The 65,059-nt window shown below is 38.7% G+C and overlaps 2 protein-coding genes across 3 annotated transcripts; both read right to left on the bottom strand.

The window, feature by feature from the left end:
- Positions 1 to 1,454: 1,454 nt before the first annotated feature.
- Positions 1,455 to 43,956, bottom strand: LOC149833907 (alkylbase DNA glycosidase-like protein mag2). Its single transcript, XM_090011096.1, has 3 exons — positions 43,436 to 43,956; positions 42,243 to 42,697; positions 1,455 to 1,854 (listed from the first exon to the last, which is right to left on the bottom strand). Exons 1-2 carry the CDS (start codon positions 43,865 to 43,867, stop codon positions 42,248 to 42,250), a joined length of 882 nt encoding a protein of 293 aa, XP_089867222.1. The 5' UTR covers positions 43,868 to 43,956; the 3' UTR covers positions 1,455 to 1,854; positions 42,243 to 42,247.
- A 6,294-nt stretch (positions 43,957 to 50,250) lies between these two features.
- Positions 50,251 to 53,780, bottom strand: LOC149833908 (uncharacterized). Of its 2 annotated transcripts, XM_090009895.1 has the most exons (4): positions 53,157 to 53,780; positions 52,983 to 53,072; positions 51,791 to 51,858; positions 50,251 to 50,480 (listed from the first exon to the last, which is right to left on the bottom strand). In XM_090009895.1, exons 1-4 carry the CDS (start codon positions 53,778 to 53,780, stop codon positions 50,363 to 50,365), a joined length of 900 nt encoding a protein of 299 aa, XP_089866021.1. In that variant the 3' UTR covers positions 50,251 to 50,362. The 2 variants fall into 2 exon arrangements, with proteins under 2 accessions (XP_089866021.1, XP_089866022.1); XM_090009896.1 differs by lacking the exon at positions 50,251 to 50,480 and having other exon boundaries at positions 51,787 to 51,858.
- Positions 53,781 to 65,059: the final 11,279 nt, after the last annotated feature.

Here is a 65,059-nt window from a genome sequence, read left to right on the forward strand (position 1 = left end):
CAACAATTGCATGTTTGATAACAAAGGCATCCAATATGACAGGCTTCACAGTTGATCCAATCTTCCCTGTATGCAAACACAACTACTATTTCATTGCTAGCAGGTTTAAAGTCATGTATGATCTTGTTGTGAACAGACCAAAGTTTTCTAAATCATCACTGCTGGATCCATCTCTCACTATGCCTATCACTAAATCACCACTTAAATTCATTAATGACTAGTGCAAGATGATCTTACCATGAATGTCCAAACATTGGCATCCTTGAGCATGATATGAATAAACAGCCGAATTCTTCCTCATGCATTTTGCCAAGATGACACCTGTAAGGTAGTCGAATTTCTTTCATCTGCAATTGGTCTTGGGTGTGAGTCTCATCCCTTCTGAGTTTACCACCAGGTACTGAAACCACAACCAATTTGTACTTTATGATTCATATCTTATAAATATACATCTACTTTGACAAGGCTATTTGACTTACGCAAGCTGCACAACGCTTATTCAAACTTGGCTCAAGTTATACGTTTTTAAAAGATGTCATTGCCAAGCCAAAGCAACTTCTGGGGAGCGTCGTCCATGGGACTATCAATAGATCAAATTTTATCTGATATTCAGCCAATTCTGACTCTGGCTGGATTTGGTAAGCCAAAGTCATATTCAAATATAATTAGATGTAGATATGATTTTGATTTTTTGCTATCGAATTTGATAGATATCTGAATTCGATCATATGTAAAAAGCCGGATGTTTGTATGAACTTTGCACCATCTGAATCCAAATCAGAATCCAAATACGTTTAGCCAACAACAGATTAAACAAATTTGATATTGGCCACTTCCAACCTGAATCCAAAAAGTTTACATCCTTGTTCATCTATATATCAATCCTACCCCAACACTCTCTTCACTCTCAGTTTTCTATATTCTAAACCGTGAAATTTTGAGCCTTTGTTAGATGGACATGGGCTGATACAGATCTTGGTGTCATGCGTTGTCAAGGGTCATTAAAACAGTAGGATCAATTGAGTTATAGTAAAGTCCTTCAGATTTTGGGCAGTTGTTGCAGAGTTTTGGCTATAGGCCCTCGTGCGTGCGTGCGTGCGTGTGTGTGTGTGTGTGTGTGTGTGTGTGAGAGAGAGAGAGAGAGAGAGAGAGAGAGAGAGAGAGAGAGAGAGAGAGAGAGCTTATGATACCATCAGATGGGGCTGTCAACAGGTCGGATCAAGACTGAGTCTGGATCAACCCTAACCTGCCCAAATAAACAGTAACCAGGTTTAGGTTCAGATGGTCATCGGATGATGTCAGCTCATTGGCAGTCTCGGTCAGTCTAAATCGTGGAAAGAGTAATAACTTTTCTTTCTTTTTTGTTTTCCCATCCATAACCAACAAATACCACAGAGCTCAGTGGGTTGTGGCTCCTCAAGTTAGAGAGCGGAGCTCAAGGCAAACGGATCAGATATCCTACACCAGGTCCATTCTCTTAAGAAGTCAAGTATCCAATCTATTAATTAATTCCCCACAACCTGATCGGTTCAACTATACTCCCATACCCTTTTTTACATCTGCATTTTTGTATTTTGAACCAAATCCTACAAATTGAATCCGCATCACGAGGGTATCCGACCCATTGACATCCCTACCATCAGAGGGGCCTAAAATACTTTTAGTACCTCAAATTCCTGATGAACAAACAGATACTCATTGGGCTAAATACACACATTAAGGAACAATAACAGTTGTGCAAAACAGACATCCAACCATTAGCTCCTTGTTAAGCAGATTGATTTAAATCCAATTTCTTGGTTGACAAAGTTGAAGCAGATCACAGCAGAAATCCAGTGCGCCCACCAAATTTTTCTGCACAAAATTTCAAAATGTTAATAAAAGATGGACAAAAAAACATTTGTACTCTTTCAAAAAAATAAAATAAAATAAAACATTTGCACTGAGCAGGATAAGACACGAGAGCGAGATACACGTGTTAGGCCATCACTAAGACAGTGGTGTTGCCAAAACACTAAGACTCTTGTGCGGGAGCCTGGAATCGGAGGTGTGTTGCAGTTTCCCCCAGTGCTCTTATGCTCTCTACTGTTTGCGAGAAGTGGTGTTAACAAAATACTGCATTGAGAATGGAGTTGGCAGCCCCAACACTACATTTCAACACCATTCACAAGAGGATGTTTTTGGCAACTCCAACCTCAACACCACATTTTCACAAAACCATATTTTAGCAACACATGGAAATGGTGTTTCCATCTCAGTGCAGAGCTCCCAAACAAAGCCTAAAGCAGAACAGGATCACACTAGTCCAGAAATATGAACATTTTGAACAGAATTTCCAAAGTTCTGACTTTGGATGAACGACATATGCATGATGAACACGTCTAAGAAAACAGCATATAATTTGCAACAAGCCACGATTACTAGTTTTCTTTCAACAAAAACAGCACAAAAGGACATGGATGAATCTCAACTATGCAACTTCACATGAAGGAGAAGCTTGACCTGACCTGTTTCCTCTTTCACTTGACAGGCATGCATGAGTGCCCGCAACTGCACAAAAAAAACAAATCCACACACATATACTTGCAGACTCAACTGTAGGAATGTAGGGGTGGATTAGGGTGTTAATCCGACATTTATCCTTTATGATTGATGGAAAAAATGTTCACTGATTTAATGGTTCTTCAACACCAGCCGCCTTCAACTAAAGCTCATTTCATTAAAATATCAAAAACTAACTAAAATTTATACGGTTCTCCAATACTAGCAAGCCTGTTAATGGCACCTCTACTGGTGTCCTATTGTTTGTAATGTGCTTTACAGAAATATTAATGAATTAAGGGGAAAAAATCATACTTTTATTAAAAAAAAAAAAAGCAAATCTGTAAATGGCAAAAATTTGACCACTTCCTGATTTCAATCTGGACTGAAACATGGAGGGGGAGAAACCAGTGTTAAAAACCACTAAATATTCAGATGACTGTTGCTAACACTAATCTAAAGAGGATAATGTTAAATCAATCATATGCATACATGTGTACCACTCTCTCTCTGTATATATATATATATATATATATATATATATATATATAAGACACTTCTATAAGACTGCTATCAGACTAGTACCATTATATGGAGCTGAATCTTGGGCGACTAAGAAATGAAGAAAAGATAGAGTGCATGTCGTGAAAATGCTTATGTTAAGATGGAAGTCTAGGGTTACAAAAAAGGATAAGATTAGAATTGAATATATGAAAATGCACTTACGAGTCCTACCAATAAAAGATCAGAGACATTATGTCACATGTAACAAAGGTTGACATGATACAAGTGAAGGAATTAGGAAAAGAAAAAGACAATTGAAAATTCAGGAGGCAGACAGAGGAGATATGAAGGATTGCAAAGAGCCGAAGTAGTAGCTTCAAATAGAATCAACTTTAATATATGAAAATCATAAAATAGATCATGTTAAACATGATCAAAGGTTCAATTTTTGCTTTTGGAGTCTAGATCTATTTAAAACAAGTGTACCACCATAAGATATGGTGGTTGAATAGCAAAATAGGAACACCCATATATATATATATATATATATAGAGAGAGAGAGAGGCTTAGACTCATTACAAAGGTATGATGCTTTTGTAAAAGTTTAAACTGTTGATAAGTTTGTGACAGTATCAAAACATCATGGTTTATTACTTAAATGAATATACTGCTAATTATGAAATTATCTTGACAAATCCTAGGGAAAAAGCTTCTGTTAGATTTTTCTCCCATTGTCTTAACTTTTATGGCTTTCTAGTTTTTGAGATTTTCAAGTTTGTATATTTGTCCAGATTTTTGCAAAAAAAGCTTCTGAAAATGGAAATTTTGAAAAATCATGGTAGATAAATTGTCAGTGTTACTGAATACATGAGAAGCAATAAGAGATCGTGTGGTACAGATGCTAATTAGAATGACATATAATGAAAGATAGTAATTTAGAGAATGTGAAATAGTTCAGATACATGGAAATTCTTAACTAATGGAAATTTATCTTCACTGGCATACCATTCCACAACTCATGAAAGTTGAAACCCACTATATTTTCCAACATAGGGAAAATGATGCCAACTAGGATTAACATCAGCATGCCTACGGTTTGGTAATGGGCCTAAGCTCACCTAGAGTTAGAACTAACATTATTCACCTCAACCTTTATTAGGCAGTACACATTATGTTTCAAGAAGGAAAGATGCATTTATACACTTGCCCTTTAATTGTTTTTGGCCTCTCTACACTGATAGCATTGCATAGGACTTACATTAAATTGCTTGGGTTCTCTATTTTATATGGAGATAACATGATTTGAGTTTTATCCAGAGTTAGCAGAAGCTTCTTAGATAGGTGGGAAGCCCGCTTCCCAAAAACTCGCATCAGAAGCACAATACTCCTCACTTTCGAAACTTGATGAGAATCTTGATTCTCCCACCCTTCTCCAATGTTTTTCACATGCTTCATCTATTCTTCTTATATGTTCTCTCACTCTACTTTTCATGTTTTTATGTGTTTCCTCTCACGCTTCTCACTTACTTCCATGTGCTTTCTCTAAATTGGCATCATTTTTAGATTTTGTTAAAAATTTAATTCTTACACTAAAAAAACATCAAATTTAAAAAATAGTCACTTTTATTTTAGTTTTTATTTGTGTTCCATTTCGATTCCCATTCAGTTCTTATGTTTTTTTATTCCTCGCTTCCCACTTCCTATACATTTTAAAATGCATCGCTTCTTGCTTCCACTTTTCATATTGGTTTTCTGCTTCCACTTCCACTTCCGCTTCCCTGTCTGGCAACCTTGGTTTTATCTTATCTTCACTTTTTTCTCTTTTTCAGCTACATTTATGACTGTACTCAAGTAGAGGAGACCCAGATTAGATCTTAACATGTTCTGGTCAAGTATAATCCCTGATCTATTAAGGAGTCCCAACATCTTATTGGGCCAAGTTGGAGAAACTGGCCGAGTGGCCGGTTGTTTCTGAGCACCAACTAATGTTTTTGTTGTAATGACATCTAAGATGATTAGGGCAGAGATGCTAATTGCTTAAAGGGAGCAGAGTGTTAAAATATGTTGTACATATATATATTTATATATATAGATCACGACACATACACATATATATATATTAATTATATATATGTCTATGTGTCTATCTACATATATAAATATATATATATTTATATCTTTTGTAAATAGACCCATATAGGGGTAAAACAGTCTTTTTACTTCTTATCGCATATTGTATTTTTTCTCCTTTTCTTTTATTTCCTTTTTTTCTTTCTTTTTTATTTTCTTTATTCTTTTCCTTTTCCTCCTTGGAATGGGCCCCACCTAGGGGGACGTTGGAGCATCCAACGGTCATATTTATGACCGTTGGAAGGGCTCCAACGTCCCTCTAGGAGCCCTTCCAAGGCCTCCTCTTTTGTCTATAAATAAAGGGGTTTCTCCCCATTGTAAAGCATGCTTCTTTGAAGCCTTTTGAGTGGAATATATATTTTTCCTCTTCTTTTGGGTGCCTTACCACTTTAAGTGGTTGTGTTGTTCTTTTGCCCATTAGTGGCTATTTGTGTATGTGCGTGCTCTCTTGTTTTGCTCTTGGAGACTTCATCCGGCACTTCATTACATGGTATCAGAGCCTTGGTTGATAAAGCTTCATCGGATCTTCTTTTGACAAGTAATATCTGAAAGAATCTGAATAGGGCTTCAAGATGAAAGAATCTGAATAGGGCTTCAAGATAGTGCGCCTTCAAGCTTTGGAGAATAGCCTTCAATCTGAAAATACAAAATAAAGAGAAGAGAGGAGAGGGGGAGAAGAGGAGGATGCCAAATGGAAAGTAGGGCACGTTAAAAGTATCGTGACCCTCTCTTAATAAGATATATATAGGATCTAACACTACTGAACAAAATACATGAAAAATATACAGGATTACAAGTATGCCACCGCCCAAGCATGGGGAAAGCATACGCTCGGATATGGATCCAATATCGGATCCATATCCGATACAAATACAATTCTAACATCCCCCCTCAAGTTGTGCATGAGTTTTCATCATGCCCAACTTGTTCTTCAAATGCCAAAACTGTGATCCAGTGAGTCCTTTGGTGAAAAGATCAGCAACTTGTTCAGAAGTATGTATATATGCAGGGGAGATTTCCTCATCTTCTATTTTCTGACGAATGAAATGTTGATCAATCTCAATGTGCTTGGTACGACTGTGAAGTATGGGATTGAATGAAATTTTAATGGCACTTTGATTGTCAACCAGCATGGAAGATTGAGCAATAGGAAGAGATAATTCCCCAAGGAGGTGACGAAGCCAAGTAGCATCGGCAGTGCCAGCAGCCATGGCCCTATATTCAGCTTTTGTGTTGGATTTTGCAATGGCGCGTTGTCTGCGACTACTCCAACAGACAAGATTAGAATTGAGAAAGACACAATAGCCAGAAACAGATCGGCGTTCATCAAGATCGCTTCCCCAATCAGCATCAGTGTAAGTAGAGATAATATGACCATCCACAGTAGGAGACATGCGTTTATAAGTAAGTCCATCGCCAATAGTCCCCTTGAGATAACGTAAGATACGCTTGACAGCTTCCATATGAGTGTCTGTGGGAGCATGCATAAACTGGGAAACTTGATTGACAGCATATACAATGTCGGGCCGAGTGAATGTCAAATATTGAAGTTTCCCAACAATACTGCGGTAAAGGGTTGGAACAGGATATGCAGGACTGCCATCTGAAACGTTCAACTTTGCATGCAAAACGCTGGGCGTGTTAATGGGCTTACAATCAGACATACCAGAGGATGTGAGAATATCAAGGGCATACTTGTGTTGAGAAAGAGTGAGGGAATCCTCAGTCCTGTCTAATTCAACACCCAAAAAATATCTGAGGTCCCCGAGATCTTTCATTTTGAAGTGTTGTTCTAACACTTCTTTGATTTGGACGATATAAGAGGAAGTATTTCCCGTGAGAACAATGTCATCCACATATATCAATAACCAAGTAGTGATCCCTCCTTTGTGATAGATAAAAAGAGAATGATCAAGAGCACTCTTCTGAAAACCAGCTTCTTGAATGTGAAGGGAGAACCTTTCAAACCATGAACGAGAAGCCTGTTTTAACCCATATAATGACTTGTGCAACTTGCATACCCATAGATTAGAATCATTAGTAGCATATCCTGGTGGTTGTTCCATGTAGACGTCCTCTTTGAGGAAACCATGAAGAAAAGCATTTTTGACATCAAGTTGATGTAATGACCATCCAAAAGTAACAGCAAGAGAGAGAATAACTCGAATGGTACTCATCTTAACAACAGGGCTGAAAGTCTCATCATAATCTTCCCCATGTTGTTGAGTGAAACCTCTAGCCACAAGACGAGCTTTATACCTATCAATACTGCCATCTGGTTTATATTTGATTTTATAAACCCATTTAGACCCAACAACATTCTTATCCCTTGGCCGTGGAACGACTTCCCATGTTTGACATTCATTCAAGGCTTCCATTTCTTCATTCATGGCTTCAATCCAACGGGAATTTTGAGAGGCCTGAGAATAACACTTTGGTTCAGTCTGTTTATGCAAACTGGTCATAAAAAGCTGAAAATCCAAAGTGAAAGTGTTATAGCTTATCCATCTATCCACGGGATGTCTCGCTCGAGTGGACCTTCGTGGATGAGAAGGAACAATGACAGAATCAGTAGTAGAGGCAGGAGTGCGACGAGAATAAACCAAGCCAGAAAATCTGTCTAAAGGAGGATCAGCCATCTGAGTATCAGACATGTCTGCTTCAATGTGAGTACTATCCATCTGGGCATCAGACATTTCTGCTTCAATGTGAGTACTGTCAGAAGGGGCTGGAAAAGTGGTCGGTTGAATCCCATCGCCTAAGATATTAGCACATAACCATGGATCATATAGTCTGGACGCTGAATCATGAATAGCCTTGGAAGAAGTGTGAAACTCCAATCTGAGTTCATCAAAAACAACATGTCTTGAAATATGTATACGGCCTGTTAGGGGATTATAGCACCTATAGCCTCGATAATGGTCTGCATAGCCCACAAACTGACACATTATAGCCCGAGCCTGAAGTTTGTTCCGGAGGCTGGAATCAACATGAACATAGCAAATGCATCCAAAAACCCGAAGCTCATCATACTTAGGATGCTCATGATTCAAAAGAAAGAAAGGAGATTTCCCTGCGAGAAGAGCTAAAGGCAATCGATTTATAACATAAACGGCCGTGTGAAATGCCTCAGTCCATAGAGTCATAGGGAGATCAGTGTCATGGAGCATGCTTAAGGCAGTCTCTACAATGTGTCGGTGCTTGCGTTCTGCAATGCCATTTTGCTGTGGTGTGTGTGGACAAGATATTTGTCTAGTGATGCCATGATTTAGCAAGTATTCAGTAAATTCAGATGATAAATATTCACCACCACCATCACATTGAAAATGCACTATGTTGGATGAAAATTTATTTTGGATGAGGGCATGAAATTGGCTAAACAAACGGAACACTTCAGATTTGTGTTTTATGAAGTGTATCCATGTATAGCGAGAAAAAGAATCAACAAAAATGACATAGTATCTACTGCCGGAAGGAGATGAGACAGGAGCTGGTCCCCAAACATCAGAGTAAATCGTTTCAAACAATTTAGAAGCTCTTTTATTGATGGAATTAAAAGGAAGGGCATGACTCTTACAAAGTTGACAGCTTGAGCACATGCCTGACTCACTAACAGGTCTCAGACTGGATTTGTGCAACAATCCATTATTAACAAGGCTAGAAATAAAAGAATGACTACAATGGCCTAATCGATTATGCCAAATGGACGGCATATCAATTCGAGTCAAATTGACTTCATTCGGACTGATAGGAAAAGAAACAGATGAACTGGACTTGGACACTGGAGGAGCTTCTTTGAGGACGTACATGTTGCCTTCACGAATTCCTTCAGCGAATATCGTCTTGGTGAGAGGATCCTTGACAAAAACAGAGGAAGGAGTGAATTCAACTGATGTGGAAGAGTCATCAATGAGTTTAGATACTGAAATAATGTTTTTCTTGACATTAGGGACGACTAAAACATTGTGTAAAGGAAGAGAAGTATGCGGCAAAGAAACATATGCATTACCAATGTGAGTAATTTTGTGGTGAGTGCCATCACCTGTAACTACAGAACCTTTTGCTAAATATGGAGATGCACTAGAGAGTTTACCTGCATCATCAGTCACATGGGCGGCAGCACCAGAATCCACATACCAGACACCATCATCATTTTGCTTGAGATTCAGATTAGAAATAGCTGTCATTAAGAGTTGTTGTGCATCGGGCGTGAATGAGGAGGAAGACGCTCTAGAAATGATAGAGGGGGTTGGCCTGTGATCACGTCGACCTCCTTTAGCTTTGTTCTGAGGATTGTGCCAACATTCAGATTTAACATGTCCTCTCTTGTTGCAATAGAAACATGTAGGGATACGCTTTGGCATGTTAACAAGAGTGCTGCCCTGAGGAGTAGGAAGAATACCCTTTTCTTGTCCGGATGTATGAGCCCAAGTATGTGCACGCTGTCCTGACACACCATGTGTAGAAGTAACTAAAATACTGGGCGAAGTAGAAATGGAAGCATCATGCCTGTGAACTCTACTAGCCTCATGCTGGATCAATTTTGCCTTTAAGTCTTCAAAAGAGGGTAAGACAGGGAGAACCTCCAGAGCAGTGCAAAATATATCAAACTCTGACCCTAGACCACTAAGAGCCTGCTGAACTTTATCCTTGTCTGAAATAGGATGGCCAATAACAGCAAGTTGATCGCTTACATTTTTAATCTCATAGAGATACTCAAGTACAGATCTGGAGCCTCTACTTATGCTTTGAAATTGACGCTTCAATTGAAGATATCTAGCTTCTGAAACTTGAGAGTATGTATTTGCAAGCGTATTCCATAGTTGAAAAGCTGAGATATCATCATCTATACCTGCAAGCACTTCTTCAGAGAAGGTAGAAGTAATATAAGCAACTAAAGCCTGATCATGTGCCATCCATACGGCATATGCTGGATTAGGGATATTATCTGTAGCAGTCACCGAACTAGTAGCATCCTTTGTTTCACCCAAAATCAATTCAGGCGGGGCTGGAGTAGAGCCATCAATATGACCATATAGACAATGGCTCTTAATGAAAGGGACTATCTGACGTTTCCACGTCAAATAGTTGGAATGGGTTAACTTTTGGGAGATGAGTTGGGAGAGAAAACTCAAAGAGAGGGTGGACATGATTATGCTGATATAATATTTGCGTTTCCAAAGGTACTCGGCTGAAGGATCAGGCACTCGGCTGAAGGATGAGGATCAGGCACTCGGCTGAAGAATCAGGCACTCGGCTGAAGGATGAGGATCAGGCACTCGGCTGAAGAATGAAGATCAAACTCAGCAGATCGTGGCCTGGTTGACAGGCGTGATGAAGAAGGCAGACGTAACTCAGCAGTTCGTCGATCGTGGCTGGAGAAGACTCGCTCGTGGCTGGAGAAACAGGCGTCGATCGTGGGTTGCTCTGATACCATGAAAGAATCTGAATAGGGCTTCAAGATGAAAGAATCTGAATAGGGCTTCAAGATAGTGCGCCTTCAAGCTTTGGAGAATAGCCTTCAATCTGAAAATACAAAATAAAGAGAAGAGAGGAGAGGGGGAGAAGAGGAGGATGCCAAATGGAAAGTAGGGCACGTTAAAAGTATCGTGACCCTCTCTTAATAAGATATATATAGAATCTAACACTACTGAACAAAATACATGAAAAATATACAGGATTACAAGTATGCCACCGCCCAAGCATGGGGAAAGCATACGCTCGGATATGGATCCAATATCGGATCCATATCCGATACAAATACAATTCTAACAATATCCTTCTCTTTCGTGCATTTATATTCATCTTCTATAAATGGCCAACAAGGATGCAAAAATCGACCTCTCATTCAAATTGGATGGGACCAATTATCGCATGTGGGCGGCCGCCATGGAAAACAATCTCAAAGGTAAAAAACTTTGGGGTTATGTATGTGGAACCATTCCGGAACCACAATTGAAGTTGACTAAGTTTGAAGGTAATGAGGAAAAAGCTTTGAACGAAGAGGAAAAAGAGAAGGCTATTCTTGATTACTCTTCTAAATTAGAAGATTGGGAAAGTGAGCATGCTAAAATTTTAGCATGGTTCATGAACAATGTTGAATTAAAGATTTGTGCAAATCTCGCCAAATTCAAGAAGGCTAATGAAGCTTGGTTCTTTATGAAAGGCATGTACACTCAAGGAGACCTTGCTAGGCATTTCTTCCTACAAGAAAAGGTAAGAGCTACTAAACAAGGTGATATGAGTATTAGGGACTACTATAGTGCCCTATCCTCTTTATGGGATGAACTTGTCCTTTTCGAACCCCAATGGGAGGGTAGTGCTATTGCTATGAGGCAAGAGCAAATGGAAAAAGAAAGATTTTTCCAATTTATTCATGGGCTTCGCCCCGAATTTGAGCAACTTAGAGGATCCCTTCTCCATAGGGCCTCTACTCCTCTAAGTGATATTTTGGCCGACTTATGTCAAGAAGAGACTCGTTTGGCATTAAAACGAGATGTTGATGAAGTTCATGCCGTATCTAGACCCGGCAACAATGTAAGGCCATACAAACCACCTCATTTCTTCAAAAATAATGGTGGTGGAGGAAGGAAAATCATTTGCCATAATTGTAATGAACCGGGCCATATTCGTCCGGATTGCCCAAGATTTAAAAAGAAGGTGGCCTCCGTTGGTGAAGTTCCTCCAAATGAAGACTCAAAGAAAGATGGTGACATAAAAGAGTCTCTTGCTCATCTTACCGAAACTCTTCAACAATTCATGAAGATGAGCTCCTCTCAGTTTTCTTCTACACCATCCACTTCCGGCGCCGCTATCTCCTCCTTCCCAGGTATGACCTCTTGGATTCTTGATTCGGGTGCCTCCTTTCATATGACTCCGAATGCATCACTCTTATCAAAAACAAGTCTCAACAAATTTAAATCTTTTGTCTCCACTGCCGATGGAACATCCTTGGATGTTGAAGGCATTGGGAATCTTGAGAAAATTTATAATGAAAACAAAGAATTTTTTGTTCCCAAAATTCGAATTATTCCAAAACTTAATTTAAATCTATTTTTCGTTTCCCAAATTACCGATTTTGAATGTAATGTCACTTTTTCACCTACCCATTGCTATGTGCAGGATCTCCGGTCCGGGAAGCGGATTGGGCAAGGCCATAGAAGAGGGGATCTTTATTATATGGATTTTTTGTCATTGCCAACCAAATCATTTTGTAATCATGTTCAATCCAAAGATATTGAGACTTGGCATAAAAGACTTGGACATCCTAGTGTTTCTAAATTGTATCTCTTTCCTTTTTTGGAAAAATTTTGTAATACAAATACATTCACATGCAATGATTGTATCCTTGGAAAAATTCATTCGCTTCCGTATTCTCATAGTAATTTTGTGTCAAAAAGACCTTTTGAACTTGTGCATTCCGATGTATGGGGACCGGCACCCGTTCTGTCCAAAGGAGGCTACTCTTACTATGTTAGTTTTGTTGATGACTTTACTAGATATACATGGGTATACATTATTAAAAATAAATCCGATGTCTTTAATAATTTTAAAGAATTTCATATTCTTATTCAAAACCAATTTCAAAACAATATAGCTATATTTAGATCCGACTCTGGAGGAGAATACATGTCTAAAGATTTTCAAAATTATTTCAAAATAAATGGAAATTTATATGAAGAAGTGCTTATGGATCCTCCGCCAGGTCTTGAAATTGGTAAAGGAAATATTCTAAAGTTAAATAAAGTTCTCTATGGTCTTAAACAAGCACCTAAAGCTTGGTATGATCTTTTTAGCAAAGTAGTTCTTGATAATGGTTTCTCCTCATGTTATACTGATACTGCTTTGTTTGTTAAAAATTCTAATGATCACATTACAATTCTGTTATTATATGTTGATGACATGATTATCACAGGTAATGATAAGAGAGGTATTAACCTTATTAAGAATATTCTCAAAGAAAATTTTGATATGTCTGATCTTGGTTATCTAAGATATTTTTTAGGTATTGAAGTTGCATACTCTCCCAAAGGGTATGTCCTCTCTCAGATGAAGCTTGCCTCCGACATTATTGACAGATCTGGACTGACTGATGACAAGAAGGTGGAGACGCCAGAAATAATCAATGCCAAGATGAGAGCTAGTGATGACACTCCTTTAGCTGATCCCACACCTTATCGTCAATTGATTGGGTCGCTCACATACTTATCCATCACTAGGCCCGATATTTCTCATGCAGTTCATAGTGCAAGTCAATTTCAGACTGCTCCCTCCACCATTCACATGGCTGCTGTCATGAGAATTATCAGATATCTGAAAGGCACCATAACAAAAGGATTATTCTTACCCTCTTCTTCACCTCTTACTTTACTTGCTTATACTGACTCTGATTGGGGTGGTAACCCCGATGATCGTATTTCTACCACAGGGTATTGTGTGTTTCTTGGAGAGTCACTTATCTCTTGGAGGTGTAAGAAGCAACAGAAAGTTTCACTCTCTTCTACTGAAGCAGAGTATCGTGCGATGGCCACTACCACCACGGAGATCGTATGGTTAAGAAGTTTGCTTAAAGATATGGGAGTCTCATTCTCAACTCCCTCAAAGCTGTGCTACGACAACAAGAGCTCTATCTACATTGCCAGCAATCACACCTTTCATGAAAGAACAAAGCACATTGAGATGGATTGCCATTATGTTCGTGATGAGTTCCTACGAGGCACCATTCAATTGCCTTATGTTCCAACCGAGTACCAGTTGGCGGACTTCTTCACCAAAGCTTTGCCATCGCCTCGTTTCTTCTTTCTCCTTAGCAAACTCTCGGTGATCTCACCGTGTGTTTGAGGGGGGGTGTTAAAATATGTTGTACATATATATATTTATATATATAGATCACGACACATACACATATATATATATATTAATTATATATATGTCTATGTGTCTATCTACATATATAAATATATATATATTTATATCTTTTGTAAATAGACCCATATAGGGGTAAAACAGTCTTTTTACTTCTTATCGCATATTGTATTTTTTCTCCTTTTCTTTTATTTCCTTTTTTTCTTTCTTTTTTATTTTCTTTATTCTTTTCCTTTTCCTCCTTGGAATGGGCCCCACCTAGGGGGACGTTGGAGCATCCAACTGTCATATTTATGACCGTTGGAAGGGCTCCAACGTCCCTCTAGGAGCCCTTCCAAGGCCTCCTCTTTTGTCTATAAATAAAGGGGTTTCTCCCCATTGTAAAGCATGCTTCTTTGAAGCCTTTTGAGTGGAATATATATTTTTCCTCTTCTTTTGGGTGCCTTACCACTTTAAGTGGTTGTGTTGTTCTTTTGCCCATTAGTGGCTCTTTGTGTATGTGCGTGCTCTCTTGTTTTGCTCTTGGAGACTTCATCCGGCACTTCATTACACAGAGGACGTGGGAGAACCACCAGGGAATGTTACAACTGCTGAACAACCTCACGGACATGGATCTTCAAAGACTCAATCCTGGATGGAGGTTGTGGCTGGAGGTAAGTCAGAAAAAAGGTAACGTCTATCAACAAGATAATAATGAACCATAAGCAATAGTTGTTTATTCCTGCTAAATGCTACAAATAGATGATTATGCTGCCGGAATGGACAATGATGGCTGGATTTGCAGTGGGAGATACATTCAGACATATGGAGTTTACCTTTATTTTTTATCTACTGAGTTGTGGTCTCAGGTCAAAAACCTTTTGTTCTCTGTTGGAAGGAGTGGGGGTGACTTCTTATTCAAGTCAAACAACATGAAGCCATGAAGTTCATCACGAGACCAGGTGGTCTGAAAGTGGCATGGCATCCTCTCATAGTCAAAAAATAGTATGTTCGTTTGCCTTGGAAGCCAGAAGTAACCAAAACACTCTCATTAAGGATTAGACTCTGGATTTATCAATAGAACTATAGATTGATGACCTCATGGGGATCGCTACACTCTTGGATGTGAATCTGCATGAGATTGATGGTTATACTAGATACCAAAAGAGTTTTTTTGCTCGTATATGTATTAAGGAGGATGCCAAGTTTCATCTTGTTCAGAACCTAGACATAATCTTTCAGGACAGTACGCCTATCACTCACGCTATTAGATATGAAACATTTATCATGTTTTGTTGCAGCCATGGAGGCCATGCATATCTAGACCACAGAAATACTCAGATGCACGAAAGTAATAAACCTGCAGAGGAGTGGAAGATGGTGAAGAATCAGACTCGATGTCTGCCCCTAGTTGGTATACCCTTCATCTGGATGAAGACTCAAACCTCCCTTTATCACCACACACGACTCACTCAAAGTGATCCACAGCATTTCTATGGAGATGGAACATTAGTTGCCTGAACAAGCTTTAGATCCCATGATCGAAGTAACTTTGGAGGTCATGCATCTAAGGATCTAGAAGAGAAAGATTCTGTCAACCAACAGGCCGAGAGAGATGATGATGGGGATTTCACCAAAAGTTGGTGGCCATAATGGGAATACGCAAGAACCAGCAGGGATAGATTTGGAAATTTGATTACCTACTTTTAAGGAGCAGCTGACTAATCCACATTTGGTAGTTTCGATCTATGGATCATCATCAAAAGATCCTTCCCTTAGGAGTCAAAAGGGCAAGGCAGTGTTAGGCATGGCCGCCCTAGATGCTAGGTTATGCCTAGTCGGGTGCTTAGGCATCACCTAGAAGCTCACAAAATAAATCTGTCACATAGGTGCGGGTGCGGGTGCAAATGTGGCGATGCGGCACTTTAAAAAAACTTGGGTGCGGGAGTGCAGGAAGGGTATATATATATTAACAGTTTTAAGTTAACACTGCATGTATGTGTGTGCATTTATGTATTTATTTATATAATATAGATAAAACCGGACTTGGCTACGGTTAACTGAATCTACTTTTAGACAGAAATGGACCTCTGTGTGGTTGACTTCACCTAACAAAGGAAGTTGTGTTCAAGTGTCGCACCCACATGGGTGTGGGTGCGGGTGCAGGTGCAGGTGCAGGTGCAGGTGCAGGTGCAGGTGCAGGTGCGGTGGCCTGTTAGAAGAGTCCGTGTTACATAGGAATAAATATAATTGTTTTGAATAAAAATATTAAAAAACATAAAAATAAGAACAAATTTGAAAAACTTAAATATTTTAAAATACACAACCAAAACATGATTTTTATGTTTTAAACATTATAAAAGAACAAACACTTGCCTAGGCACCTGGGCGTTGCTAAGCAGTAGGCTTGCACCTAGGTTGCCAAGGCAGCCTAGGCAAGCACCTATGTGGGATTTTAACTACTAAGATCCTTCCTCAGCAATAACATGAATGGATATATCAAATATAGACATGTAAATCTGACAATAGCAAGGAAGCCAACTTTCCTAAAGAGAAATATGCTCCTAGTCCCAAATTGGATTCCTCGGGGCAAAGCTCTGGATCAGAAAGTCACTGAAGAAGCCTGGATTGAAGACCAGAGTGGATTAATTAGTTGACCCTTATGAAAATCATATCATGGTTGACCTGGTCATGGATGACCACCTAAGACAGGTAGGGCCTACAAAGAAGAGAAAAAAGGTCTGAAAGACAACTTAGATTTTAACAATATAGAAGATAACCACGCCATAACTATCAGCAAGCTAACGGGGCATTTAATGTTGCACCAAGTTTAAAGCCAACCGATGGAGAATGAGAGTTGTTAAGAAGCTACTGAACAATCTATGTTACAATGGAAGTCTGCCTGGAATGTGTGAGGACTTGGTCAGAAATGGACATGGAAAGAGATAGCTACGGCTGTTCAAAAAGCATGAAAGGTGATAATTAATGCATTGAACAAGATCTAACTTTTTTTCCCAGGCTTTCAAGCATGAGGCAACTTTAACGCTTCCCCCCATCAATTGGATTATTTTCTTATGGGAACCCTGCAAACTAAGATTAGACCTGCTACACATGACTGACAGACCAAATAACAGCAGTTTCAATTAAGGAAGCCATAAGCCAATTCATTGTCTTGGGCGTCTATGTCCATATCTATTATATTAGGTGCTGTGAATTATGGAACACTCTCATAGAGATTCAACCAGATATACTATGGCTGGTTTTAGGAGACTGGACTCTGTTAAGTTGGCAGACAAGAGATGGGGGACACATCGACAATATATCAATGCACAATTTCAATGAGGACACCCAGAACAGTGGTCTCTTGGAGAATACCAGCATGGAGGCAAAATATACTTTGTACAACCAAGTGGAATCGGGGTTATACTAGACCTGCAAACAATGTTAGAATCAAATTTAGATTGAGATATCAAATACCCTCTAGGAGAATAAGCAACTTTTATTCCTAAGAAATATCGTAGTAGTCCTAGGTCAGACATCTCAAAATGAGTTTTAAGAAGAGTTTTGATATTAGCAAGTCTCTGTTTGTCACCTCCAATGATGATCATATCATCCACATAAAGAAGAAGAATGATGATACCTGCATCAGTTGCTTAATAAACAAGGCAGTGTCAGTCAAACAAGAACAAAAACCAATATCAGTCATAACATGACTAAACCTGTCATACCAGGCTTTTGGTGCATGTTTAAAACCATAAAGCACTTTCTCGAGACGAAGAATTTTACCTTTAGGAAGACTAATACCAGGTGGAGCTTCCATGTATACTTCTTCAACAAGACTCTCATTTAAGAAGGCATTTTTGACGTCCATTTGAAATATAGGTCATTTCTTTATAGAAGCTAAAGCAATTAAAGTTCGAACTATGGTCATTCGAGCCACAGGGGCAAAGGTTTCTTCGTAGTTAATGTCATACTCTTGAGCACAGCCTTTGGCTACAAGACGTACCTTATACCTTTTTAGGGTTCCATCACTTTTGGTTTTCACTTTATAGACCCATCGACAACCTATAGGTTTCTTTCCAAGAGGTAGGTCTTGGATGGACCAAGTGTTGGCCTTTTCTAATGCATCCAGCTCTAATTTCATAGCTTCAATCCATTCTTCATGATTTTTTGCTTCAAAATATGAGAAAGGTTCGACATAGGATTGTATTAAGGCAAGAGTTGCCCTATACGAGAGTGAAAAAGATTCATAGGAAACAAATTTCCCGGGGGGTCTAAAGATTCTAGAAGTCCTACGAGGAGGAGCTTCAGAATATCTTTCTAACGCACATGGGGGGGCATTGCTCTCCAGTTCTTCGTCTTGAATACTGTAAACTAACATCCCTACTAATTTGATCTTCATTACCATGTTCATAGCTAGTACGACTTTGATCATTATCAAAGTTACATTCAAAATCCTCTTCATTGGATTGGAAAGTTAAATCAATTAAAAAGGAATATTCAGTAATATCCTTGGATTTTTCGCTTTCAAAAAAAATTCTTTTTCAAGGAAGGTCACATTCCTTGACACATATAACTTATTATTTTGAATATCGTAACATCTGTACCCTTTTTGGTTTTCAGCATATCCTAAAAAAGCACATGGGATTGTACGAGGAGAAAATTTATCGTTCTTGTCGGTAAATACAAAACATTTACAACCAAGCACTCTTAGTCTGGAGTAGTCTAGAGCTAAAGTATAAAGTTTTTCAATCGGAGATATGTTTTCTAAAGAAGAAGATGACATTCTATTTATGAGATAAGTAACAGTTAAGGTTGCTTCAGCCCAAAACCCTTTTGACACTTGGTTTGCTATTAGCAAAGTTCGAGTAGTCTTCATAATGTGACGATGTTTACGTTCTGCAAGACCATTCTGTTGTGGAGTATTTGGGCAAGATCGTTGATGAATAATGCCATATGAATTAAGATAGTTTTTAAACTCTCCACACATAAATTTTTGCCCTGAATCAGTGCGAAAAATAGAGACATTACTTTGAAATTTTTTTGTGACCATTTTATGAAACACTTGAAAGTGAGTAAAAACTTCGGATTTATGTTTAAGAAAATAAATCCAAGTATGTCTAGTAAAATCATCTACAAAAATGACATAATATGCAAAACCACCTTTAGAAACAACTGGTGCGGGTCCCCAAACATCCGAATGTATTAACTCAAGAGGTTTTGTAGAGACAATAGAGAATGGTAATCTTTTCATTTTTCCAAGAATGCAGTCTTTATAAGCAAAATTTTCAGATTTACAAAACTTTCCCAAACTTGAAAAATATTGGATTTTAGACATATGAGGATGGCCAAGTCTTTTGTGCCATAAGTCTGTTTCCAATTTCTGAACATTTAAACAAAATACATTCTTGGGTAGTTCCAAAAAGTCCATGTAATATAGTCTTCCTTCTCTATGGCCTTCCCAAATCAGCTTCCCTAACTGGCGATCTTGTATCCAGCAACCATCAGAAGAAAATGATATATTACATCTATAATAAGAAATTTAGGAAACATATAAGATATTTAAATTAAGTTTTGGCATATAGACCTTCTGGAACACAAAAAGTTTTGGTTTTTTCAAAACACCAAATTTCCTTTATTTCAAGAGATGTTCCATCTGCTGTAAAGACTTTTAAAATATTTGAGTTATTTTTAAGACATTCGAATAAACATTTATAATGTGGGGTCATATGAAATGATGCATCAGAATCTAAAAGCCAAGGAAAGTTACCTGGACCGGATACAGATGCAACTGCTGCTCTAGTTGAGGCTTTAGCGGAAGAAGAGGCTGAAGAATCTCCTTAAGTTGAGCCATAGAAATAGGTGTATCTTGATCTTTCGATTCTTCAACTGATGCAACCTTCTTTTCATCTTTTTTCTTTAATTTTGGACATTGAGGCCTATAGTGTTCAGGTTCATGACAGTGATGACAAATCACTTTTCTTTTGTCAAACTCACCATTTTGCGTCACCATTTTGCATCCCAAAATGAGGTGGCCTATAGGTACGAGTATGATTCCCAGCACTAGATACAGCTAGGACGGAATCATCATCAGCTTTAGAAGAACTTTTTCGGAGACGATTTTCCTCCATTGTTAATTCTTCAATAGTTTCAACAATAGAGGGAATTTTTCCCCGGTGAAGGAGGGCCGATTTGGTGGTTTCAAATTCCGGCCTTAATCCAATTATAAACTGGTAGAAATGTTCAGCATCGAGATGCTTTTGGCGAAGCACGATGTCTTCGGCACAATGCCACTTTGGTTCCAAAAGGGAAAGTTCTTCCCAAAGTTCGGACAACCCATTGTAATATTCACGAATCGTTTTGTCTCCTTCAGTCATTATTCAAACTCTTTCTTAAAGATTGCACACATATGCAATCTCTTTAAGGGAATACATATTTTTAAGGAATTCCCATGCCTTATCGACATGATCAAACTTGGCAAGACTTGAGCATTTTTTAATGTCAACGCTATTGATAAGCCATGACATTATCTTCGCATGAGTCATTCTCCACTCTTTCCATTTCTTCTCGTAAGAGGCTAAGGTTTTTATTTTCTCTTCTTCCAATAGAAGAACCCCTTTATCTTCATCCTTTGTAGTAAGAGATAGTTTAGGTTTCGAATCGAAACCATCCACAATCCCCCATACACCTTTTCCCCATATATGGTGCTTCATGATTGAAGCCCATGTTACATAGTTTGTATCACTTAATTTCATAGGGATGATGGTGACTTTATCATTGTCATTCATCGATTACAAAGGAAGAAAAAATAATAGGTAAAGAAGAGAAGAACAATAAAGAGAATGTGAAAAAGAAAGAGATACAATATAACAAGATGTAGAGGCTCTTCTAATGAAGTGATAAAACACTTTTGCAAAGGGCACGGAAACGGAGGCAGCTTTTCTCCAAGATCTAATATTCCCGTCGCTCTAATACCATGTAATGAAATGAGAATCTTCCAACTAAGAGCTTAGATCCGCAAGAAATGGTGTCTAGAAAGACACAATAGCAAAAACCCTTGAAAAGGGTATAATGGGAAACAAAAAGAAATAAAATATTCTTTTATTGAAGCAATATGAAATGCTTAAAAAGCATTACAAATGATAATATTACAAGAGAGGGGTTTACCCCTATTTATACAAGAGCTAAGGGGAGAGCTCATAAGGAGCTCTCCCTTCTAGTCGTTGAACTAGCGACTAGATTTTGGTTAAGTTCCAAGTGGAACTTAACCAAACCAGTATTATCTAGTTCCTATTGAACTAGATAATATTTGATATACAAAATAAAGAAAAAATAAAATAGAAAAAATATATATATAATAATAATATTATTATTATTATATATATATATATATTAGATTTTAACAAAAAGGCCAATTACCTTCATTGACCGGTGGCCAAGAATTCCATCTAGCAATCGTCGGCCATCTTTTCTTCTCCATCAATCTCCCATTTCGTAGATTCGGATCCGGGATGTGTGCAGCAAGAGGATATCAACGTGCAATAAAGGAAAGAACGTAGGTACGCGTTTTCAAGAAAGGTGGACCGCTCTCTTCTTTCTAAAATCCGTCGAACAACCCTTGAGCTAAGTCTTCTCACACACGGCTTGTAGTTAGGCATAGAATAGATTTAAGTAGATTTAGTGTATAGTTCTTTGTTAATTTATTAAATTGATTTATTCATTAAGTTGTTTTTCAGTTTTTTAAGAATTTTAATGAGATTAAACTGATTAGAATTAAGGTAGAATGTATTAATTGAATAGCGTCAATCGGCATTAGTGTGTCCTGCGGTTTTGACGTATCATAGTTAATTTTGGTTGTTTATTAATTTTAATTCCATATTAGTTAGATTAAAATTTATTTTCGTCTTGCTTTTTCACGTTAGATTCTGTCGTCATCATCGATTTTAGGATTAATTTAGTCGATATTAGTCGAGTTCTTGTTCACGTTAGCGGTAGGTGATTATATCATGAGGTTTAGTTTCTTTTTGTATTTTTAATTAATTTCCAGCATTTTGTCATCAAGTTAGTGATTATTTCTTAGTTTAGAATTGATTTTAGTTTAGTCTGCATTCTGATTAGTATTTCATTAGATTGAATTGCATTGTTTTAATTAATTTTTAATTGCTTTATCGTTAAGAATAGAAATCAGTAAAGTGAATTTCATGTTTTAGCTCGTCATTTCATGTGAGTTTTTATAGAGTTTCGTCCAGGAACAAGGCAGACACGTCACTAGAGGATATTGGGTAGGTCTATGCCAAATTTGAAGAGATTCTGATATGTTTTGACCCTGCCCATCCTCTATCCAAAGTTGACAGGTCTTGCCGAAGTCGGTTTTCTTTATTTGCAAATCAGGTAGAATAGTTTAGTTTTTTTTATTGTTTTCGTCAAGAAAAATAGATGTTTTTATGTTGACCGTTAGTATAATCTTACTGTTTTTGTTTTTTAGTAGTGTTAAACTAGATAGATTTATTGTTGATTATTTGATTAGTTGTTGATTTCCTTTAAGTTATTCTTGAATTTAGTTAGAATTAATTTGTTTGAGTTTTTAATTGTTAGTCTTTAATATCGGTATTTTCACACTTAGTCATTTTGAGATTTTTAAAATTTTGGTTAAGTACAAAAACAAACAACAACTACGCCTTCATCCCAAAACAATTGGGGTCAGCGATATGAACCAAAAAAGAAATTCATTTTGGGTCTTCCACATGAATCCTTTTCCTCCAATCATTTCTATCCAATGTCATGTCCTCGGTGAGGTTCAAAGCATTCATATCCTTTCCTATCATCTCCATCCAAGTCTTCCTAGGCCTACCCCGACCTCTTTTAACTAATATATTTTCCCATTTCTCCAACCTTCTAACTGGAGCATCATTAGGCCTTCGCCGAATATGTCCAAACCACCGTAAACGATTCTCTCGCATCTTATTTTTAATGGGTGCAACACCTACCTTCTTACGTATCTCCTCGTTCCGAATCTTATCTTTTATTGTATTTCCACACATCCATCTAAGCATCCGCATCTCAGCTACACTCATTTTTTGAATATGATGTCTCTTGGCAGCCCAACATTCCGTACCATATAGTAAAGCGGGTCTAATAGTCGTCCTATAAAACTTTCCCTTCAACCGCAATGGCATTCTACGATCGCACAGCACTCCAGTTGCACTTTTCCATTTCATCCACCCAACCTTTATCATATGATTTACATCTCCATCAATTTCTCCATACTTTTGAATGATGGATCCCAAATATTTGAAATAATCATTCACCGGTATTTCTTGCTCACCAAGCTTCACTACACTCCCATCACTACTTCGTTGCTTACTAAACTGACATTCCATATATTCAGTCTTACTCTTACTCAACTTAAAACCTCTAGCTTCCAATGTCTGTCTCCATAATTCTAACTTAGCATTAACCCCAACTCTAGACTCATCAATCAAAACAATATCATCAGCAAACAACATACACCACGGTACATTTTCTTGAATTGATCTCGTAAGCTCATCCATCACTATCGCAAATAGGAAAGGGCTTAAAGCAGATCCTTGATGTAACCCAACCGTTATCGGAAAATTGGTTGTCACCCCTCCACAAGTGCGTGTTAAAATGTAAAACTGTACATATATGTATATATAATAATATTATATTATATATATATATACATTTTTCATTTCTTTCTTTTCTGTAATTTTTTTCCTTTATTTTTTATTTTTTGTCTTTATGTCATCTAGTTCAGTTTGAACTAGAATGACTGTTGCTAGTCAAGTCCTGTCCAGACTTGACTAGCAATAGAGATGTTGGACTGACACAGTCCAACAACTCTTAATAGAGCTGTTGGACTGACACATTCCAATTGGACTGTGCCCAACAGCTCTATTGAGTCCTCTTTCAGCTGTGTATATAAAGGGGTGCAGCCCCTCTTGTATTTTACTCCAATGCTTCTTAAGCAATTGGTTTTTCATATCAATAAAAAATACATTTTTATTTTTATTTTGTTTCCAGTTATACCCTTTTTAAGGGTTATGCTTTAGTGTCATTCTTGACACTTGCTCTTGTTAATCTAAGCTCGTGTTTCGAAGATCCCCATTTCATTTCATGGTATCAGAGCCGCGTAAGTACTAAATCTTGAGGAAAAGCTGCCTCGGTTTCCGTGCCCGTTTGCAAAAGTGTTCGCCACTTGAAGAGAAGTGTTTTATCACTTCATTGGAGAAGATTTCACATCTTGTTGTATTGTTTTTTTTTCTTTCTTTTTCATTTTCCTTGTTTCTCTTCTATCCCTATTCTTTCTCTCCTTGTAATCGATGGATGACAATGATAAAGTCACCATCATGCCTATGAAACTAAGCGATACGAACTATGTAACATGGGCTTCAATCATGAAGCACCATATATGGGGAAAAGGCTTATGGGGGATTGTGGATGGTTCCGATTCGGAACCTAAGCTATCTCTTACTAAAAAGGAGGGAGATAAAGAGGTCCCTCCATCGGAAGAAGAGAAAATCAAGGTTATTGCCTCATACGAGAAGAAATGGAAAGAATAGAGAATATCTCATGCGAAGATAATGTCATGGCTTATCAATAGCGTTGACATTAAAAAATGCTCAAGTCTTGCCAAATTTGATCATGCCGATAAGGCATGGGAATACCTTAAGAATATGTATTCCCTTAAAGATATTGCACACGTGTGCAACCTCCAAGAAAAAGTTCGAATGATGACACAAGGAGACAAAACTATTCGTGAATATTACAATGGGTTGTCCGAACTTTGGGAAGAACTTTCCCTTTTAGAACCAAAGTGGCATTGTGCCGAAGACATCGAGCTTCGTCAGAAACAACTCGATGCCGAACATTTTTACCAGTTTATCACTGGATTAAGGCCGGAATTTGAAACCACTAAATCGGCCCTACTTCACCGGGGAAAAATTTCTTCTATTGTTGAAACTATTGAAGAGTTAACAATGGAAGAAAATCGTCTCCGGAAAGGTTCTTTAAAAATTGAAGATGATTCCGTTTTAGCCGTGTCTAGACCAGAGAATCATGTTCGATCATATAGGCCTCCTCACTTTAACCGACAAAATGGTGACTATGATAAGAAGAAAGTTATTTGTCATCACTGTCATGAACCGGGACACTACAGGCCACAATGTCCCAAACTTAAGGAGCTGAGAGAAAAAAGAGCTGCAATTGCTGGATCGGAGCCTAAAGATCAGGATGCACCAGTTTCCCTGGCCCAACTAATGGAGATTCTTCAGCCTCTCATCAAAGGTGCCTCTTCCTCATCTGAAGCTTCAACCGGCGCAACAGCCTCATCTTTTTCTGATCTAGGTAAAATTTCTTGGCTTCTTGACTCTGGTGCATCTTTTCATATGACCCCAAATAATCAAAGTCTATCCAAATGTGTTAAAAATAAAACAAGTGTGTCAAAGGTCTTTACTGCTGATGGGACTTCTCTTGAAATAGAAGCAATAGGAAATTTTGAAAAAATTTATAAAACAAAAAATTTTTTTATTCCAGAAATTAGACATATTCCCAAATTAAATTTAAATCTTTTATCTGTATCTCAAATTTCTGATTATGGGTGTAATATTTCTTTTTCTTCTCATGGTTGTTGGGTACAGGATCGCCAGTCAGGCAAGCTGATTGGGGAAGGCCATAGAGAAGGAGGACTCTATTACATGGATTTTTTGGAAATGCCAAAGAAAGCTTTTTGTTATAATATTCAAAAAATAGAGTTGGAACTGTGGCATAAGAGACTTGGTCACCCACATATAGCCAAAATCCAACATTTTCCAAATCTAGGGAAATTTTGTAATTCTGAATCATTTGATTGTAAAGATTGTATTCTCGGCAAAATGAAAAGATTACCATTTCAGAACAGAACCTTTTTCTCTTCAAGACCACTTGAATTAATACACTCGGATGTTTGGGGTCCTGCACCAGTAATTTCTAAAGGAGGATTTGTTTACTATGTTATTTTTGTCGATGATTTCTCCCGACATACATGGATGTACTTTCTCAAACATAAGTCTGAAGTATTTTCATACTTTCAAACTTTTCATAATATGGTTAAAAACAAGTTTCAAAATGATATTACTATTTTTCGCACAGATTCAGGGGGAGAGTTCTTATCCACAGATTTTCAAAATTATCTTAAATTGCATGGCATCACACATCAAAGATCTTGTCCTTATACACCTCAACAAAATGGACTGGCAGAACGAAAACATCGCCATATTATAGAAACCACTAGGACTTTATTAATAGCAAATCAAGTCCCGAAAGACTTTTGGGCAGAAGCTGCCTTAACTGCCACATATCTCATTAATAGGATGCCATCTTCTTCGTTACAAAATATCACTCCCATTGAAAAACTTATGAACATTTCTCCAGACTACTCTAGACTAAGAATATTTGGGTGCAAATGTTTCATATTTACTGACAAAAATGATAAACTTTCCCCTCGTGCGATTCCCTGTGCCTTTTTAGGATATGCTGAAAACCAGAAAGGTTATAGATGTTTTGACTTCAAAAATAATAAACTATATGTGTCTAGAAATGTTTCCTTTCTTGAAAAGGAGAGCTTCTTTGATTTTAGAAAATTAAAAGACGTCACTGAATACTCCTTTTTGCTAGATCTAACATCAACATCTAATGAATATGACCTTGACTGTAACTTTGATGATGATCAAATAATTATTGATCTTAATGTTGAAAATGAAGAAGTTCATAGAGATACTAGTATTCAATATTCCAGGCGACAAGAGTCTAATCCTCCATGTGCACTTGAGAAATATTCTAACATTCCAACTAGACAATCAACCCGAATCTCGAGGCCTCCAGGAAAGTTTGTATCATACGAGTCTTTCTCACCCACATATAGGGCAGTTATTGCATTAATTCACTCATATGAAGAACCATCCACATATTTTCAAGCAAAAAATGATATCAAATGAATAGAAGCCATGAAAGCTGAATTAGATGCACTTGAAAAGGCTTCTACATGGAATATTCAAGATCTTCCTCCAGGGAAGAAAACTATAGGATGTCGATGGGTTTATAAAATTAAAACCAAGAGTGATGGTACTCTTGAAAGATATAAAGCCCGTTTAGTAGCCAAAGGTTATGCCCAAGAATATGGGATTGATTATGAAGAAACCTTTCTCCGGTGGCTCGTATGACTACTGTCCGAACCTTAATTGCCTTAGCTTCTATCAAAAAATGGTCTATTTTTCAAATGGATGTCAAAAATGCTTTTTTAAATGGAAAGCTAGTTGAAGAAGTATATATGGAACCCCCTCCTGGTCTAAGTATTCCTAAGGGTAAAGTCCTCCGCTTAGAAAAAGCTCTTTATGGACTTAAACAAGCACCAAAAGCTTGGTATGATAGGTTTAGTCGTGTTATGATTGATATTGGTTTTCAATTCTGTTTAACTGACACTGCTTTGTTTATTAAGAATTCTGATGCAGGGATCATTGTGCTTCTTCTCTATGTGGATGATATGATCATCACCGGAAGCGATAAACAGGGAGTTGAAACAATCAAAACACTTCTTAAATCTCATTTTGAAATGACTGATTTGGGCTTGTTGAGATATTTTTTAGGCATTGAAGTTGCTTATTCTCCTAGAGGATATTTATTATCTCAGACTAAATTTGCTTTTGATATTGTTTTCAGGTCTGGTATTACTGATGATAAGAAAGTCGACACTCCAGAAGTTGTTAATGTTAAAATGAAGATTGATGATGGAGAACTTCTTGCAGACCCTACTCCTTACAGACAACTTGTCGGGGCACTTTCCTATCTATCCATTACCAGACCAGATATAGCACATGTTGTTCATACAGCAAGTCAATTTCAACATGCTCCTACTTCTGTTCATATGGGAGCAGTCATGCGTATTATCAGATACATCAAGTCCTTTCTTTCACGAGGACTTTTCTTATCTTCCTCCTCTTCTCTTGATTTAATTGCATATACTGATGCTGATTGGGGAGGTGATCCCAATAACAGACACTCAACATCTGGCTTTTGTGTCTTTTTAGGGGAATCATTAATCTCGTGGAGGTGTAAAAAGCAGCAGAAGGTATCTCTCTCATCCACCGAAGCTGAATACAGAGCCATGGCAACCACGACCATGGAAGTAGTTTGGCTCCGACGACTGTTTGCTGACATGGGAGTTGAAGCAACAAAGGCTTCACAAATGTGTTGTGACAACAAAAGTGCGATCTACATTGCCAGTAACAGAACATTCCACGAACGCACCAAACACATCGAAATGGATTGTCACTACGTCAGAGAGGAATATCTACACGGGATAATTGATCTGCCATATGTCACTTCAGAATATCAGTTAGCAGACTTCTTTACAAAGCCTCTCGCTGCTCCCCGATTTCACTTTCTCTTAGACAAACTTTCGCTCATTGTACCGTAAGTTTGAGGGGGAGTGTTAAAATGTAAAACTGTACATATATGTATATATAATAATATTATATTATATATATATATACATTTTTCATTTCTTTCTTTTCTGTAATTTTTTTCCTTTATTTTTTATTTTTTGTCTTTATGTCATCTAGTGTAGTTATACACTGCCGGTCCCAAGCCCGGATAAAGGAGGAGGGTTGCGGTAGGCCTGTGACAGCCAGCATAAAAACTTTGTCATATCCTATGAAAATGAACCAATATGAGAATTTCGTTGGGGCGTTCCCTACTGAGCGACGCGCTGTACTCTCTAGGCCCGGAGGCAGTGATAAATGTGCAAGGGTTGCTAGGTCGTCGCCCAGAAGCGACGCGTCACACCGGCGCCCGGGTGTGGTGTCAAATAGGCAAGGGTTCCCTCACTTTGTTGGACGGGTGGGGGTAAAGAAGTTAGTCCAAGACCATAAAATTAGGTTAGCCACTTGGAACATAGGGTCTTTAACTGGTAAGTTGGTAGAGTTAGTAGATGTTATGTGTAGGAGAAAGATTGATATTTTATGTCTTCAAGAGACCAAATGGGTAGGTGAGAAAGCTAAAGTGATAGAACCTTGGGGATATAAGATTTGGTATACAGGAATAAATAGGAATAGGAATGGAGTAGGGATTGTTATGAGTCGTCAGTTTATAGATAATGTAGTTGAGGTCCGTAGGAAGGGTGATAGAATTTTACTTATTAAATTAGTATTAGGTACGGATATTATTAATATTATTAGTGTTTATGCACCTCAAGTAGGTTTAGATGATTCCATTAAGCAGCAATTTTGGGAAGATTTAGATGGAGTAGTACAAGAGACATCTTATGGAGAAAAGCTTTTCATCGGCGGTGACCTTAATGGACATGTAGGCATTAGTAGGGATGGATTTGAGAATATCCATGGAGGCTATGGTATAGGAGAAAGAAATGAAAGTGGAGAAAGGATTTTAGATTTTTGTTTGTCCTATGATATGATCTTAGCAAACACTTGGTTTAGGAAGAGGGAGTCTCACCTAGTAACATTTAAAAGTGGGGTTAATACGAGTCAGATAGATTTTTTCCTACTTAGAAAGAGAGATAGGGGTTGTTGCATCGATTGTAAGGTTATACCAGGAGAAAGTGTAGCTACACAACATAGAGTCTTAATTTTAGATCTTAGAATTAGACAATGCCGCAAAAGGGATAGACATAGGATAGATCCTAGAATTAAGTGGTGGGCACTGAAAGGAGCTAAACAAGGAATGTTTGTAGAGCAGGTAGTTAAGGAAGTTGATTGGTGTCTCGAGGAGGATTCAGAATCAATATGGAATAAGATAGCGGGTGGTATGAGAAAAGTAGCTAAGGAGGTATTGGGTGAGTCTAAAGGCGGTGCACCACTAGGTAAGGATACATCATGGTGGAACGAGGATGTCAAATTAGCTATTAAGGTTAAAAGAGAGTGTTATAGAAATCTAAGTAAGAGTCGTGATAATGAGAATTTGGAGAAGTATATGATAGCAAAGAAGGAAGCTAAAAAAGTTGTTCGAAACGCGAGGGCTAAGGTATATAAGGAGGTTTATGACAAGTTGGATACCAAAGAAGGCGAGAAGGATATTTATAGGCTTGCAAAGATGAGAGATAGGAAATCGAAGGATTTGGGTATGGTTAGATGTATCAAAGATGAAACGCAAAGGGTTTTAGTCAAAGATGAGGAGATTAAGGAGAGATGGAAAGATTATTTTGATAAGCTATTTAATGATAGTCATGCTCAAGATCTTGGAGACTTCTCCATTCCTTTTCATGAGATAAATCGTGACTTCATGCGCAAGATTCAAAAGAAAGAAATTGCAGAGGCTTTGAAGAAAATGAAATCAAGAAGGGCAGTTGGCCCAGATGGTATACCTATCGAGGCTTGGAAATGCTTGGGAGAGAAAGGTTTAGAATGGTTGACAAATCTTTTTAACTTGATTTGGCGAACAAATAAGATGCCTAATGAGTGGAGGAAGAGTACTTTGGTGCCTTTATATAAGAATAAGGGTGATATACAAGATTGCACAAACTATCGTGGTATAAAACTCATGAGTCATACTATGAAACTTTGGGAGAGGGTGATTGAGTCTAGGTTGAGGAAGGTTGTCATGATATCGGAGAATCAATTTGGTTTTATGCCTGGAAGATCAACTATGGAAGCTATACATCTTCTTAGACAACTTATTGAAAGATATAGAGAGAGGAACAAAGATTTGCATATGGTTTTTATTGATTTAGAGAAGGCATACGATAGAGTACCTAGGGACGTTCTCTGGTGGACAATGATGAAGAAAGGTGTTTCTCTCAAGTACATTAGTATAATTAAAGATATGTATGAAGGAGTAGTAACCAATGTCCGCACTTGTGGAGGGGTGACAACCAATTTCCCGATAACGGTTGGGTTACATCAAGGATCTGCTTTAAGCCCTTTCCTATTTGCAATAGTGATGGATGAGCTTACGAGATCAATTCAAGAAAATGTACCGTGGTGTATGTTGTTTGCTGATGATATTGTTTTGATTTATGAGTCTAGAGCTGGGGTTAATGCTAAGTTAGAATTATGGAGACAGACATTGGAAGCTAGAGGTTTTAAGTTGAGTAAGAGTAAGACTGAATATATGGAATGTCGGTTTAGTAAGCAACGAAGTAGTGATGGGAGTGTAGTGAAGCTTGGTGAGCAAGATATACCGGTGAATGATTATTTCAAATATTTGGGATCCATCATTCAAAAGTATGGAGAAATTGATGGAGATGTAAATCATACTATACTTTTATTATTTGATAGCACAAGGCAGTCATAGAGTTGGAATTGGACTGGTTGCATTGCTTTTTGCTAGGGTAAAACCATATCTTTTAAGCAATATCGCTTGTATCTTATCGTATCGTACAATACATATTGTTACTTAAAAAAAATGATACGATACACGCTCATATCGTACCGTGATACGAGTGTGTATCGTAGGGCCTGTATCGTACGATATAGGGTGTATCGTTTGATACACCTTTGGCGCACTTTAAAAAGACCTGAATCGTATTTTTTTTCTTTTTGGCTTTTAAAGACCTCTTGAGGGCCGATTCTCTCATTTGTGTAGAGGCTATTAGAGAAGTATCCACACACCCTAAGAGTCGCGAGAGTGATTTGAGGGTCGATCCGTGCACAAGGGAGACGACTTTTCCGATTTCATCAAGTAAGAGTGCATTTCTACCATTTTTTCACTCAAGAAAGTGGGTTAAGGTAAAAAAACCCTGTTCTTTACTTCTTATTGAGTTTTTTGGGGAAGATGACATCAGATGATCCGGCACGGCAATGGGGCACTCGCTATGCCATCTGGGTACATGTACGACACGACAATTCCAAAAAATGTGAGTATGGAGACACAACTTTATACATATATATATTAAAGATCACATAAGTACAAAATAAATTCAAAATAAACTGAATATAATCTAAATATATATGATGCTATATCTAAAATATATATTATATACTGAAAATATAAAGTTATAAACTGAAAATATAATTATAAATTATAAATTAAATGCAAACTTTTATGTACGGAGGGTAAAATTGAGTCTCCAGGTGTCGACACGGGGACATAGGGCACTCGAGTAATGAGTGAAAACTAATTTTATGGTTACATTTTGTGCATTTCATCATTGTTTCTTATGTTATGATTTTTTAGAATTTTTGCTATTTTTCTGATTTTTTCAAAATTTATGATTTTTCACGATATGATACGATATGCATCTTATTTTGGACCCAACCGATACGGGTTACGATACGATACTTACGATCTTGCTTTTAAGTATTGTTTTAGATCTCTAGGAAAATTATCTTGTGAAAGGGAAAATAACATTTTATAATCCATAAGAAATGAAAAACATAGTAAAACCACAATGTTTCTAGTCCATATATGGAGGCTTAATTGTTCAAAGAGCTAAACTATGTCAACAATGAGGGCTTGGCTATATTAGAGACCCTAGACCATGTCAAATTTTCTAAATTCGATCTTTATATGCTATGTTGTATAGTTGTCTTAGGCTGCAGTCAGTATCTACCAGTTGATGTTGGAAAGTATTACGGTATACCAAGAAACCAGCTGCATCCATATCCTTGTTATATTTTTCAATATGATTTTCATATGCTACTATGCGTAGCTATCTTAGCTATAATTATTAATCTTTTCCAGTTTGAGCCCTCTTGGCATTGATAATTGTTATGGGTATACCCCAAAAACCTACTCCAAGAATCAAGTTCTGTTTCTCTAGAAATCTCCAATTAACCTGGTGATAGGCCTTGATGAGATTGGTCTTAAAAATAAAGGAGTGGTTTCGTTTTTAGGTTAAGTGGTTAATATATCTACCATCTCTTGAGCAATTAGAATGCTCTTGTTTTTTTGAAAGGCAAGCTGGGGTTAGGCAGACCCCTAGCAATCAAACAACTGTACCATTGGGTTTTGAACCGTCCCAACACAAGGTGACGTGCACTAGCTGCTCCTACCAGATAAGCGGAGCCCCCGTTGGTAATTAGAATGCTCTTTGTCATTGGACAATCTTTCAAAAAACCATGTTGAATTTGTGTAATAATGTGTTGCATAATACAATTCATTTTAGAGAACATAATCTTAGAAATAGTTTTATAGATAAAATTGCACAAGTTTATAGGTCTGGCTTGTGAGAAACATGTGCACTCGAGCACTTGGGAATGAGGAAAATGTTAAGTTGTTTCTTCTTAGAACTTTTCGAGTAGCAAAAATTTTCAAACAATGAAGCATACCCCAAGTCCTGCAATGTGTAATAAAGCTGATAAAAGTAGCTCAGGAACCCATCTGGACTGAGTGCACTACCCTCCTCCTTCTCAAACACAATCTTTTTAGTTTCATTGTCACTAACTTGGTTGAGGAGTGCTTGATTTTCAGCATTTAATACTTGTGAACCACCAATATGCTCCAAAGAATATCTGCTAACTTGTTCTTTATGATACAGCGATGAGAAATGGTTGGTGGCTAGCCTTGCAATCTCCTTGTTGCCATACACATGCTAGATGTTATTAAAATGGATCGTATTATGCTATAAGTTTTTTTTTAATCAAGCATGGGAATACATGGTGTTTTTATCACCATCCTGCCATTGACGGTATGACTTTTGGCGCCATAAGCTTTTCTTCAGTAGCAGGAACTGAAGTTCTTCTTCAAGTTGTAGACCATCCTCAATCAACATAGTCTGGCTTTCATCAACTTTCTGCACCTCGACCAATTCCGATCGAACCGACATAATTATCTTGCATTATTCCAAACAGTGTTGTAAGTATCGTAGTGTATATGTATCGTATCTAGGGTGTCCCGATATAATACACACTCGTATTTCAGTAAGGGTGTTTATCGTACCTGTATCAGGTGTATCCTATGTCACACGGACTCGGCTAAAGGGTTGCCGCACCCGCGTCGACACGCACGGACTCGGGTGCGGACTCGGGTGCGGCTTCGGACTCGGCCCGGACTCGGTCAACGCCGAGTCGGACTCGGTCAACGAGTCCGGGCCGAGTCCGTCCACATTTTGGACTCGGTCAACTTTGACCGAGTCCAAAATTGTTCATTTCGAGTTTTAAATTATGTTTTGGATCCGGGTCGGGTCCAAACCCGACCCAGATCCAAAATTTTTTTGGCAGCCGAACCCTAAAAGGGGTTTATCGACAGGGAGAGGGGCTTACCCTCTCGATTTTGCCTCTCCCCCTCAGCCCCTGCAGCTTTCTCCTGCAACCACGCCGGCGATCCGAACTCCGGCGACAGGCAGCCACCGTCTCCCCCTCCGTCAGGTATGTCGACCCTCCTGCACCCTCTGCTCGTAGCCTCCCTCCTTGCACCCTTTGCACGCAGAAGAGGGGCTCGGCCCCCCTCCCTGCACCCTCTGCTCGCAGGGGAGGGGCTCGGCCCCCCTCCCTGCACCCTCTGCTCGCAGAAGAGGGGCTCGGCCCCCCTCCCTGCACCCTCTGCTCGCAGGGGAGGGGCTCGGCCCCCCTCCCTGCACCCTCGGTTCGCAGGGGAGGGGCTCAGCCCCCCTCCCTGCACCCTCTGCTCGCAGATGAGGGGCTCGGCCCCCCTCCCTGCACCCTCTGCTCCCAGGGGAGGGGCTCGGCCCCCCTCCCTGCACCCTCTGCTCGCAGATTATTTTGGCAGTATATTATAAATAATTATAATATTTAAAATATATATATTTATAATATATATTTTTTAATATATATATATATATATATAGCCGAGTCCCCGTGTCCAAATTTTTTGGAATTGCGCCACACCCGTGTCACACCCGCACCCGCACACATGTGACATAGGGTGTATCTAACAATACACCTCGATATGGGGCATATCTTATGATACACTATAAATGCAATTTAAGTTGAATTTATTGTATTTTTTTGAAACATATAAGGCTTCTTGAGGCCAGTTCATACTTCATACTCATTCCTAAAGTGCAAAAGAGTGATTTAGAGAGATTTCTTGAAAAACAAAGGAAGGAGATAATGATAATAATAACCATGATTTACTTTATCTAGTTCATTTTTGTTTGAATTTTGAAAAAGTTGGTTATGTAAAATTTTTAAATATTGAAAAACACTTTATAATATTGTTTTTGTTTATGTAAACACACACTCTTATGAATGTTGTGACTTATTAGCTTAGTTTTATTGTTTAATACAGGGTTACCGGAAGCGCCTAGCTAAAAGGGGAAGCGCGCTTCCGAAGCGTGGGGGGAGGCATCCCCCTTTTTTGGGAAGCGCGCTTCCCTTTAATGGGGGACGCGTCCCCCTTTAATGGGGGACGCACTTCCCTTTAATGGGAAGCGCGCTTCCCATCACGCTTCCCCTTCGCTTCCCCCACGCTTCCCCCTCGCTTCCCCCACGCTTCTCCTATTTTTTTCAATTTTTTTGTATTTTTTATTTTTTATTTTTATTTTTTCGCTTCCCCCTCGCTTCCGAGATGCTTCCTAGGTCGCTTCCGAGACGCTTCCTAGGTCACTTTCGAGACGCTTCCCGAATCGCTCCTAAGTGGTCCCCCGCTTCCCCACTTCCTAAAATTTTGAAAGTGCCTCGCTTCCCGCTCCCGCTTCCCGTATCGCTTCCCACTCCCGCTTCCTCAACTGGCAACCATGGTTTAATATGCATGTTATTTCATAGTTTGCATTTTCTTGTGACATATGCATGCCATTTATAGCATATTATGTTTGATTATTGAATGTTTAATGTCTTATGCATACCATTCATATGCATAATTGTTTTGATATGTCATATTATAGTTTTATCGTATACATATTATGTTTGATTATTGAATGTTTTGATATGCCATTTATAGCATCATTGTTTGTCATGTTATGATTTCTTTTAGAAATGTTCTTTTTTGGATTTTTTTAAACATATGTTTTTTTACGATACAATATGGTGCGATTTTTGCAAACGGTTATTTTAAAACAAGAATTGCACACCAAATAATAAATTCAAAACCAGTCATTGCACTCGTGTAGAGTGGCAAGTCGAATAGTCTTCTGAGGGAACATGAAATAAGGCATACTATTTCACTTAAAAACCTCACTTTATTAATATTTCAAAAGAAAATAAAAGAATTACACTCTCTTCAATTACAATGCAACAAAAGTAAACACGATTAAAATGAAAGCAAATTCTAAACTAAGCTCTGGGCTTTCTCTCTTCGGGCTCAATTAAAGAGGCAATGATAGATATTCTCTTCCGCAAGTAACAATTTCTAAGAGAAAATACCTGCAAAACAAAATAACACAATTATACCTATGCTAACAAGACTATTATTAAAATAACAAAAAGCCCGCGGCTGTAACTACCCCAACTCGTATCCGTGAAAAAAGTGACATTTTTTTTAACAAGTGCGAAAACATTCCCAGAAACTCGGGCATTTACAGTTAAAAGTTAAAACACAACCACCACCACAAGCGATCTTATACTCATCTTTCAGACCAAACCAAACTTTATTAATTCAAATGCATAGAGTATGTGACATAAGCAAATAAAATATAAATAAAGCAAAAAAAAGAGTCACGCTGTCCAAAAGAATGTGTCAAGCAGTCGTGTAGTCCTCTCGTAGCTCCTCACAAAAGCAAGTCGTCTCACTGAGCATTTGAGGTTGCGACAAATACAAAAATAAGGGTGTCAGAATCCAAAGAATTCTGTGTACGAATCTCTCTAATGAAACGAATAAGTAAAAAATACATAAATAATATTCATGCAATATTTTAGAGGGATGCAATTATGACAAATTCATAACTCAATTAACTATTGATGCAATAGGGAACAATTGCAAAGCAAGAGAGAACAATTACTGTCAATAGGGATCACAATTTAAGCATTAAAGACATTTTACATACATTAGGGAATAAACTTCATGCATTCACCAATATATCAAAATTAAGGGTACAAGTAAATATACATGATCTAATGTATAGCAGAAATATGTATGATTTCAATGCAATGCATGAATAAATTATTATCTTTTATTAGAGTTTTCTTTTCATATGCATGTCTTTATTAAATGCACACAATTTAAGCTTATATTTTTAATTACCGTTGCCCGCAGATACTCAAAACATGTAAGAATTTTTGAGGTCAAGTAGGGTTCCCAGGGTAACTTAGCATACTAGATGAGTTTTATTACTAGGTTTCAAACTTAGCTCTCAACCGATATCAAGAATTAACGCCATCCATTAGAACATTGGAAATCAACAACCAATGTCGGGACATTATGAAAATCAATAACCATGATGCCACTTTCTTGATATACCAAAACAATACATGTGTTTACCCACCACCCCAGGCAAAGTGACAAATTCTTCTTAAAATTGTGGCCAGCAGAAGAACCTTAATATCGGGTTCAAGGGCAACAACAACACAAACAGAGTTTTAATATCCTAATGGTTTTTTAAAAACTGCAATATTCAAGATTCTCACACTAAAGAAGGGACATCAAGGAAACGTAGATTACACTGTTCTTTAATTTCTTTTATCTTGTTATTAATTTATTTTCTTTTACATTTTGCAATTCAACATGCAGAATTAATAATATAAGCTCGCAAATCAACATGCGTAACTCTTTATGGGACCACAACCCGTAGCATAGAGGAACAGTGTAATAAGAACAATAATATCATATTTGATTTTTGCATGCATAAACAACTAAAACAAAGAGCAACACATGCTCAAGGCTCACACAACCCATGATGATCTATTTTGATCATCAATGCATTCTTATGCAAAAATCATGAATAACATGTCACTGTGCATTACTTTTGAATGCTTCTCAATGCATGTTGATGTATGCAAATTTTATAGATGTATATGAAACCATAATATTCATATGCATGTGCATGAGTTCACATATCCAGGTTAAATGCATGCTTTCATTCAATACACATATTCATGTCCAATGCATGATTTCATTTAATATACGTATTCATGTCGAATGCATTCTTTCATTCATGAATCCTTTTAATTAAAGCATGTGAACACTCATGCATTTATTTGTATCAATTTCACGTATGCTCATGCATAAGAAAAACCACTTTACATTAACACTTAGCGTAGAATGTCCGGTTTAAGCATGATATACAAATGAGCAGCATGCAAAATTTTTTATGCTTTTACGTGTATACAGCTAAGCCCAATTTGAAATAACAAAATGTGGAAATATCATATGAGGATCACCTAAAATTCATATATACCCATCTGAACCTGGACATGCCAACAATATATATATATATATATAATTCTTTTTTCTTTGAAAGAAATAACCCGCTGTTCCCAGTCGGCTGGGGCTCGGCAGCTCACTGCACACGCCCAACCCGGGCCTGTCAGGCCAACAAAAAATGTATTTCAGCTGGGCTGACAGTCAGCCCAACTGAAAACATTCTCTACAACTTTTTTTTTTAAACAAAATCTGCCCGTCAAACCCACTCGGGTATGTCCGGCTGGCTCGGCAGACCTGGCAAGCCCAGGCACAGCTGAACTCGGTTCAGCTGGGCCTGTCATGGCTGCCAGCACATGGCCGGGTCTGGCCAGGCCGGGCTGGGCTGAACAGGGCCAAGTCTGGTCAGGCCTGACCAGCCGATCTGCCGATCTGGTTCGGCTGGTCTGCCGACAGACCACACCTCTTTATATATATATATATATTAAAAAAGAAAATATACAAAATATATGTATATAACATGCAAAATCACACATTTTTAGATTCAATGATGCATACATATGCACGTTCAACTTAGGCTGCATGCATAAGGTGTTCCATTGCTCAAGTATGCATATAAATACATGATTCCACTCGGTTTTGCATGCTTGCACAGATTCATATATCAAGTATGATCTTGCATATATCTACTCAGTTATGCATGATTTACAACAAGCAAGTCTGGTTTTACAGATTTTCCGATTATAATTACTTATTATTGCTCCCCGTTACCAAGATTATACATGCACTAAACCTGGACCAGATTTACGCATGTTATAAAACATGGAAAATCTGTCCCGATTTAGGGATCTACAAATACAATCATCATTATGCATATATTTTCAATATAAACTTCGAAAAAGAGAGAAATCACACTCTTATTGGAGGAAATATCTAGATTTACTCATTTTCCATGTATTTTTACCAAAACATTGCATGAAATACAAATTTATATTTTTTTTCTCATTCGAAACAAGAGAGAAACCCGTACTTTTACCGTAGATCGAAAAAGAACAAGAAAATAATGGTGGAAACGACGAATGATCGGAGAAGAAGCCTTCTTCCTCTTCCTCTCTTCTCTTCTCCTTTTCTCTCTTTCTTTCCTTTTTTTTTTTATTTATTTATAGAGCTCTAGATGGGCTGGAGAAGAGAGTGCAACCCCAGCCAGAATTCTCTTCTCTTTTAAAGTTCTGAAAATTTCGAAACTCTCCAAGTTTTGACTTTTCAAATTTGAGTAAATTTTTTTTAAAAATCTTTCTTAAAGCTTCTAAGGCATGAACAAGGGCTCTATAAAGTCCTAAACTCTCTAAAAATAAATCCCAGAATTAATTAATTATTATTTAATAATAAATAAATACCCAAAAGCTTTCAAAAATCATATTATTGAACTAGAACACTTTTAAAGTAATTTTATATGGGTTTAAGGGCTCTACTTAGAGTCCTAAACAATTGTCAAATTAAATTTTTGGAATTACATTAATTAATTAATTAATATTAAATAATAAATAAATTTTCAGAAGCTTCCAAAAATTATCAAATTGACTTGGGAGGCTTCTTAACATTAATTAACTCCAATTTAAAGGTTTCTAATGCATTTAAAGTTGAAAAAAAATCGTTGGGCATGGATTTGTATCTAGATCTAAGATCCAAATCTATCTAAAGAATCCAAATGGGTCTTGGGCTGGATCAAATCCAGATTAATATGAGTCTTGGATAGAGTCCAAATCCATATTAATTTGGATCATATTCGGTCCGATCCAAATCTGGATTTGAACTGACAAATTGCTCAATTTTTGAAAAAATGCGATTTTCGGGCCAACCGTAGCCTGAATCAAGGAAAATAAAATATCATTACGCTCAGAATTTTGAGACGCATTCAACGATATATAACTCGAATTTTGGAAGTGAAATTTGCTAGAAAATAACCCGAATTTTGCTCGAATTTAAAGATAAAAAAACTTTTTATCAACTTTTAATTGGCTCGTTTAGGCCTTGACAATGAGACCTGGGCCAAGCCCAGACTCCAAAGCATGGGCTTACAATTGAGAATCAAACGATTTTTATTTTATACTTAACCAAAATTTTGGAGGAAGAGTACTTTGGTGCTTATGATGGATCCCAAATACTTAATCAAATAAGATGCCTAATGAGTGGAGGAAGAGTACTTTGGTGCCTTTATATAAGAATAAGGGTGATATACAAGATTGCACAAACTATCGTGGTATAAAACTCATGAGTCATACTATAAAACTTTGGGAGAGGGTGATTGAGTCTAGGTTGAGGAAGGTTGTCATGATATCGGAGAATCAATTTGGTTTTATGCCTGAAAGATCAACTATGGAAGCTATACATCTTCTTAGACAACTTATTGAAAGATATAGAGAGAGGAACAAAGATTTGCATATGGTTTTTATTGATTTAGAGAAGGCATACGATAGAGTACCTAAGGACGTTCTCTGGTGGACAATGATGAAGAAAGGTGTTTCTCTCAAGTACATTAGTATAATTAAAGATATGTATGAAGGAGTAGTAACCAATGTCCGCACTGAAATGAAATGGGGATCTTCGAAACACGAGCTTAGATTAACAAGAGCAAGTGTCAAGAATGACACTAAAGCATAACCCTTAAAAAGGGTATAACTGGAAACAAAATAAAAATAAAAATGTATTCTTTATTGATATGAAAAACCAATTGCTTAAGAAGCATTGGAGTAAAATACAAGAGGGGCTGCACCCCTTTATATACACAGCTGAAAGAGGACTCAATAGAGCTGTTGGGCACAGTCCAACAGCTCTATTTAGAGCTGTTGGAATGTGTCAGTCCAACAGCTCTATTAAGAGTTGTTGGACTGTGTCAGTCCAACATCTCTATTGCTAGTCAAGTCTGGACAGGACTTGACTAGCAACAGTCATTCTAGTTCAAACTGAACTAGATGACATAAAGACAACAACAACAACAACAACAACTACGCCTTCATCCCAAAACAATTGGGGTCAGCGATATGAACCAAAAAAGAAATTCATTTTGGGTCTTCCACATGAATCCTTTTCCTCCAATCATTTCTATCCAACGCCATGTCCTCGGTGAGGTTCAAAGCATTCATATCCTTTCCTATCATCTCCATCCAAGTCTTCCTAGGCCTACCCCGACCTCTTTTAACTAATATATTTTCCCATTTCTCCAACCTTCTAACTGGAGCATCATTAGGCCTTCGCCGAATATGTCCAAACCACCGTAAACGATTCTCTCGCATCTTATTTTCAATGGGTGCAACACCTACCTTCTTACGTATCTCTTCGTTCCGAATCTTATCTTTTATTGTATTTCCACACATCCATCTAAGCATCCGCATCTCAGCTACACTCATTTTTTGAATATGATGTCTCTTGGCAGCCCAACATTCCGTACCATATAGTAAAGCGGGTCTAATAGTCGTCCTATAAAACTTTCCCTTCAACCGCAATGGCATTCTACGATCGCACAGCACTCCAGTAGCACTTTTCCATTTCATCCACCCAACCTTGTATGCCAAGACGAAGAATTATGTTGCCAACCCCACATGCAAGCTAGATTGCTTGAGGGAACATAGTGTGCCAATCAAGGAGACCCACTATCAAACATCAAATTCTACATGAGAATGACCAAATCAAATAAAAAATAGATCCCTAGCAACAGAAAGTACCTTCAAAGGTTCAAGATGCTAGCAGGTAGTCTCAATTTTTTACTAGCTCACCAATGTCACTATTATCAAGCATATAATAAATCAACATATTGAATGATAATACAATCAGACAGGAAAAGAACATCCAGCGCATATACTTATGCATAGTCACTAGCATTCTGCATATCATCATGCCAGGGTTCACCTATCGCATGAACCCCAGAATGCTCTAGAGAAAGAAAAGTCAAAGTACACATTTTCTGCAACAAGACACTTCAAAGTGGTTATGCCAAGCAGTAGAAGAAAAGACCTCACCAGGTTCATGCAAGCCTCGGAATTTGATCCACCGGCACTGGAGTTCCTTTCGCTTCTACCAATCTCCACATATACCAAGAGCCAACAGACCTATAAGGTCTCCATCTCTCGCAAAACTTGTCCATCTGAGAGGGTTGAGGCAATTGGCTGAGGCCATACAGAATCTGCACACCTTTGCGCACGCCCAAATCACCCACAGGCAGTACATCAGGGCGGTGCAGAGCAAAGATCATGAACATGTGAACAGACCAGACACCAATTCCCTTCACCATGGTCAGCACAGACACAAGGGACTGATCATCCATTTCCAGTATGGCTGCATCCGAGAGAAGACCATCAGAGAACTTGGCTGCAAGATCATGAAGATAACCGGCCTTCCTTTCGGAGACACCGACTTGCCGAAGTTGGAGTGGACTGAGCCTCAATACTGTTTCAGGAAGCACGCCACTTTCACCCTGAGCAAGTGAATCCAGATCTCAGAGACGTGCTCAAAAGCCATTCTATCCAAAATGTTTACTTGTTTTAGTTCATTAAATGAAAAAAGAAGAAGGAATAGAATGAGCAGCTCCATTCATATACAGAGGATTCCATAGAGCTGGATAACATTTGGTCACAGCGCCATGAGGTACAAATGCCTAGTATATTTTTTTCAGATTTTTGTTGTTTTCATGAATTTAACCTTACAGGTGTGGTCTACATGTTTTGTTTAGTGGGAATCGACTCTTGGTTCGTCCAATTCGGGAGATGTCAGCAGGTTTATGGAAGGCTTCAAAATCAACGGCCCACAATATATAGAAGATTTTCATGACTCATAAAATAGTGTTTTTGGTTGAGAAAACACCATCCAAAAGCCAATTCCTAGCATTTAGAACGTTTGAAGGAAGGCGGCGACATGTAAATGTAGGGAGTCCCTAAATCTGGAACGTGTTGAAGGAAGGATCGATCAGGAAAAGAGAGAATTCTTCACGCATCTAATTAAAGCTGAGAACGCAAGGGAACAAGTGGATCAACCACGATCCGTTATCAAAATCAAGAATGCTAAAAAAAAAAGAAACAAGACAGAAGAACATAGTCATTTTCGCATGCTAGAGGAGAAAGAGAAAGAGCCCCTCTATCAATTCGCTACATAAACAGCCGAAAAACAAAGGGAAATTTTGCGGAGGCAAGAGAGCTGCTGTGGAAGAGGGGCTTACGCCGCACAGAGAGATGAAGCGCGAGTAGATGGAAGCAGCGGCCTTGATGGCAAGCTGCTGATAGAGGATGCTGCGGGTGAGGGAGTGGAATGGGGTGTGCTGCTTGTGGAAGATGGGAGGGTGGTGGACGTCGATGAGGCGGCCCAGGAGAGGGTCGCAGGCCTTGAGGTGCTGGATGGCGAGGGAAATGGCGCCTTCTTCGGAGAGCGTCTTCAGCGGGGGGATGATGATCACATCGGCCTTCGCCTTCCTCCTCTCCCTCTTCGGCCCCGACGAGCTCAACACCTTCCTCACCTTCCTCTCTCGGAACTCGATGATCGACGAAGCCTCCTCATCCACAACACCACCACCAACTCCAACTCCTCCGCCTACTTCACCGGCGACTTCCGCTACGGCGTCGTCGGTCGCCTGCTTTTGCTTTTGTTTCCCCATGGATCGCCCCCGGTGCTTGGCATCCCCAACCTGGTTTTTGTGTTTTTTTTTTTTCTTTTTCCTTTTTTTTTTTTTTTTGCCCAGCACCAACAACCACTTCCCACTGCACTTTTATTTTATTATATGAGTCGCTTGCAATTACAATAAATAAGGCTCAACTTTGTTCTTTTTTATTTTTAAAGAAAAATTTCAAAACCACACCTAAAGTTTAGAAATTAATAAAAAACGCACATAAGTTTTGAAAACTATTAAAAGGCCATTAAATCTTTGCACCTCTAATCAGCATTCAGAAACAAATTTCCATGGGTTTAACATTAATTATCACTAACGGAAATGAGTTAAGAGAGTAAATTTACTAGTTAAGGACTTCTCTCTCTTAAGCGCATTCTTAAAATATGATATTGAGGGTAAAATAATAATTTTATATTATATTTAGACAATAAGAGTAATTTGTTCGTGCTAAATTCATTTGGTGCTAAACCGCATACTAAATGATCGATTTACTAAGAATTCACACCTGGATCTTGTGTTTTCTTTTCATGAAAAAAATGATGTTTGGAGTTTTAAAAATTTATAAAAAATTTGGACCGTTGATTTTTCAAACTTTATAAAACCCACCCATGTGTTGGAATCAAACTCTTCAAGAGCTGATCCCTACAAAATCAATTACATAAATCACATCTGTACCATCAGAATTTAAAAATAAAATAAAAAAAACCGGAAAAACCTATTTAGCACACGTTTTAACATCAAATGAGTTTAGCACCGACTCATTACTCTAGACAATAATACTCTTGGGCCTTTTTAATCAAATCATGATATTTTTAGGTGTTTTTTTAAAATTTTCAAAACCTAAGTGTTTTTTTAATTAACTCAAAAACTTTAAGCGCCTTTTTTGAAAATTTTCCTTTTAAAAAAAAATAAGGTTGACCGTTGGAGTAAGGTTCGACCCAGACCCAACCCGATGATCATTTGGGACGACGGGTAAACGACATGGGCGTGTGTTAACAAGTTGGACCTCCACCAAAAATTGGTAGGTCTGAACCCGGATCCAATTAGGAAGTCTTGATACCAGGTTCAGATCCGAGTTCGACCGAATCTAGTCTGCCACAAGAAAAAGCACTCCCGAGTTCACTAAGGATTGCATAAACAAGGACCCGTCCATGACCTAATAAAATAATTTTGTTTATGTGTTTTACATTGAAAATTTCGGATCTTGATCAAAACTTAAGTTGGACCTGAATGCGTTGTGAGATTTCATAAATCATACTAGGCTTTGTATGCTAATTGCACCCCATGGGTCTGACTCGGATAGTTAATTGAACTCCTTCCTTTATTACCAAACCATAACACTAACGGATCCAATGTTGGTCAAGGTCATATTATACCCCTAGTCAAGGTTTAGATCTAAGCTGCTGACAATCTGATCTAGTTCTTACCAAGTTTGGGTTAAGCCCAAGAGCTACTTGGCTCGAGCACCAAATGTCCTGATGGTCTCCACTTGGGTCAAGTGGAGAGATACATGTTGAATATGGTGATAAATTGGATATTCTTAAGTTCACAAGCCGGCGTGGTCCAAATGTATTTTTTTATTGGATTCAAGTAGACCGTACTTTTCAGCAACACCAAAACCCAAACCTAGAGCATTGAAAAGACCTCTTAGCTAGGGGTGGCAATCGGGTTGGGACAGCGGGACGGCGGGTTGGTGGGTCAGAATACCTCAACACGAACATGACCCGTTTATTAAACGGGTCGGATGTGGCAAACACAAACACGGCCCATTTATTAAATGGGTGACCCGACACGATTAACCCATTTAATAAACGGGTCGGATGTGGCAAACACAAACACGGCCCATTTATTAAATGGGTGACCCGACACGATTAACCCATTTAATAAACGGGTCGGGTCAACACAACACGATTACATAACACGGTGACCCGTTTATTAAACGGGTCAACCCGATAACATAGACACGGCGACCCGATAACATTTTAAGGGTATGTACGATGTACCCTTTTATGGGCTACTCAATAACATAGACAAGGCGACCCGATCATGGGCCACCCGATAACATAGACACCACCGACACGGCGACCCATTTATTAAACGGGTTCATGTAAACGGGTTGACCCGCCCGCTTAACCCGTTTATTAAACAGGTCGAACGGGTTGGCGGGTTGGCATACCCCTAACACAAACACGACCGTTTAATAAATGAGTTAGGCAGGTCGACCCGTTTACGACACTAACCCGTTTAAGCCAAACCCTAACCCGGCTAAGAAGCGGGTTGACGGGTCGGGTCAGATTTTTCCACCCCTACTCTTAGCCACTACTACATTTTACGAGGTAGCTAAATGGTGGTGGATGCACATGCAAGTCACTTGTTGGCGCAATGGCTTAAAAGGAAAATAAATGACAAAAATGAATCGAGATGAAACAATTGATGTGAGTCAAGCCTGTAGAACAAGCACCCTTTACTTTTAATCCAAAACAACTAAGCCAAAATGAACCCTCTTTAAAAGTCGGTTCCAAAACCTTCCAAATGCTCAAATCCAGTTGTTTTAGATTTGGATCCAAAACCTTTTTACAAGTTCAAATCTGATGCACTGGGTCCATCCAAACCTATTTTAGAATCCATTCCCTAGTCCTAAAACCAGCCTCAATTGGACCTTAACCAAACTCATTTAGATCCAATATGAAGATAACTTTTCCAAAACCCTATCTATATCCAACATGTTTAGGATCTAAAACCTAATCCAAAACCATCTTATACCCCTCTTGCCTGATCCAAGCTTGCTCTAAACCTGGAAGTTGTCTGAATCGAATCAGTGTGCATCCACAATTAGCTATAAATGAGATTCCTTGAGAGTGGATCCAGATTTTATATCTACCGTATGTTGCATATTCATTTGACTCGTTTCACATTGTGTGACTATGGCTGGATTGAAAAAAAAATAGCTTTGTCATGCATCTTGAAGCAGACATATCATCACTCCTGTTTTTAGGAACCCTCATCTATAAAATATGAAAAATGTAGGAGTTTAATCAGAGTTGAGTTAAACCCAGTTAATTCATTTATTTTTCAGTTATTTCAATTTTTTATTTTTTCCAGTTCTTTTTTTAGTTACTTAGTAGAGATATCGTAGTATATATGGTAATTTTTCTTGTAAACCCAGTCTCGAATTTACATCATTATGTCACAGAGATCAATAAAAGTACTGGGAGTGTCTTCCCATCCAAAACTAAGGAAGATCCCAAACTCTAAGTCGACTGCCATCACCAAATGTATCAACAACAATACCCTTTGTAATGACAGGATTGCTCGCTTTAGTTGCACCCCTGATGACTAGAGTTTTGTCCTACGCTTGAGTAGTCCTACATAATTTTCAAAATGTTTGTGGATATTTATTTCATTCTCTGTCTAGGGCTGTAATGTCTTCTGCAATCATCAAAGCATAGTCTCTGTATCATTTTGCATGACATCCATTTTGTCTAACAAGAAACTAGGTTTTTGCGACACTTTGAACCATCAAGTACTAGGCAAAAACTAATTGTAAACTATACCACTGACTACGATCTATACAGTATTTTAGTTATTTTAGGAACAGGCTAACAAAATTCATACAATTTCTAATGATGGTTTTAACTGTCATTAGTGGTTCTAAAACTGTGTCTAAACAATTCAACTTGTTTCTATCCATCTTCTGATTTTGATTAGGATTGAAGTGATTTTTTTTGCATGGGAAAGCTAACATTTTTTCTTTTATGTTCAAAATCCAAAATATATTATCTTGATGGTTAAAAATGTGAGTGTGGCCTTTTTCAACTCAAAACACCTTGCCTTTTGGAAAATCAACCTAATATCGAGTTCTTAAAAGGCTATTTGGTCAAAATTGAGGTGTCCCAAGTAGGGATGGCAGTGGAGCAGGGGGGAAACAGGGTCCCACCCGACCTCATCCCATTTGGACTGAGGATGGAGGACATAAAATGGGGAATGGACCGAGGATGAAGGTTAGAATCAAAACCCGTGTGGAGATGGAGGTGGGGATGGGACTTACTCTTGCCTCCGCCTTGCCCCGTCCCCGATCCATGTTAAGAAAATTACTATTATACCTTTATACATATTATAAAATCATAATATATATATATATAATCCTAACATAAAACTCTTTCTCTAATCTCTCCTCTCTCCGCCTCCTTCCTCTAATGAGCTGCACGAGATCGCATTTCTCTTCTCTCCTTTCTCTCATTCCTCTAATGGTGAAAGGTGATACGGTAGAAGGACTGAAAAAATGGAACCTCACCCCGTTTGAACCGGGGATGGAGGACATGAAACGAGGAATGAACCGAGGATGAAAGTTAAAATCAAAACTCGTGCGGTGATGAAAGCAATGATGGATGAAAATTTTTTGATACAGGACGAAGGTGGAGACCTTGTCCCCCGCACTCATCCCGGTCCACTGCCATCACTAGTCCAAAGAACGAACCCACGAAAAATAAGTCATAAGGAAAAGCTATAGAGAGATGAAAGAAAGTTCTTATATGATGGTACCAAAAGCTTCTACCAACCAATGCCATGATCAACCCAAAAATAGAATTGTGAATTTGATTAATAAATTGGGCTTAAATAAATCCAAAATTGTGATCAATGGAAGGGTGTGTTGAGGTTTTGAGGGTCCGTGCCCAAGATCATGGCAGGTCAGTTCCGAGAATGTGATTAGGGAACATACAAATAAAATGAAACCCAACAAAGAAGCAAATCATGCACAAGACATAACAGAGGGTTTACCTCTAAGAAGTATTAATATGTGGCAATTGGGTCTCACTCAATAACCCGTTCAAGCCACACAACTCAACAAGCTGCAACCGTACTCGAGTTCTATGACAGACTTTTATATATTGGCAATTTAAAAAGTTTTCTCATGTAGATACCATATTAGTTAGAAGGCTCTCTTTTAAGAGACAATGACTGGACTACATCTTATTAGGGTTGCACCATAAAGGACAAGTACTATTTTCAAATGCACATAATGGGACCAAAATACCAAGATACTTCGAAGATGCAAACATAATAACTTGAGAAAATCGGGGTGTCTTAATAGAAAAGGCTAGGGATAATAACATAATTATATGCATTGAGATAGCAATATCCTCTATAGGAATAGTAGATGAGGTAAATGCTTCTACTTTTAAGAGTATGTAAAAGCCCATTACAAAAGTGGCTGTTAATGTGGTGGATTGACCTTCCCAGCCTATCCTCATGTGGGCATTGGAAGACCAACTGCAAACTTACCATCCAAATTAAAGCATGAGGAATTTCCCATGCCAATTTCTTTTTGCTTCAATTTGCACCATTAAGAATTAGGGATGGCAGCAAACCCGAGCGGGGGACAAGATCTCCACCCACGCTCTGTCTCAAAATCCTGCCTTCCATCCCCACCTTCATCCGGGTACGGGTTTTGATTTTAATCTCCATCCCCATTTCATGTCCTCCACCCACAGTCCAAACGAGGCGGGGTGGCGCCCGGTTTCCCCTCAGTGTCAACTGTCATCCCTAAAGAAGGATTAGGGACGGGGCAGGGCAAGACAGGGATCGGGATGGGGCGAGGGAAAGTGTAAGTCTATCCGCGCCTCCATCCCCCCATGGGTTCTGATTTTAACTTTCATCCCCGCCTCCATCCCCGTTTCATGTCCTCCATTTCTGATCCAAACTAGGTGAGGTGGGGCGGGCCCTGTTTTCCCCCGTTCCACTGCCATCCCTATTAAGAATTTGTTTGTTTGTAAGAAGTGTTCACTTTCCAACTCCCAAACAGGGTGACCTTTACTGATGTTATCACTTGTGGGAACCTGTGAACCGATTGACAACAAAGCACAACTTTGAAGGAGCTTTTTTCTTTCTCGATTATTTTACTCGAAGAAACCATTGCACTGACTGTACCTACCCATACCTACCGTTGTCATCCCACAGATGTAAAGCTCCATGGTTAAGAAACTTTTGAATTAAAGACAACCTGAAAATTTGCAGAAACAGTACTGTGCAACTCATCATGGCTCAACCAACATGCTACTAGTAGTGCTCTCTGACATTTTGAAGCCAAGCATTATATATATATATATATCACCTAAGGCATACATGCGAGTACTAACAGGCGGCTTGAGAGAGAGAGAGAGAGGGGGGAGGGAGAATTTCTCTTAAAAAAATCACATAATAGTAAGAATTAAAACATTCATCTTAGTTAATCTTTCACATCAATAATATAATCTTGTACATCAATATAAGGATCCAATTAACCAAATAAATAAAACACTAGTCTCCCAACAGTGCCAACACATTTATTCATCTGCAGGTTTTTACTAAATTTGATATGATGAACTACGTCAACCTTTTTGTATCATCGAAGAAAACATTCTGAAAAGAGGTGCATGTTATAAGATGAAAATGTCGGGATCGCTCCTGGCCAATGTTGGGCAATATTGAAAGAAGCAACACTTGTCATAGGTGTTGAATGAGGAACTGCTTGAGCCTTCTGTTGTATGCACAGGGTCGTTCAAGTTGCACCAGATGTCCAGCTTTCTTGATGCCAAGGAACGACGCTTTTTCTCCTAGTTGCCTGATGTTCATCGTAACAAACAAGGTTAATCGATGTAAGTACCGTTAGCATGATAAGGAGAACAGTCCAATCAAAGGAAGGTCTAGAATCTATACAATCAATGATGATCAATGCTTGAGCATCTTATCTTATAGATCAGACCTTTTATATTTATTTTTTATAATTTATTTGATAAAAACTATGTTTTAGGTGAAGACTTTATGACATATAGGCATGTTTTTTGAAACGTGAAAAATCAACGGCTCACTATGCATTTAAAACTTTACAATACAAAGTATTGTAAGCCATTCATTTTTAGCGCTTTAAAGAATGCATCTAGACATCGAAAATTCATAATCCAATCGAATATGGTTTGCTGCTATTTTGGTATGGCTGATCGTCAATAATTTACTGGTCACAGATGGCACTCATTTTTGCACCATTCCCTGTTTTGGCCCAATAATTTATAAGATTCATTTCTGATGGAGATAATCTAAATTCCAACAAGCTATAATGCACTATGATAATTGGGATACTTGTCATGCAAGAAACATTAAGAGATAAATAATTTAAAGGGCTTCTAAGTTTCGACGTATGGGCATTCGCACACTTGGTTAGGAGAGTTGGCCTAAGGTGTTCAAGCTGAAAAACTCTGCGAGTTCAATACCCCAAAGGTGCACATCCCTTGACATAAGGCCAAAGCCACTTGGGCACTTCCTAAGTAAGAACAGATCAAGTGATCTGCCAAATCACTTTTAGAAATGTGATGTGGCATCCTCACCGTCCACACTGTACATAAGGACCATGAGATCCTTGTAGAATATGTACAGTGAAAATGTCAAATCACTTTTTTAAAGTGATTTAACAGATCACCTGATCTGCTCTCCACTTTTCTGGTGTGATGATCAGGGAGGTCTCCTCTAATTAAAACAAAATAAAAAAAAAAGTTTCACTGTTTTGAAAAAAAACTGGGGACTAAATGCATCGAGAATTTCAGAATCTGAGGTTTATTTTTGAAATTATGGGTAAAACGGTAGGACATGGAGGAGCACGGATACAAGGCAAACGATCCCATCATATGAAATAGGGTGAGTTTCGTCATACATTCAATCCTAGCCATCCAGCATAACCATTTAGCCCTTGATTGAATGGCTAGGAATGAATGAATGATAACCCATCCTATTTCACACAGGCCAATCACATGATAGCAAGCCCTAGATCTCGTTCTGGACATAGAGCCCACTTTGGTTATCTCATATCATGCATTAGCCAAAAAATGGTACAAAGATTCACTGGAAAAGCAGTTATCAACGACGGACTGATTGACTTACTCAGCAGTGGATTTGGCAAGCTCCATGTTGAATATCTGGTCTTGCTCTCCCCAAAGCAGCAGCATGCTCTACAAACAAACAACCATTAAAAAATCTCTTCTACCAACAAACAAACAAGCATTCAAAAATCTTTTCAATATTACAATTCAGTTCTACTCATCCCCTATGTCATCTTCCATCTTCGCACCTCTCTTAAATCTTATTGTGCAAGTTGTTTTGATCAAACCCGACCCTATAGATAGATTTATCATGGGTGATTTAATAATAAGTGACCCTTGGATTATAATTTTTTAACAAAAATATATGATCTCTAAAATCACAATTTTTTGTATTTTGTCAACCATTGATTTTTGAATCACCGAAAAATCCTGCTCAAGCCAGATCTGGGCAATCAAATGTTGATCTTTGCTGAATGAATAATGTAGATCACATCTGTGGAGTCCCATTTGGCCCAGATCCCTTGTGAAACTCGCAAGGACGGGGAAGTAGAAGACATGGAAAGACACCCCTTCACCCTTGGTGCCCTCTTTTGGAGGTGATTGATTAATGTCCTAACCCATCATATATATATATATATATATATATATATATATATATATATATATATATATATATATATATATATAACCTATCCAATAAAAAATATTTATAGTTTTTTCTGAAATTCTCACCTTACAGATGTGATCTATGTGTGCTTGTTTTTATAAGCTTCACTTCTTGAAGCATTTGATTTGATACATGGATATGTTTTTATAAGGTTTTAAAAATAAACGGCCTACAATTTTATAAAATTTTTAGGCTTCAAATATTATTTTCCTACAATTTTATAATTTTTTTAAGCTTCAAATACTATTTTTTTATCCAAAATGCATTGTCCAAGTATAAAATTCTAGTAAATCAATCATAATGAACACATATGTAAGGTCAGAATTTTTAAAAAATACCAAAAAATCTGATAAATATTTGTTATTGGATAAATTTAGGAGGTTTTGAGTAGGTTTTCATTTTCATATATATATATATATATATATATATATAGAGAGAGAGAGAGAGAGAGAGAGAGAGAGAGAGAGAGAGAGAGAGAGAGAGAAGTATGACATAATTATGACAGTCCATATTTCTAACAATGCCGCTGTGAAAAGACCGATGATTTATTTGACTAAAGCTGATAAAAAAAACTAAAGACTCACACCTGTGACAATCTGATGTTGTCAGCTTCCTTGTTGCGCTTCACCAGCGCTTCCAGTAGCTCTTCCCTCTCTTTCCTGTTGGTAAACATAACCTACGATGGCACCAATGTGATATAAAAACGATAAGAGCAGAGGGATCAGTCAGTAAAGAAAATGAAGGGGAGAAAGGATTTAACCTCGAGGAAATCACGGTAGAGTCGGTCGGGGAACCAGAGCTTCTTGTGGACGGCAACAGAAAGCAGAGCCTTGAGCCCCTTGATATGGTTGGGCAGCAAGAGCTCCGACGAGGAGGAGAAGCCCAACCTTTGAAGGGTGGCGTCACTCAACGAGTCGGTCATGGCGGGCACGGAGCCAGAGATGACGAGCGCGGTGACGAAGTCCGGGTAGGAGATGGCTATGGTGGAGGCGACCATCCCGCCGTAGCTGAAACCGACCATGGCGCACCTCTCGACGCCCAAGAGCTTGAGTGCCTTCACGAGGCACTCTGCCTGGAACTCGGGCGAGCGGTCGGGGCTGTTGGTGAATGACTTGCCGAAGAAGATGAGGTCGGGTATGTAGACGTCGAACTTCTTGGAAAGCGACCCTGCTTGGAACTGCCATGTTGCCGTGCCTTCTGCAGCAAAGCCGTGAACCAACACCACGGCGGGTCGCAACTTCTTCTTCTTCTTATGCTTCCTGGTTTTGGGTCGCCAGAAGTGCATGACGGTTCCTTCATCGATGTCCACTGACTGGGAGACAAGCCCGGCCAGCTTTAGGATCCCGTTCACGAGAGGCTGCTGTGCTAACACCAAGTTCACCATCTCTCTCTCTCTCTCTCTCTCTCTCTCTCTCTCTCTCTCTGTGTGTGTGTGTGTGTGTGTGTTCTGTGCTTCTTTAATTTGTTGAGAGAAAATATCAGTGCGAGGTGCAGTTTATTGTTGTGCTAGGCGACCCACCATATACTACAGGTGGAGGACTCAACTGAGGGACCGATTCTCTATTGTTTTATGCTTTTTAAACAAAACTCTCTCTCTCTCTCCATTTCCATTCTAAGGGTGGTATTGCTCAGTTATTAAGGTTGGTTTGGTGGAACGCCCACAACCAATGGAGATGGGGTTTGGCAGGGTTGTTGCACTACCAGCGTCGTGCAAGCCAGAAAATCGCTGGTCCGTGCCACCTAACCTCCAACTAACGAAAGCCATTTCCACTTCCACACGACGCCGTATATCCATGCAGCTTGTCTGATTACCAACTGACAGCCGGAGGCCCACCTCTCTCTCTCTCTCTCTCTCTCTCTGCAACTCACGACGCCAACAAAGTCCTACAGGTCCAAGTCAATTCTCGGGAAGCAGATCAGGTCATGCTGAACATGAGCTTTTAGATCATGCCAACATCATCGTGGCCGTCTGTTTGCATTTTGGATGAATGCCGCGTAACATATAACTGTTCTGTTGACTTTTTAACTTTTCAAAATACAAAACGGACAGCCACGATGTTGGCATGAGCAAAAAAAAGCTCATGTTCAGCGTCACCTGATCTGCTTCCCGAAAACACGCTTTAGATCAGACGAGAATCCCATCATTTGAAATAGTAAGGGTTTCATCATACATGGGTTTCATCATACATTCAATCCTAACCATCCAATCAACAGCTACATGGTTCAGATAGATGGTTAGGATTGAATGCATGATGGAACGCATCTATATTTCAAATGATGGGATCCGTGTTCCTCGTGGGATCGACGTGAGAGACACAAGCAGTGGTGATGATGGTATATATTTTGTTTCAAAGGTACGTGATTTTCACAGGTAAGTTGGGGTGAGGTCAAATGGTTTGTCCTTCCATACCCGATCCGACCCAAGGACTCCAAATTGCAATAATACATTGTGCTCTCCAGAAATCGGTTACAAAGATAACTTTTGAAATTCTGATACACTCCCATGTAGTGTAGTGATCATCGATCTCAACTTTTTGGCCTGCCATTGCATGACTAATCACACCAACTGAATCCCTCCTTCAAGTTTTCACTATCTCCATTATGAATATTGTGGCAACATCTGGAACGAAGATGAGTGAAAAAGGTTTACCAAAATCTGCTAATTTTGGTAGCACTACAGTAAAATCTGCTGACTATGGTAATTTCTCAAGAAATCTTTAGGGTCACCTACTCTGTCAGGTTAGAACCTTATCATTTCTTAGCTGTAACTCATCTTTCAAATATAAATGCTGTAGATCAGTTATAATCTTGAGAAATTGTAGAATTTTAAGTTTCACACAGAAAATCTAGGTGCAGCTTTCTTTGTTTAAACTTTGTTTTGTTCTTATGGTATCAAAGTTGCACCTGGTAGATCATTATCTTTTCTCAAATCTTTCCCATGCATCATCTTTATCTACAGCTATCAGTCACCAATAGGCTGTCACAAAGATATAGATGTGTCAGAGTCATATATGCATGTCGTAGTGTGTCTAACTTGTGTCATCCATGACACCCTATCAATGGCGTGTCATTGTGACAGAGACAATAGAGAGCCTCCAGTCAACCAACCTCAATCTGGGACAAAACACCCATTATGTTGAATGTGGGGAATTTCGTAATTGTCAATCCGACTAGGGTTGCAAATGGTTTGGATTTTGGATCAGAAAATACATTGGGGGAGTCTGTTCGTTTAGGATACGAGACAGCCAAATTTTGCAAAAACACCATCCCATGTCCGAACCGTTTGCAACCCTAAAACTGACCCATTCAAACTTCCTGCTGTGAAAACCCAGCTCCTTGGATTAGTGGTAGTCAAGACATGATGGCTTCATCAATGATGAATATCGCATATCTAAGCCAATAATTTAAAGTCCAAATAATGGGGGAGTGAATAATGGCATCCCTAATTCAGACTTTGAATCATGGAGCAAGTGGGATTCGCTTCTTCAAAGATGGAAAACTGGGACACTCCTTTGCTTGTAAACTTCAAAGAAGGTGCGAAATGCTTTGGTTGCATCATTTGCTCATGAATCACATGAACATAAATTTCTTTTGATTCAAAGACTCTAATTTCTTGTAAAAAGAATATTTTCCTAATTTCTCTAATTTGGCTACTCTCTCTTGTGGTTACTCTAGCATTATCTATATTTAACTTTAGGTAACTTTTAATATAGTTCATAATTATAGCTTTGATAATTTTGGTAGGATTTACCTAGTCTCTCTCTCTCTAACATCCCCAGGTAGATAAGTTTTCCCAATATCTCTCGTCCTCTCTATAATTTTCAATATGTTCTATAATTTTATTTTAGCAACTTTGTTATCTCTCTCTCTCTCGTGTGACAGGCATTGTTACAAATGTCTTGAAAATTAAAAAAAGGCACTGAATAAACGTCTATCTAATTTTTAAAAAGTTTCTTAAACAAAATATTTTTGTGCACCAATGTCCCTCTTGCATCTTTGAGTAGTAAGAATATTATATATATATATATATATATATATATAGAGAGAGAGAGAGAGACGAAAGTAATTCAACATTACCACTCATGAAGATCAACAAAATGTTGAACCCATGAACTGAACAAGAACAAAAGCCAAAACAAATAAAGAAAGCACAAGAGAAAAGAACATTAGACAGATAAAATGGGCTCACGCCATAGCCGCGTGCCCAGATTGTGACAAAGGATAGGTAGCATCAACAGGAGGGAGTGGAAGATCACTAAGATGCATACGCAAGATCGCATAAACATCTACCAAAATTTTATGCACCAGGTTTTGAATGTTAACTCGAATATGACGAAAATGAGCATCGTTACGCGCCATCCAAACAAACCACCAAGAGGTAAGCAACCACGTCCGCCAGATGAACCTCCACCTCTTGCTGCGCCTAATACAAACCGGCCCCAATATCAGATCTAGAGCAAATGACTCCTCCTTAACAAATACTTCCGGATGCCTCCAGGTTCTACTAAAGATTTCCATAAATATTGGGCAAGACCAGAACAAGTGAAACGTAGATTCTTCTGCAGCTTGACAAAGCACGCACCAACTCGGGAGTTGAATGCCCCACTTCTTTAAATTACTGTGGGTCTGGATCCTATCGTGCAAAATTAACCAAGCCAGGACTCGCGAACGGGGGGAAGGACCCTTCGCCCAAAGCACATCCTCGGGCAACCAATCAGCCCCTGGCGGTAGCAACGATCTATAGACTTTTTTGGTGAGAAACTCTCCGCTTGGTGCCAACGCCCACTGCAACCACTGACCAAAATTTCCGGAGACCTCAAAATGGTCTCTAAAGCAGGCTAAAGCCCTCAACCACGATTTACGCAAGTGCGAGAGCGCCAAACCTCGGGTTCCCAGACGAACCGGAATAAGAGTTGGATCCCCATATTTAGCAAGAAGAAAACTAGCACAAGGGTTATCCGGTTGGTGGGCCAACCAACATTGCTTGGCGACAAGAACAATGCTTCGCAGTCTGGGCACCGGGATGCCTAAACCACCCATACGCCGAGGTAGAACCACCGAACGCCAACCAATCAAGTGACGCTTACCTGTGAGTTTACACCCAGACCAAAGAAAGTCTGCCAGCAAGCGCGTCAGCTGCTTCTCTACTCCCACAGGCATCACAAACAGAGACATGAAAAATTCTGGAATAGTTGAAAGAACATGTCTGACTAAGGTTAGACGTCCAGCGCTAGAGAGATAAGACGACTGCCACTAAAGCAATTTGCGCTTCACTTTTTGAAGCGTCGGAGCCCAAGCCGCTGAAGATAGAGGCTTCACTTGTAACGGCAAGCCAAGGTACATAATAGGCAAGTTAGAAGTAGTGCAATTAAAAATTCTCTTTCCAGCTGCAAGCATATTGGCATTAACATTGAACATGGTAATAGAGCATTTGGTCTCATGTAGAGAAAGCCCAGACATGGAGAGAAAGAACTGAATGATAAGCTTGAACCTGAGCATCTGTTGAACATTTGCACGACCAAAAATGATCATATCATCAGCATAAGTAAGAATATGACCCGGGAAGTCGGAAACCTGCAAAGGATCAATGAAACCCGATACAACAGCCCGCTTAAGCAAGACCACAAGACCCTCAGCAACTGCATTGAACAACAAAGGTGATAGGGGGCACCCTTGCCGCAAACCCCGCCCTAGCTTGAACCGGTCTCCTCTAATACCATTGATATTTAACATGGCCTGGGCATTTGAGACCAACTCTCTCACCCAACCAGAAAAACGACGACCAATACCGAAATTTGCTAACATTTGAAATAAGAATGGCCAATGCACAGAGTCAAAAGCTTTATGAAAGTCTAATTTAAGGACAAAGTAAGGTTGACCGCTATGCTGCAAGGAATGGACCACCTCGGACGCCATGATGAACGAGTGCTGGACCCTCTTATTACGGATAAAGGCGAACTGAGAGTCTGAAAAAATCTGGTTAGCCACCGATTTCAACCTATTCGCCAAAACTTTGGCAAACATCCGATAGAGAGCACTCATAACTGAGATAGGTCGGAATCGAGAAATATCATTGGCCTCATCATCTTTCGGAATGAGCGAAATAATAGCAACATGCAAATGATAAGGCAGTCTGGAGTTACGATGAAACTCATCGAACATACTCACCACGTCTGATTTAACACAGTCCCAAAAGATTCTAAAAAAGTCGACATGAAACCCGTCAATGCCAGGCGCTTTCCAACCCGACAGATCCTTAATGGCCGAAAAAATCTCATCTTCAGAGAACCTTCTTTGCATATATCTGGCTTGCTCAAGCTGAATTGAGCCAACTAGGAAATTACCAAAGACACCCTCCGCAGTTAACGAAGCAGAATATAAGTCCTTAAAGTATAGCGAGACTGCCGGATTAACGTGCTGATTGAGATAAGAAACACCCTCAATGGAGATAGAAGGAACAACCTTCCTCCTATGACGATGGGAAGCATATGAGTGAAAAAATTTAGTGTTGCCATCACCAGCCGCAAGCCATTTCACCCTAGACCTTTGCTTCCAACGAATTTCCTCTTTGATCCTCCAGTTTTTCAAGAGCATGGTTAATTCTAAGGACCTGGCCTGAAGATTGAGAAGTTGTAAATCAGAAAGAGAGTCAGGAGAAGACATAGACTGATACAACTGAGAAATCTCTTGATCCCATGCGGCTATTTGCTGAAATTTCTCCACCTTACGACTATGAAGCCAAGCTTTGATATCCTTAGCTAGACGAGAAAGCTTATTTTGAACACGAAGCGCGGCCCAATGCACATCAACAGCTTTGTTCCAAGAATTAGTAACAACCGTGAGAAAATCTGGCTCCTGAAGCCACCATTCTTCAAACGCAAAGCTCCTAGTGGGTTGAAAGCCATCTCCCCAATGAGTGATGATCTGCCCATGATCCGAGATAGAGGGAGCAAACAACACACACTTAACGTCGGGAATGAGGTCCAAAAAATTAGGTGTGACAAAGACCCTATCAAGGACCCTACAGCACGGACGGGGCCGCATATTCGACCAAGAGAAGCGCTCCCCGGTTAAAGGAATAGGGTAGAGAAAATGACGGTGAACAAAGTCTTGGAAACCTCGCATAGAGGGATTGGGAATTACGAGGTTATTAGAGTCATGGATAGATAACAAACAATTGAAATCCCCCATAAGAAGGTGACAATCCGCGCTGGAAACGACAACCCTATCCAAATCATCCCAAAAAGCGGGCCTCATGGCGGCAAGATTAGGACCATAAACAACAGAAACCACTACTCTTCTATCAACTGCCTGCAAATTGAAAGCAACAGACAAAGAGAAAAGACCCACATCCAGCTGTGATAAATTTAAAGACTGCTTTCCCAAGATAAGGATACCGCCTGCATGATTTACCGCTGGCTTATAGAAATAGTCAGCTCCCTGCCAGATGCTAGAAACGACCACGAGCGAGATGACCTCCATTTTAGTTTCACATAAAGCAAGAAGGTCGGGCTTTTGCTCCCTAACCCAATTAGCCAGAAACAGGCGTTTAGTGGGACAATTTAAGCCCCTAACATTCCAACAAACAGTCTTCATGGAACAAAATCTAGAAAAACCCGTGGTTGGTGGCACCGAGATGACCTTCTTGGGGACCTAGCATCGGTAGCCGAAACAATTAATGAAGGCCTCCTTCTTCGCTGACCACCAGCACTGACAGACGACCTCAAGTGACCATCGAAAATGCCCAACTGCTCGCAATCTGCTCCACCAGAGTTGCAGAGAGAGTCCCCAATAATCGCAGAAATATCTGAAATCATAGAATCCATATCAACAGCTATCGCTTGCAGCTGTGAAGATGAGAGAGAGATATCCAGCAACTTAGCTGCATCGACAACTGTGACACCCAGGGGTTGTGGACTAGGATGCTGCTGACCCTGTGCTGGACTAATGAAGGAGACCGCGTCCGGCGGAATACCAAAAGATTTGGTAGAAGAAAAAACCTCAGAGACATAATGCGATACAGGGAAAGGACGAGGAACCGAGGAGCCAAGCACCATGCATCTGATTGCCATGTTGGTTCTAACATTAAACGCAATAAGATTGATAACCAGATAGTCATAGCGTCTGGAGGGAAAAATAATAAGGGACGATAGCAAATTCGTCCTTTGCCCATCACGCGCAAGCCTGCCCAACCGCGCCTCCAAGCTGAAATGGCAATTGGTACAAAGAGAAGCAGATACCAGGCCTCGAGCTTGAGAAAAAGCTGACGACTGAACTCCATTAGAGAAAGCATTGCTATCATGGTCAAATATTTGTGGGCTCACCCTAGACAAAGCTCGTGATGACGAGGATGGCAAAAAATTTCTCTGCTTCCCACGAGCATACCTACCCAACCGCGAGAGAGCTTTTTAATTAGAGAAGTTGCTTCCATCGTCTTTAAATAAGGTGAACTTCCATTAGCATTCAACAGAACTATAATCTCCCTTTGCAAGAAAGACTCTTTGTTCAGACATCACCTTAATTAACCTACAGAATTGGACGTCCAATTTACAATCCGATCACCCTTATTGAGTCCATGACTCCAGTTCATTAGTTTCACCACAGTTGTACTTTCGTTTCTTAACGGAAGATAAAAAATAGTTTTAGGTTCCTCTCTCTCTCTCTCTCTCTCTCTAACCTGGAACCGATCTCATGGCTTCCTTCAGTCTAACTCGATGAAAAATGACAATGGGGACGGTGAACTATACAAGATTGGATTTTTTATAACATTGTTTTTTAAATTCCTATATAAGTACATATAAACATAAAAAATCACTAATGTATTACATGGTTTCCACTAAATAAAATATAATGCTTACCTTTGTAGCATTTGATTTGCAAATTATGTGGTAAAACGTTGAAAACTAAAACCTTTAAATATTTTATGCAAGCTAATTGAAAAGACCAAAACATTGTAAAAAAGTGACATTTTTTAAAATACACACGTGCTTTTGAAGAACGGAAAATGATCACACTTATCTTGAAAAATGATGTGTTTCCCCAAATGTCTCACAATTTGTGAATTATGTCCCATATCCACAACAATTGCAGATTATTGACTTTTTTAGAACATTTTTACCCTTCGCACAAGTGAACCTTCTGAGGTTCGCACCATATGTCAGTATGTTGTCCAGATCTCACAACTGTCAACTAAAAAAGTAGATTCACACTAATTTGGTGGCACTCACGTCGCATAACCAAACTTGTGAACCTAGTTGTTTTTATCCCAACAAAGGAGATTTACACATGAAATGAGTGCATCTTCTCCTTTTCACAACCCCATGCAAACTTGCTCTTATTGAAATGTCTACATCGGATGGTTTGTCCCATGCATTTGCGGAATCCAAAAATTCAAGCATATGTCATGCAAACCTCATGTAACTGAAAACTTGCGCATATTCTCAAATACCCTATGCCATTTGTGCATATAGCATGACCTTCGCAAGTAGCTATGCGAATATCCCTTAAGTAACCAATCCTCTACAAGATCTGAAAATGTGTGGTGGCAACACTTGCATATACGTGTTGAGAATGTCCATGAAGTTCATACTCTTATACGACCCTCACACAAAGTGCTACATTTGCAAATAATGTACAACCTTCGCGAAGCGTTCCTGCAAATCTCTCTAAATGAAATTCTCCTATGTGTGCGGATGTCATCAGGACTCACATTTGTCATTGCCAATATTTTATGTATATGTGAAAATGCCGACTACTTTATGGAATTTTTGAACATTCGCAAATTTGAGGAATGACTTCTCTGCGAATTTATCATCCTTTTGCGATTTTTCATGTGAACATTAAATGTGCCCCTTTGATTTTTTAAAAACAATGGTCCACATCCCAGGGCTATTTTCGCATAACCTAGGTTTTTTTGTGGTCATCCAACCAGTGGTTCCCAACGTTCTTCCCTTTGGTGATTATTTTCGATGATTCATCGATGATGAGGTTTTTAAGTAAGCACATCTTTAATGTCTGAATGGGTTATTTTTTGAAACAACGACATGAATCATTTGTTTTTTTGAAACAACGACACAAATCATTTGTTTTTTTGAAGTATTTGTATGGTTTTCAAGTTATATTTACATGTTCAATAGTCTATTCTATTTTTTTCTTTGTTTAAATCATTTGCTTGTGACAGTATGTTTATCGCTTTGTTTCCTTAGCAATTTGTATGCTTATATCCTCTAATTTGGTTGTTCATCTGTTGTAAATCTTGTATTATAAACATGAGTAGGAAATACATGCATCATTTTTGAGTTTTTTTTGCATTTTCAATAGCCTATTATGTTTGTTTTTTATAATATTTTTTTAATAGCTTATTCTCTATTTCTATTGCCCACCTATTTACCGTTATTCTTCATTTTGTTATTATAAAAAATTCTAAAATTATTTATTACAAAATGGTAATTGAGAAGATTGTCTTGAAGGGGGCCACACACACACCATCTGCTATTATTGGAACACAACAAGAAAAGCCAAAGAAGAAAATTTACACACTTGGTAATACTTCCTACTATGAAGTACAGGGTTGGCTTGACAAGTGGATAGAGAGAGAGCCTGCTTCGTGGCCAAAAGTCTAGGTGTGCGACATTTATCACAAAAATGCAACATCAATCAGTTGAAACCCAAAAACCTGCATTCAACCAATAAGCAAATAACACATTTAATATGGCCCAAATATAAGTTTGAATCTGCAAAAAAAGTTGATGAGTTTTTGGTCACATTCATATCCCTCATCTTGAGAGCATCTAAGGAGTGAGAGGGGGACTCATGAATGCAGTCAGCGGTGAAGAAATTCGAGCCATTGACTTAGTCTAAGGTTGTTGCTAACCAAAATGCCTAATTATAGGAAGTTTAAGACGCGAACACCTGCAATGAAAGTGGCAAGATGGAGTGGAAGAGTGTGGAAAATATAGGACAAAGATCTTTTTCAATGACAGAGGAGGTACCTCAACATGTAGAGAATAAAGAAGTTAGAGATGCTGAGATTGAGATTGTGAAGAGTGCACAAGAGGGTGCTCACGGGGATATTAAAGTTGGGCTAAAGATAGGGATGGCAGTGGACCAGGGCAGAGGCGGGGGACAAGGACTCCACCCCTGCCCCATTTCAAAAAATTTCCCTCCATTCCCGCATGGGTTTTGATTTTAACCTCCATCCCTGCTTCATTCCCCATTTCATGTCCTCCATCCCCAGTCCAAACGAGGTGAGGCAGGTGGGGAGCATTTCCCTGGTCCTTCCGCTGCCGTCGCATTTCGTCAGAGGAAGGAGATGAGAGAAATGGGAGGTCACACAGATTGTTACAGGAAGGAGAAGAAGAAGAAGAAGAAGAAGAGATAAGAGATTCAAGAAAGGATTTTATATTAGGAATATATGTGTATATATGATTTTATAATATGTATAAGGGTATAATATTAATTTCTTTAATAGGGATTGGGGGTGGGGTGGGGCAGGATAGTGGAAAGAGTAAGTTCATCCCCGCCTCCATCCCTCACAGATTTTGATTTTAACCTCCATTCTTGATCCATTTCCTGTTTCATGTCCTCCATCCTCGGTCCAAATGGGGCGGGATCCCATTTTTTCCAGTTCACTGCCATGCCTAGCTGAAGAGTGCATAGGAGAATCCTCACGGGGGTTATTTTGAAGGATTATCATCAAGAGTCTGAGGTGGAGGTCCTGGACAATAAAGTTGTAGTTCAACCTTTGAAAAAAAAAGTGCATGCTTCGCGGAAGATGACACAGAGGCGAACAAGGTTCAGTGATGTGGACATGCACTTTCTTCATTTGTTATTTTTTTATGTAAGATGTTTATAATGATTGTCAATTTTATACTCAATCATTAATTAAATTGTCATATATATGTGTGTGTTTGTAAAGCATGTTTGTAAGACAAGTTCCTTGAATATTGAAATTCAATATGTTCTTTGAATATTGAAATTCAATGTTAATTTGTCATATATGTGTTAGATTTGAATTTAAATCTTCTATTCAATCATTAAACTAAAATATTTAACAAATTTTAGCAAAATTTATTGTGACTGCAGGATCCGCAGTAACAAGAATCTGAGGATCCAATAACCTGCATACATTGATTTTATTAGTTTAAAAAACATGAGTGGTTCTTAAAATTATTGAAACACGCAAATGACTGGCTATATCAGTTGCATTTTAAAAAATTCTTGAAGGTCACACCATGAAACATCACTCACGATCTCTTACAATTTGTTGTGAATTTCTAGAATCTGACAACCGACACATTACGATTCAAAGATATTGAGATGATCATCACATTGAAAGACATGACACAATCATAAAATTTAAGTGTCCTAGAAAGTTTGTGAGTGCATATCAGTGAAGAGATTTCAAGCACGTGTGATCTTTATTTGTAAGCAGAGGATGCATTCAAAGGTGAAAGGCTAAAGTTATCATGAATGAGAAACCACTATGACCCCAATAAGGCAAAGAGAATGAAGAAAAAGTTAGCGTGTGTTGAAAGGAAAGATGATTATAGGTTGAACAAGGAGGTGAGAGCATTCTTGCTTTACTTTTTCGGCAAATATGTATTCATCAACACTGATAGAAAGTTGATCTATACATCGTACATGCAACTGATGCAAGACTTG

This window comes from Nuphar pumila, chromosome 6, assembly GCF_984573655.1.
Source record: "Nuphar pumila chromosome 6, dmNupPumi1.hap1.1, whole genome shotgun sequence".
Classification (NCBI taxonomy): Eukaryota; Viridiplantae; Streptophyta; class Magnoliopsida; order Nymphaeales; family Nymphaeaceae; genus Nuphar; species Nuphar pumila.

Excerpts from the sequence above, each read along its gene's own strand:
- LOC149833907 (XM_090011096.1), bottom strand. The coding sequence starts at position 43,867 with ATGGGGAAACAAAAGCAAAAGCAGGCGACCGACGACGCCGTAGCGGAA. Across the intron at positions 42,698-43,435 it reads GCTTCATCTCTCTGTGCGGC|GGTGAAAGTGGCGTGCTTCC; the intron begins GTAAGCCCCTCT and ends TCACTTGCTCAG.
- LOC149833908 (XM_090009895.1), bottom strand. The coding sequence starts at position 53,780 with ATGGTGAACTTGGTGTTAGCACAGCAGCCTCTCGTGAACGGGATCCTA. Across the intron at positions 53,073-53,156 it reads TCTACCGTGATTTCCTCGAG|GTTATGTTTACCAACAGGAA; the intron begins GTTAAATCCTTT and ends GTGCCATCGTAG. Across the intron at positions 51,859-52,982 it reads ACAACATCAGATTGTCACAG|AGCATGCTGCTGCTTTGGGG; the intron begins GTGTGAGTCTTT and ends GTTTGTTTGTAG.